Source organism: Physcomitrium patens, chromosome 11 (assembly GCF_059467195.1).
Source record: "Physcomitrium patens ecotype Gransden chromosome 11, ASM5946719v1, whole genome shotgun sequence".
Classification (NCBI taxonomy): domain Eukaryota; kingdom Viridiplantae; phylum Streptophyta; class Bryopsida; order Funariales; family Funariaceae; genus Physcomitrium; species Physcomitrium patens.
Window position 1 is genome coordinate 16632724 of NC_143420.1, and position 68161 is coordinate 16700884.

At 35.2% G+C, this 68161-nt stretch overlaps 2 protein-coding genes and 1 pseudogene across 5 annotated transcripts; 1 reads left to right on the forward strand and 2 right to left on the reverse strand.

The window, feature by feature from the left end:
- Nucleotides 1–6576: 6576 nt before the first annotated feature.
- LOC112288780 (uncharacterized) lies at nt 6577–14928 on the reverse strand. 2 transcript variants are annotated; one of them, XM_024533330.3, is made up of 15 exons: nt 14000–14928; nt 13012–13492; nt 12342–12441; nt 12087–12177; nt 11326–11397; nt 10724–11195; nt 10048–10588; nt 9813–9885; nt 9546–9665; nt 8913–9205; nt 8409–8582; nt 7988–8051; nt 7621–7766; nt 7359–7463; nt 6577–7220 (listed from the first exon to the last, which is right to left on the reverse strand). In XM_024533330.3, exons 1-15 carry the CDS (start codon nt 14645–14647, stop codon nt 7010–7012), a joined length of 3591 nt encoding a protein of 1196 aa, XP_024389098.1. In that variant the 5' UTR covers nt 14648–14928; the 3' UTR covers nt 6577–7009. The 2 variants fall into 2 exon arrangements, with proteins under 2 accessions (XP_024389098.1, XP_024389097.1); XM_024533329.3 differs by having other exon boundaries at nt 12342–12456.
- A 2-nt stretch (nt 14929–14930) lies between these two features.
- On the reverse strand, nt 14931–19821 carry LOC112289111 (coatomer subunit beta-1-like; annotated as a pseudogene). Its single transcript, XR_016505639.1, has 6 exons — nt 17398–19821; nt 16736–17233; nt 16384–16466; nt 16055–16163; nt 15272–15413; nt 14931–15067 (listed from the first exon to the last, which is right to left on the reverse strand). The product of XR_016505639.1 is annotated as a coatomer subunit beta-1-like (transcript).
- Nucleotides 19822–41880: 22059 nt separating this feature from the next.
- On the forward strand, nt 41881–60376 carry LOC112288903 (E3 ubiquitin-protein ligase UPL1). 2 transcript variants are annotated; one of them, XM_024533630.3, is made up of 23 exons: nt 41881–42022; nt 43606–43701; nt 43811–44017; nt 44336–45669; nt 45892–46741; nt 46940–48520; nt 48938–49781; nt 49966–51203; nt 51467–51826; nt 52111–52342; nt 52858–53051; nt 53397–54962; nt 55107–55445; nt 55575–55785; nt 56003–56292; nt 56392–56783; nt 56951–58133; nt 58324–58470; nt 58744–58824; nt 59023–59248; nt 59528–59667; nt 59830–59936; nt 60126–60376. In XM_024533630.3, the coding sequence occupies exons 1-23, from the start codon at nt 41990–41992 to the stop codon at nt 60226–60228; spliced, it is 11754 nt and encodes a 3917-aa protein (XP_024389398.1). In that variant the 5' UTR covers nt 41881–41989; the 3' UTR covers nt 60229–60376. The 2 variants fall into 2 exon arrangements, with proteins under 2 accessions (XP_024389398.1, XP_024389399.1); XM_024533631.3 differs by having other exon boundaries at nt 52876–53051.
- The last annotated feature ends 7785 nt before the right edge of the window (nt 60377–68161 follow it).

Here is a 68161-nt window from a genome sequence, read left to right on the forward strand (position 1 = left end):
TTTCAGCTTTCCATCTTCAAACTAATGAACAAACAGAGCATATAAATCAAGTTTTGGATTAATATTTGAGGTATACCATCAACTACCAACAAGATGATTAGACAACTCTTTTGCTATTAGCAAAATTTATTTATAATAATATAGTATATTCTTCTATGTAATAAACATCTTTTTTTACTAATTATAGATATCATCTTTGATTTAATACTTTTGACTTTTTAAAAGTTAATAATCTTACAGCAAAAGATTTGGTAAATTATTTATTTGAGCTACATACAACAATGAAGGCACAACTAAAAGATACTCAAGAATAATAAAAGAGAAATGCAAATGCTTATTGCAAGGAACAATCTCATTTTTATGTTAGTGATAAGGTATGATTACTTTGTCATAATATTAAAATTATCTATCCTTGAGACAAGTTGGATTATTGTAGACTTGGACCATTTCTTATTTGTGAATAAGTCAATTTAGTTGCTTATTAATTATATCTATTGGAGTCTATGAAAATCCATTTTTTATTTTATATGTCTTTTTTAGAGCCATATAAGACAATGAATATCTCAGAAAGAAGACAAATACCACCTCCTCTTATAGAAGTGGATAATAATCAAGAATATGACATGGAAGAAGTCTTAAATTCAAGATGGCACTAACATAGGTTAGAATATCTTATTCATTGACGTAATTATGACACTAACAAATACACATAGGAGCCAATAAAAAATCTTACAAATGTAGCAGAGAAGATCAAAGCTTTTTATCAATAACATCCATCAAAATCATGATAAAGGATAGAAAACCTTTGCTATAAAAAATACATAATTTAAGAAAGATTGCATTCTATCTTCTATCTTTGTTTGTAATTTTTGTATAATTATGGCATTAAAGAGACATAGAACTAATAGCCAACAGATTCAACTCAAGAGCCATCATTTGCTGACTTACTAAACAAGCTATTGAGATTATTACAACCTTCAAGACAATATAATAGGAATGAAGACCTTTAAGAATGACATGTTCTTCCTCAAATAGATGGGAAGATACAATGCATTTGATATCATGACCTAAGAAGAGACTTTCAATGTTTGGTGATTTTATTGGAAGTAGGCACAATTCTTTATGGTATTATAAATGTTTTGTTTGAAAGAAGTTATAAAAGTTTCAATAATGATTAAATTATAGGATGGTCTTTTTTTCCTAAAATGAGACATTATCAATGGCTGAGAGGACCTATCAACTATCTTCAAATGAAACAAAGATTGAAATATGTAGCAAATATAATTCATCACATTTTAGACTTCTCCAGTATGTAATTACTGCTCCTTATATAACTTATTCCTAAAAAAGGGGAGATAATATTATGGATATATATATATATATATATATATATATATATTATAACTATTATTTAGATAATATAAATACATAGAAGTAAGTAAAAATAAATAAAAATAGATTAATTTCATAACACCTTCTAAAAAAGCTTCTTAGAAGCTTCTTAGATGTTATTTTGACTTTACATATGTTTATAATTGATTAATAGGTTAGAAACTTGGTCAACAAGCTAATCACATACTATATATATATATATATATATATATATATATATATATATATATATTGGTAGCTTATAAAATAAGCTAATTATGTAGTGTCCATATAGAAAACTTGCCTTACAAGTTAAGATATGTGTCATGCAAAGTCAACACGTTTTTGGAGGTCCTATAGAATGTCACCACATAGATCTTAAGTAGATAGTATATATAGAGGCAAGAGTGAAGCCTTTTTCACTCTTGTCAACTCTTTTTCTTGATTTTAGTCTAATTTCAAGAGTCTCTAGTTTTCTTGTCTTTTGGCAATAGTCATCCCAATTTTTCTTTTAATATACATATTTTTCTATTTTTATTTCTATTTCTATTTCTATTAAACAAATAAGATAGTCTCACTTATTTATTTGCTTTCATTGAATTCTTTTCTTGGACAATATATTATATAAGAGACTACACAAAAAGTTGAACGGAAGAGTTTCAACAAAAAAACTAACAAGAAGTTGATTAAATCAAATGAATACAAGACCAACACTAAAAATAGTGAGCTAAAACTCCAAGAGATGTATTGTTGAAACTGAGGATCTTCTCAAACTTGACTTTGATATATCCAATGTATTAGGAAGCTTCCCAAAAGTTCTTATGAAGCTTGAGAATGAAGCAATCTTAAGAAGCTTCTTGAAAAGTTCTTATGTTGCTTGAAGATAAAATAATACTAAAACATTTCTCAAACAACTTCTTTAGTCCTTCTAAAATCTTCTAAAATTTGTAAGAATATTTTTAAAATCTTTTAAAATCTTTTAGAAAATTTTTATTTCTAAAATCTTCTTCTTGAATATCCATAATAATATTAATTTTTTAATTCTATGATATTTATGTCCTTGACAAGAGCCTATACATTAGTTTAGAATGTTGCTAAGATATTATATTTTTATTGACCTTGCCTTCATATCCTTAATTAAGCTATATTTTTAAGAATATATATATATATATATATATATATAGTATCTCTCCATGGCATCTTTATGAATATTTCTTATTTGATTTTTTAACTATGACCAGCTAATAATTTTTTAACTTTGCATAGATAAAGATTGAAGGCTGATATGGAAAAAATTTGCAACAATAATTGATTTATAAATGGCCTCAACTATACTCTATTAGAGATATGTAAGCCATATTTCATCTTAAATTTATAACTATTAGAAGAAGATTTAATTTATAAATTTTCATAAATAAAATCAGTTCTAATTACAAAAGATTTCATGAGTTTTTAATAACTTTGTTTTTACGCAATAATTGGACTTGATAATGTTTGTTCAATGTTGAGTTCAAATATCAAAGCCAATTGTCTTTTTACCATGTACTACCATAAGATGATTTGATATTATATAGTTGAGATGTTTAAACAAAATAGTGTTGCTTTATATATTCTTATTTTTTATGTGCATTCATGGTATTTGTTAGAATTAAAAATATTTACAATGATTATAATATTACTTCATTGCTCTCAAAGATGTGAGGTTACTCAATTCATTTGGCAATAATGTCAACTTCTAGTACTCACTTATACTTAAGGTAGTCAAAGATGTAAGTTTCTCAATTCATTTGATAATAATGTCAAGCTTCAACACCCATTTATGTTAAAAGTAGTTAAAAATATAAAGTTTCTCAATCTATTTGGCAATAATATCAAGTTTGAGAACTCATTTATTCTTAAGGTAGTTAAATATGTAAGATTGTCTAATCTATTTAGTTATATTATTAAGCTTAAATACTTAGTTATATTAAAAGTAATCAAACGTGTAAAATTATCTAATTCATTTGGAAATAATATCAAGGTTGAATATTATATTATGAATAAGTACTTTGTGCACCTCAATACCTTACAAACTTCATCAAAGATAGGATGGTCTTTAAGATTAAATTACTAAAAATAAATTTTTAAAATTTTCAAAATTAGTGAATAATTATTTTATTGAAATAGATAATCATCTCACTTTATCTTTTTCTTTTCTTTACTTGGATTTAAGCCTTTAAAAAGAATTCTTTTAGTTAATATATTGTATAAAAATTATATACATTGCTTGATTTTGGATACTTTGTATATTTATACTTGCTACTACATTAAATCTACTTTCTAACTTATAGAGATTAATCTCTTTTTTAGCCTTATATGTAATATTACATGTATTGAATGTTTTAATAGAATAGTTGCTTTCTTTGGTTTTGGATAGTCCAAAATTTGCCAATTTCGTATTATATGTCTATTTTCTATGCTTATTACCTTCACCAAAAGATTATTTAATTTTAAGTCTCTACGTACAATAATCATTAAATAAAAGAAAGGTATGCCTTCCAAACTAAAAGAATGATATCAAATGCTAAAAAATTGAAAAATGGAGCAAGAAGATTGAAATAATCAAACCTACTCCAGATTAAAGATGCAAGATCTTTATCCATCAATTCTATAAAAATAGAATGCTTGTGCTTCTTTCAAGAATAATAAAATAAGGAGATAACATTGGTATGAAACAACTATGATAAATCTAACACTTCTTATTCAAAATATTACTTATTTGATCTACAAAATACCTTCTTTGCAACTTCTATCTTCAACCAATTTACTTTAAACTTAGTTGTAGATTTGTCTTTTCTTAATTGATTGTACTCTAGTCTAATGTTAAAAAAATCTCTAAAAAAAATTCCATAAAAATGCAATTGATATACTACTAAGTCTTTTAAGTCTTTCAAGAAGAAAAGAAGCCAATTACTTTTTCTTGTCTTTCCATAATGTCAATTATAAGGTTATTTATTTTTACAAAGGCTCATCAATTTGATAGGCTTTTCTTTTGACAATATCAACTTCAACATTGTTGATCTTTTCAACTTTGTCAACAAATTTTGTCCATTTTCTACTTTATAGTACTTCCAATTTGAAGTCTAAAAGATAAGTTTAAATAATTCCAAATTAAAGTCTATTGATAAAACATACTCCAACACTTTGGTCAATATCTTAGTAGCTTGAATCCACCCCACCTTCAGCATATCACTCCCTTATCTAAGCAAGTTTAGACAATTGCCTATTTTTTGGATGAAGCAAGCAAGGCAACTAAATCTTCATAAATTATTTTGGTGATGATGCTACTTGCATTAATGAGAGCAATGTCACAGCTTATGGATATGTATTCAAACAAAAGACACAAAGCTTTTAGCAATTGTGAAGCAAGGCAAGCTACTATAAATGAGGCCAAGTAAGACTATGTTTACTTGGATTTGGTCATCTTTAGAATAAGAGTGAGATTGATGGATGGTCATCATATTGAAGACAAATCAAATTTCAATGAAGACATCCTCTACATTGGCATGGAAACATGTGGCTCTCAAATATGAATGTTTTTGTACCAAAATCCTTTAGCTTGCTACAACCTTAGAACTATCACATGATATCAACTCTCAAAGTAGCCACATGCACCATGTTATAAACAGTTCCAAAACTTCATTCGACCAAGATGATCTCATTGAAGCACAAAACCAAATTCATCCTATATAGAAATTAATACTAGTTATATCCTTAATATCATAGATCTAAATTTTGGACTTGATTTTGATATTCAAATATCATAGATGAGTTGTTGCACCTTAATGTGGTATTTTTAGGGCACTTTGCCATTAGAACAATAACAAATATATAAAGGTTTGAAACCTAAGCTCAATAGCAGACCAATCAAGTGGCCAATGAGGATCTTCAATTGCAATCCACAAGTTAAGAGCAAAAGGTAGCAACCACAAGCATTTTGCAAATTAAGATGTTTTAGTATTAGGAAGATAAGTTTAAAAGATTGACAAATTCTAAAACTATTTACTAGTAATATTATGAATAAAATATGTTACTTTTTTTATTGTACAATTTCCAATATAATTTTGTCCAAATCATTAAATAGTTGTTTAAAATTTTCATTTTCATTTTCAACATATTTCATCACTTTTCATTTTCTTTATTTTAAAGCCATGTAATTTAATTGGCTAAGAATATTTTAGCTAATAGTTTTGATTGCAATTAATAATTTAATGCACAAAAAAATATTCAATAATTTTTAAAACATTATTTCAACTATGATAATATTTCTGTATCCTACAAAAACATTGAGTGTTGATTTACAAATTAAACAATTATAAAACACATTTTTATTATGCTTTGTGTAGTTTAAGTATTCTAGAATTAAGAATATTTGTACTAACTAAATATTATTTAAATCCTTTGGTCACAAGGTCATATTGCATATATCCATGTTCGTGTGCTGTAAGTAGCATACCAAGACCCTGATTTTGCATCATAGCAATGTGAACCTAATTAAAATTCACAATGTATACTATTATTTATTTATTTATTAATTAATACTACAGAGACGTGAACCGCAGGACTGTAAAAAAGTCATTGTCTAACACTAATTGAAGGGATTAGCAAATTTGGAATTCAACCACACTGTAAATTAAATGCCTTTTGGCACCCCTAAGGGAGGAGTTTTTTCAGCTGACAGTGTAGAACGTGTGGGAACTAAGCAGAAACAGTCATCGTGACGCATATGTAAAGATGTGCATGCACTTAACACATTGAAATAGGTCCACTTGAACATCATTTCAACATGCTGATTCCAGCATTGCAACAGGCAGGCATTCTTAAATGAGTATAATTGATATACACAGTACTCTCCAAGAATCATATTTGCATGCTCACTTCATGCAATCAAGGAAAATTAGACGACGATGTAAGACCCCGCCACAACTCACAGTACTAATCGTGCATTAAAGTTGGCGCACAGAACACGTACATATTTAGAACAGAATGAGGAGTGCATTGGGCATTGAGCGAATATGGTTACTTGGTTCATCCCTGCCAATGTAAATATACAGCAATACATCCCTAGTGTAAGATGTATAGGATTCCCGCCAATGTAAATATCTACTTACAGCAATTCATCCATAAGGTAAGATGCTCAATTGGAATGTCACGGTTAAAAAGGTATCCAGGAGATAAGCGTCGCAGCATCAGAATGAAGCTGCCAGTATATATTTACCAAACAAGGATTGCATAGGTAGCAACAACATGGCACCAAACCTTCCAAGGGCACCTCAAAGATTCTTAGTGATCAAAAATTTGGATGTTACTAAAAAAAACATAACCTCTTCACAATGCCACTAGCCTTAAACAATGGTTTCAATAGCTAACTACCACTAATAGCCGGGTTGCTTGCAACCCCTACACAGCTCGAAGTTTTGATTACCAACACGTTGAGGTTTCCAGCATGATGGATAGATTTTAGAATGATAGCAGTGACAGGAATGTAATCCCGAAGGAGCTCAGGCATGTCAACTTGCAATTAATCAACAGCAAGCCAAGCCAAACCTAGATTTAAGCAACGCGAAGATGAGTGAAGTGCACCTCCTCAGCGCATCTGCTACGATGGAATGGGCGCTACACTTGAGCTCTTCTCAGAAGATGACCCCTCAACGGATGTACTTTCTTTTTCTTTCACCTCCTGAGCTAATTTTTCTTTTGCTTTGCGAAAATCAGCCATAGTTCGGAATTCTTCGTTAAGTAGCCGCTCCAGCTCCGGGTGTTTGGGAATTGGCATCTTGCTTTTGTCTTTACGGTAATAATGGAATGCCCTATAATAATCAACAGTTTGGTTAATATAAATATCCAATTAAGATTATACACGTAAATCTGGAATTAAGATATGAAGATCCAAGAGAAGAGGTCAACTATATGCAAGTCAAGATAGCCAATTGGGCAGTAGAAAATACCAATACTTCTCAAGGCCGTAAAGGTTGCCTTTCTTGTATGTATCCAGAGTGAGCCTCTCAAAATCGTCATACATATCCTGTTTGAACCTCTGCTCTAGACCATAGCTGCAAAAACCCCATAACAACCAAAGCAGACACATAATGTGCTACATGAGTTTAACACATATGCAGCAGCTAGCAAGGCATCCACCAACACGTCAACAGTTGGTAATGATAGTTAGATTGACAGCTAAACAAAGGCGTGAAAGATATGGTCGTTTACCTGTAAAACCTAAACAAACATTCCATTCCATAATTATACTTGGCCGCAGCGTCCTCCTCAGCGAGCTTTTTAAACTCCTGATACATGGACGTATTGAAGTTCGTCCGTAAAAAGTATGACCAAAACCTGAATAAAGTGTTCATTTCCTGCAGTAACGAGATGATTTTTGTGTCAGCACAACGATTTATACAATCAAATACTAAAACTTTGATTTCAAAGAAAAATTAAACGGAGCATAATGCTGTAATATGCAAAATACACCGCTACAAGTACATGGCGCATTTTAGAGAGTAGTTAGGGCATAAATATCTTAACTGCTTATATATATACAGCACAACAGATATTAATACAAGGAGAAGAACCTTGCCTCGCTACAACCAATACCAACTCGTTTCCGTTCCACTAAGCATCGCTTGTAGTATTTCGCATACCTGCTTATGAAAAAAAAATTCTCAAAGGGTGAAACATATACAACGGCTGGAGCGTCAACTGCAAATTTCTCGTTACGAATGATTACATGTGCAGTCACAATAAGGCTTATCCTGAAATTAATATGTATAAGTGGTCGGTAGGAATAAAACAGAGACCTAAAAACTAGCATCAATTGATCAATACATCTATTGCGTGAATCCGAAAGAGTAAGCTCTCCGAACTCAGTGGTCATAAAAGTCAATTCACGTACTGCATATTTTAACGTTCAGGCACACGTATCAGTAAGATATTCCCCATCCCATGTCATTAAATGAGTCCATACTAAACCAAACTCATGTCAAAAGTAACACACGCACTTTTGCTGCTTGAAGCCGTTATCTTCAAGAAGTGCGTGACTCGGGTGCTGGAAATGGGGAAAGGACTTCGGAATTGATCCCACTGGTGGGCTATAGCCTGGCATGAAACCACCGCCGGGGGAAGTACCATAAGGTGATGATCCCATACGAGTTGAACCGTACGATGATGATACACTGCAGCCAAAAGCACGAGTCTGTTTAAGACTAAGACAGAAGGAAAGACAGAAGGCTACAATAAAGTATGTAAAAGGATGGAACACCAAATGTAAAGTGAAAAACGCTAATATCAATAGAATACCTGTAAGTCCGATACCTTAGTTGTATAACGGTGGTGAGGCAAAAAATGAATTTTACATTTAGCTAAGATATCATTACTATACACGTCACTTACAAAAGAAGTGTGTGTATTGGTAAACATTCATCATACCACCATGCAAATTAACAGAGAAAAAAATACGAGTATCAAAATCAGTGTAGATTATGCAATAAAAACATCGAGTCCACCTTTGATTATCAGGAGTCGTGCCAAAGAAGAAACCAACAGAGTCACTAGGCGGACTTTCAGCTGTAAGTCTAGATCGAGAACTTGGGAAAAGACGTTGCTGGAAGCTACCACGGGCGGATCTCATCTGTCCTCTGGGTGGACGTAAGGGTCCGTCCGATCCAGTGCTGCCCGCGCTGCTACCATGAATACGGCCTGAAGTTTCTCCAAAACTACTAGGTCTACCAGATTCGTTAACTGCCACTTTAACAGGCTGCACAGCTGTACGTGGCTTTGTCTTGCCTGACAATAACTCCTACACAACACGGTATGAGACAATAATTCATCAAACAAGCAGATCTAAGTAAAATCCTGAAGCACACCTGAAAAATCAAAGACATACTATAAGCACGGTGAACACAACTTTCCAGATCTCCATCAATAAAATGCGGTCGATCTTGATAACAACAAATTGAAGAATGCAACTACTCCACACAGTATGCTGTTCGGCCCTGAGATTAGACAAACTTATGTATTCATTCCAAAACGTAGTTATGTTTCCTGAATATATCACTCTTCACTTTATTATGTAAAAACTAACACAGTTGGAAAATTCTCGTTGATTGCACGAATTCATGCACTTGTACAAACTTTACCTGCTCATAAAAAAATAGGCCGTCATTGATAACAGAAACTAGGTCATCTGATATGGACTTACGACCATGATCGCGTCCATCAGGACCTTTACGATCTCCTCTGGCCGCCTTCTTGCTTAACTGAATTCAGAAATATACATCTCACGCTCAGTTACTAGAGGAATAAAAGTAGAGCCCACTCTAGACGACCTAGCAGATTTGAAGAAAGATTGAAGAGGGATTTGGAGCTATCCTGATTTGAAACTTGTCATTGACTATGATACAGACCTGAGTCACAATGATGAGTCGTTGCAAATCACGATCATTGATATCTGAATCGTCCCCATCATCATCTTGCACACTGAATCATTTTGCAACTCAATCATAAGAGAACAAACAAATCAAAACCCAGCGAAGGACAAAGAGTGAAAAAGATTTCGCTACAACAAAGGATGATACTGAATATGATTCGATTCCATGAAGTAACTATACAAATGGAAAAATCAAACACATCATTATAGACCTCTTAAATACAGGTTGATTGTCCTTCAGATTTGGCCGATCTGAAGACTCGAGCTCTTCGTCAAGTTGAAAGGTATCCTCATCAGTATTCTCCTTGGCAGTAAAAGCAGCAGATAATCCTCCTGTTTTGTGTTCAGCAAGCCGTGAAGTAGGCGGTCGCTTGTTACTCGAACCCCTACGTTTTCCGGTGTGAACCAGCCAATCTCCTGAGTGATCTACATGCTCAGAATCTACCTTCGATACTGAATTTTCTAGCTGCCCATCAGTTTCGATTGAGCTCTGCACAGGAGGTCCCTCCAAATCTGTCTTGTGCAACTTCAGTTGACGACTGGCATCCTTTTCTTCACCACCTTGTTTCAGGTCATTCGAAGATACTCCCAGACCAATTCCTGAAGTCGTGTGCACAACATTGTTATCTACAGAAGCTCCAACATCTATAACCGCAGCAAGACCAACAGGCGGAGAAGAGAAGGCACCGACCCTTCCAACTCCTTCGGCCGGCAACTGACTACTTCCGGCGCCTGAGGATGACTTCGGAGCATCTGTATCACCATATGTCGTTAAAATGTGAGTACGACAAGCACTATCGAATAAAAAAATTCAACAAATAATACAACTGTTTTAACAATCTAAAATGAAGCAATCAGTCAGATGAAGCTGACTGCAATTAACCCCACCTTTGATAACCAACTCCCCTGGTGCTCCACCTTTTGAACACTTGCCGGATGACTCGGAATGACGAGCTGAGGTCTCCGGCTGTTTCACTAATTCCTCCAGCTGTTCTGACTTGGCCTCCAAGCTTTCATCCGTGATCTTACTTTGGGCAGCACTATTCAAACTTTCATCCGTGATCTTAATTTCAGCGGCACTATTGCCTACAGCAGCACTCTTACTTTCAGCGGCACTGCTAATTTCAGTAGCACTATTGCTTTCAGTAGCCTTCTTACTTTCAGTAGCCTTCTTACTTTCAGGAGCACTATCATTTTCAGCAGCACTCTTACTTGCAGCTTCAAGAGAAACTCCCTGTGATGTTTCACCATTCGAAATCTCTTTCCCAGGGCTCGCTGAGCTAGTAGAGGAAGACGTAAACTGGGGCGAAACAGGAAGCAACCAAGTAGCCCAATCATCGCGTTTGCGCAACTTGTCACCCTGCATGTAAAAATACAAATCATCATAAGCTCCAAGTGTCTATCCGTACCGTGTAGGAATATAAAGACCACCTAATCAGCACAAAGTGAGCAATTTAAGAAGAGAGATATGCATGACATTCCAATCTTACCTTAACTTCAATCAAAGAAGAATCCTGAAGTGCATCCAAAATGAGAGCAGAATCCTCTGTGAGTTGTCGCACCTGAAAAGAATTAAGTTTCTCACCAAGTCAAGAAACAATTAAATCATAATCGCAAAAAAAAGAGACACAAATGCATAAGAACAAACTTCGAAGAAGTCCAGAAGAACTGAAAGAACCAAATATTAATATCATTCAACTTCTTCGTAATTTCCTTCATTAACCAAACACAAACCATACCAAAAAGTAAAACGAAATTAATTGAGAAAATATTAAAAGTGAAAACTAATACTGACTTATTGTCCAGAAAAGCACGTGCTAGTGTCTCTTTCAAGATGATTATTACCAGCAGAAATGTTTTTAAGGATGTGAACTGTGAACCATTAACAAGGTGCTATTAAATATTAATACAATGCATCAAACCGCTTCTAGCATCCTTCATGTCGTAATTACCGCACGACAGCGTTTCGTAAAGAAACTTAAGACGCAAGAACGCGACAGATTTGACAATCGGCACCTATTCACTTATCACAAACCATAACAAAAGTTCCTAAGGCAACCGTAAGATTATGTGGAAATAAGTATTTACTGCTCACAAAGTAGAAAATTCCAAACACCAACTGCAATCCTGCTTAAATAAATACAGAAAACGAACATTCACCGTAACTGAAGACCTAATCAAAACTATAGAGATAAAAAGCAGAAAAATAGTAACAGGAAGAAGGAAATTGATATAACAAAAGAAAACTCACCCTATTAAAACTCGCAATAATACTAATAGGAATGAAGCCATTGCTGTCCATTTTTGAACGCAAAAATATATCTTTGCATAGATTGTCCATACTGCACCGTCAACATGAACGCGTCACATCAGCATATTCCGTAGATAACAAGATTACGGATGGGTCCAATGGAGAGAATAAGCCAGTAACAATTAAGATAGATGACACTCAGCTTCCACTAGCCTATCTACAAAATCAGGGGAGAGCGGAATCCTTCGAGCTCACCTAAAGTAATATTCGATTTGCTTCACCAGCATGGTACGAAGGGGCGGGCTTGAACCTGGGCCTCCACCTCCAGACGCTCCAGAAGGGAAAAACCCATGACCTGTATTTGCACCGCCTGTTGGCACATAACTATATTTGCTGAAGCTCTTTACATTGATCCATCTACAAAAAATTCAGTCCTAACTAGATCCCAACAGAAAGACATGTTGAGATTAAAAAAAAAAAAAAAAAAAAAAACACACCATGATTAGAATTTACAAGTCAATACGCAAAAGACATCACTTGCGAGAGGAAAACAAGTTAGACCAAAATGATCCAAGATTACACCAACCAAAAAATTCATCGGTGAAACAGTGTGTAGAAAGCCGTACAGATACACTTGTATTCACGAAGATAGCTCGTACAAAAGCTATGCACTACTTCACGTGACATCTAAAATGTCAGTAAAGCTATTTGATAACCCTCAATGAAAAGGCGCGCTTCCTCTCCTAGAAACTGACGCATATAAGTCATATGACATCTCAAAGTAAAGAATGATAATTAATTAACGAATTAAAGAGAGAGAGAGAGAGAGAGAGAGAGAGAGAGAGAGAGAGAGAGAGAGAGAGAGAGAGAGAGAGAGAGAGAGAGAGAGAGAGAGAGAGAGAGAGAGAGAGAGAGAGAATCTAACCTGGTGTGTTTCCGAATTCCGACACATTGTTATTGTTGAACATAACCTTGTTGTAATTCCTTGAACCAGCCCGAAGAGACACCGAGGGTCCATTGTTCATGCGAAAACCCCGTTGATTGTTCCACCCATGATTGTTCGACCGCACAGGATCCCTTGATCTAGGTCGTGCACCAGCACCAAAACCACCGTGGTCCTGTCCCCTCCAATACTGGCCCCGATTCCTTTCGCTACTACCACCGTTCACAGACACATGCTTAGAGCCAGCTTCACTGCCACTTTTCGGGGCTGACGGCTCCAAATTCGAGGTGGCACTTGCATCTTCAGACGTAGCAACATCCAAAGCCAAACCAGGAGTACCTGAACCAGTTCTATGCGAGTGCTCGGCATGATGTGCTTTACGACTCCCCTTTGGCTTGATACCCTGAGAGGAGGATTGATCCACATAATTGACATTTGGACCCCTTCGACCCGCTGAAATTGTCTGCAAGAGAGCAAACCTACACAGTGTGAATCCACCAAAACTCCACTGAACATTGGGCAATGGAGTAGCAGAATAAACAATGAGCCATTATACTCAAACTCGATGAGTTGTTAGGTGTGACATACCAAAATCATCTCCTTACAAAAGGATCATAAATTAGGGAGCAAATGGGACATGCCGTTTCTCTGATGGCATATATTACTAGATTTAAAATAATCAAGCAACTTGTATCCCCCCTAAGTACACTCAAAACGTGGTCTCTCCTAAAACCCTACAAGCTTGTGCCCTTTTGATTCCAGACGACGGAAGAGACCTGCACTGCCTGCAAAGTAAGACACTAACAGGGCCCCTGCGACAAAAGGATGACACCGAACAGCCCGTGTACGACACTCCTCCCAAGTGCGGGTCGGGGAAACACCCAAACTCGGACATTCATTCAAAAAAATTACTGACTGCTTTCCAGAAACTCAAGTAAGGGTTTTCAGTCCGTCATGCCCATGTGCAAACCTGTTGAGAGGTGGGATTCACAGGAGTAAGCCCTGCACTGGAATTGTTTGAGGATTGATCGGGCGGAGCCGTCTTAGAATGGCGTGCATCACCTAATGTCGGCCAAGTTACCGCGCCCATCACAGGACCTGTTGCAGGGGTTTTACCAAGAGTACTACTGGTGCTCTTCCAAGCGGGTTTGGCAGGCTTCACGACATCACCACCACTGCTGCCGCCACTTGCAGCCATTGACACAGAATTTTGCCCTAACTCGCCTCTTAAAATCTCAACCTCAGGCTGCTGCTGCTCTCCTTCAGGACTTTCCTCAATTCTGGAAGATGCATTATCCTCCGATAATTTCAAGATCCCTGTAGCTGCTATAACAGGTGCAGCCGATTGCTCCCCTAAGGATTTCCCTCCACCCCCAGATATTCCAGAATTATGCTTCGATGCTACAACAGAGCTCGACTCTGTCACTGCAGGGGCTGCATGACTTCTGCTTCCACCTTTGGACTTGGCTTCTGCTGGTGCCACGGGAGACACCTCGCCGCGCACAACCTGCGACCACGCACTCTTAGTGCCACCGGCAGCAGCATTGCTGGCTGGCGAAGGCTGCGCGGCGGCGGCGGCGGCAGAGGGCGCAGGGGCCGTGTCTGAGACCACTGCCATACCTGGCCCCCGCCCGGACCCCGTCGTCTGGCGCCCAGCGACCACAACGCGCACCACGGTCAAGAAGAAGGATATCCAGTGGGAGGGAATGTAGCTCCACGAATGGCTGAAGGGGAAGGAGAAACGGAGTGTTCAGGCAGAGCAATAGCAAAATCAGACTACGAGAAAGACGCACAACTCATGCTGCGGGGTTGGCAAAGTGGCGGCAGCAGCATGGCCATCGTCGAGGCGAAGACAGAACCCTAAGTGGAGGAAAAGAGCAAATTGAAGGACCCCAGACAACGGCAAAAAAGGAGAAATGCCGAGTAGGGCCTGCGTTCAAGAAGCATTCGCCCACCGCACCCCGTTAGGGCTCCAACCCAGGCCCCTTCCCCGTGCTCCCCTGTGCCCGCGGGACCCCCCCCCTTTCAACTCCTTCATCTGTTATAGATGAACGTATACACAGATGAGCTTTATCGTTTCTTCTCTATCAGTTTCTCTAATCTCAAATGCATTCAGACGTTGAAGACTACTGAGACCTTTCATCCATGAGAACATGAAGCTTTAGAGATATAATACTTGTGTGCGCAAACATAAAACAATTTAAGCTACCTAGAGGATGAAAATGGATGGACACTAGGGTACCATTTTGTTTCCGAAGAGCCAGCTCTTGGGATCCTCTTGAGGTACATCACAGTCGGCTCTTTTCGGCCATAAGACTCCCGAATTTGCTCACCTTAATTTGCTCAACCTCACATCCTGATGTCCAATGTCAAGTGGCCCCTCACTGTTGCAAGAGAACGATTAATTTAGTCCCCCATCTCGAATCAGACTGAAAGTAGAGATTTTTTCAGATGGAGGAAATGCATGGGGATCTTAAAGATCCGAGAGGGGGATGCGTCAAAAATGGGTATGAGATAAAGTGTCTGGCTGCTGTTTGGGTGGTCATTCGCATCCGAATGCTCAGACACTGGGAGGTTTATATACTTTGTCCAACTGTCAGTTTCAGCTTGACGATTCTTTTCCAAAGGATACCAAAAATATATATTTCAACTAGAATGCTGGGCAAGTTGGAAAACCACACAGAAAATGGAGAAACTAAAATAAATCCAGAAGGTCCGAGGATTGTTTTTGAAAGGAATCTGAGCTTTCTGTAACTGAGGGCTTGACAGGGGTAAAGCCGCTAAGAAAAAAATCGTTCTTGTACACATGCTGTTAGATCAAAATTTGAAGATAATGCCTAAATATTAGTGAATTTCCCACCTGGTAAGCTTGAAAACAGAGCGTAGTGGGAAAGGACTGAATAGCATGTAGGAACTGTCAAGGGTAGCAAAACCTAGCTCTTTTCTTACAAAACTTCGTAGTCCTCTAGACTCAAACCAATCCCCTGCGTCTTACTCCTGATTCGAATGTTACCGCCTAGCTTACCTTCCGGTTGTTTCTCAACGCTGACATTATCAAAGGTATCTTCTCAAAATAACACTTCGTGTAGAGATTAGCAGAAAGAAAGACGCAATCTCCTTCCAATGCAGACCAGATCATGATGACAAATCATGACATTGTTAACCATGACGTGAATTTCCCGTCTCTATCTACACACACACACACACACATATATATATATATATATATATATATATATATTACAAAACTATTCAAAGTTCAAAGTTCTAGATGCAGATGTAAAAAGATGTGTTTCACTTGCTGCGACAAGAAAAACTTCTCGGGATATATAAGCTGTAAATAACGTTTACCCAGGGGTAAGACATTTCAGAATTGTTGACGCAACGATATGGTCCAAAAATTCGTATGCATCTTGAAGACTATTATTGATAGCAATCTACGACGAAATCGAATCAGAATTTAATTCTCGCGTCATGATCGAGAGTATAAAATGCTACTAAATGGGATCCGACGAGAACCTTGGATAAGTTGCACACCGCTTGAGGACAATAAATTAGTACGACAAACTGAAGTACATGAAGTTTCATAAAAACATCCAGCAATCCAGCAAAAACTGTCCTGCAAAATCGACGTCGACTTTTTCATGAAGTGAAAGAAAATGGCTGAAATTGGATAGCATCATGATAAGGTGTAATATGAACTTACCGTATTTTCCCACTCGGATTCGCCCTCATATTTCTGAATACAACGTCTGCACAAGACGCTGAAGAAATGCAATACATGATATTAATGTGTATGTTATTCAATACGACGACATTACGATCCAGCACACACGCAGTCTCGTGCACGATACTGCCAATAATAACTCCTGTAACTGTTGAAGACACCAAGATGTTGGCCTTGATCCGCTTGCTGGTTTGGGGAGCCAAAGAATAATTCTATGGGCACTCCACTAAACTTCAGATCGCCCGTAGTTGCCAACTCTAAGCACAGATATCTCAGAAGTGCGATTCACAACTGTCACATCTAGCATAAAATCATAATGTTAATTAGTCGCATGTGCGTGAACTGGATCGCTGAAATCTGTGAGCTGCAATACTCTGTTCCGGTTCATGTGAATCTCCCGATCTTTACTAATTTCTTCCGTTGCACGCTTCAAAACTGTCTGAACTTTATCCTCGAGCTCCAACTGGCTCATACCGTAACACAGAGAAGAGAGAGGAAACTCGGACACCAAACCAAGACCTCAATGTTCCATGCTGCAACCTTCACAATAGTCCAAGATAAGCTCGAGTGGCTCAAATAAACTTCAGGCCTTACATTATCCAAAAGAGTTCCTATAGCACATCTGCGTGTGCAGCTAAACATTCTGCTTTTGAGATGGTAGAGATCAATAAGATCATTCGGCTGTGAGTGCGATGCCATAGCGTTTACTTTCAAGTCCTCATTCTCACGATCCTGTTTCTCCTTGAGCATAACTACGAAGTTATCATAGAAAACTTCCAGCCACACAGTTCGTGTAACAACATCTGGACTGACGAGAAGTCTAATGCAAAGAGAAATACCATCAGCAGACCCCCTGCCTATGGGGTGGGGCAGAACAAATGATTCACCAAGACTTAGCATCGATATCAATATCAGCAGAATATCAGCCTCACTCTTGTTCAAGCCTATTGCAAACGATTGAATCTCTTCTAAGTGCATGACAGGTTTTCAGGGTAGCAGAAACCACAGCTCCCAAGAAAAAGTCTCCCGTTACGAGAATGGCTCTTAGATTTGCAGCACGATTGGAAGTGGCGGAAGACCCAGATAAGAAAACTGCAGTCTCAACCACAACATTTTGTGTAGCATATGTTCCATCTGGCAAAACGGGAGGCCTTTTTGAAGGAGCGCTAAACACACTGATTGGAGCAGGTGTCTTGTTGCTAGAGGATGATTTGTTGTCACCCGCTACATTTCCATCACTTTCATCGGCTGCTAAAATAAAGAGACAGTCCTCCTAAAGATTGTTTGATCACTGCAATGCCACTTTCGATTTCCTGCAAAAAAAAAAAAAAAAGAAAAAAAAAAGGTAGTATTCGCCAATAATCCACAGTGCACATGTGCACACACTAGATCACCTAATCTGATCAAATGTGTCTAAAAAGCCGGAAAATGCCTGGTACTCTAAGCTTTGGGTTTGTCTCGGAGGTTTCTCTCACAAAAAACACCACATCAAAAGCCGAAGCAACGATCGAATCAGAAAGTCCACAAGGAGATGCAAAACTGAACTTGTCACCTCTGGGAACATAAGGGCACAGCCGTGAATGGCTTGCACAAGCATTCACATGTACTTTCCACACATCTCAGTTGCAATGGTGTGTTTCTTCACGACCTCTTTCTTGGGGTTCATCACGATTTCGTCAAAGTTTCGCGACGTAATTAGATCTAGAATAATGTTAAGTGTCATTCACCGAAAGTCGAGATTTGGGCTAGACATGGTAATCACTCTGTGAAAGCAGGAGCTGGCAGAAGCAATTTACAGCAGCTCCTCTTGCAGTGGAAGGATAACGACACCAGAGCACCTGCACAATGATATGTGACAGCGGCAGATGTGGAAGATGGCAACATAATCACGAACTTGAGGCATTTACCTTTCTCAACTGGGTTCGCACCGCACCATTTGAAGTATACGCCCCCTTACCCGAAAAGGCGTTACGACAGGCTAACTGATCCAGCTCACTAGCAAGCAATCTTACGATCATTTCCGGCGCATCGAGAAGGAGTTTCTCTGCTGAAGGGAGGATATAGATCGCTGTCATAGCCAAAATAACATTCTTCTTCACAAATGCATGGCGATGCTCCTAGTGGGTCAAAATGGACGGAATCAAAGCTTCGATCAGCTAAGCCTCTTCCAAACTGGCAAGAAAACGCAACGCCACACAACGTACGTACTAATTCGGGTATTGCAAGTTATTTCAGAGGTTCTCACAAATAAGAATCGTTTCCGGGAGGAACTTGCTTTTGGCACCGGTATCGTCTATGACCCTCAGGTACGAAAGCAATGGCTTCTGAATCGTGTGATCCTCCGAACGCAACACAAATCTCACAATAGTGATCAGCAGAGCAGGCAGAGCTTTACTATTCAGAAGGAGCATCACTGCCTCCTTTATCGAGTTCACTTTCAACTCCATATCATACCCTTTCAATTCCTCCTTGATCATGTGCACCAGTGCCGCCGTCCACTTAACGAAATTCACCAGCAAGGTGCAAGACTAATCCATCTCGAGCCTCTTCTTCCCCCTCTCCTCTCCCTCACAATCTCTCACACCCTCAAATGATTCCTCTCCTCGCCTCTTAACACTCCTTTCAAAAATTCTTCGCAGACCACCACTGCTTAACACGGGCGTACCGCCATGCGATCATTAGATCCCCGACAACACTTCAATCCGCTGAAAAAAAACATGTCCTAAATTGCATCACATAAGACGAGGATCTCACGGAATCAAGAGTAGAGTCGGCAACTCAGAATGCAGGCGATTCAACGCAATAAAATGTAACAAAAACGCAGCAAGGGGGAATAAAATCGGAGCTCGAAAGAGAGTAGAATTGATTCGCTTGCAAGCGAGAAACAGAAAGAGAGAGAAGAGGCTAGGGTTTAGCAAAGGCGTGGAAGCGAGTCACAACCATCATAACTCTCCTGCGGCCGTCTGAGAAGGCCCTCGGCATTCCCGTTAACGACCAACGCGGGCCAAATTTCATGAATTGCAACGGCGACATGGTTCGGTCGCAGGGGGTCATCATCAAACGCACTTGCACAAGTCTAGGCTCTCCGCTTTCCGCCTCTGCGCAGCTTTCGCCAAATTAGCGATGCTTATACCGGCTGATCCAGAAAACGAACTCCACCGGCCGCGGGTAACCAACTCGGTACACTCTTCCTCCACACGGTAAACTGTCAGTAACGGTTTCGGATTTAAACCAAATGGTTAATTTAATACACTCTTACAGCGAAATTTAAAAGTTCCAAGTTTCCAGTTTTTAATCTTTGAAACATCGAAAATACATCTAGCTCATACTATGAATTTAATAAAATACGGAATTTAAAAGAATAAAAATAGGTTATATATATATATATATATATATATATTAGTATATGTAGTGATGCCAAAATTGTGTTGAAATTACTTTTAAAATATTCCAAAATCACTTTAAACTAGAAATCATAACCATTAATATTAATATTTGAAATTATTTTATATATGAAAATAATTGTGTAATTCCACCTTGAAGAAGCTTGTCAATACCATTCTTTAGAGCATCTGCAAGCTTTGAGATAGCAGTTCTTGTCTTTGTAAAGATGTTATTGTGAGATCGACTACTGTGATTGCTTGTTTTACTTATTCTGGAAGAAACCTCCCAAAATAAACCCGTATAGGAGGATTTGAACACGGGGAATGACCATGTATATGAGCTCCAATTGTTAGGGTCACGCAATTAACCGCTACTGCTGAATGCTTATCATACCAAAGAACACTTAACTTTTCCTCCTACTGTTCACTCTCTCATATCAATACAATAACATCCACAACAACGATTTTAGTACCCTGTGTAATTCATGAACACACAAGCATATCCCAAACCCTGGAACAAACAACTTCCAATCTACAAAATCTAATCAAGACAATCCCTTCGATTACAATCCCTCTCCACTAAACTTACAACCTTGCGATAAATAGTGACTCGGAACTTCCATACGTCCTCAATCTTTTACAACAATTGATAAACAGTGATCCATAAATAACTTCGTAAATCAAACATTAATTCATTAAATTGATTTTCTTCACTAGAATCAACACTAACACAAAAGAAACAAGAAAACTAAGAAGAAGAGATAGCACCAAGCTTATCCCTGGCTTAGTACTATCGCAGTCTGGCCCTCGGCTCACAACTCTCATAGTCTGGCATTTTCTTCCCCTCTCCCATCCTCCTTATACTACCCCGAGATACCAACTCTTATACTACAGATGATAACTACTTTTCCTGACTATTCATCCATTCTACCTATTGAATCACCTTTTCAGTAGTTATCTATCCCTGTTTACACTATACACTAGGTATCTACATTCTAAAAATAACTACTTATTCTACAACTACACACAATGAGTTTGCATAAGTTTGATTTGCATAACGAAGTAGCTCAAAAGAAATAAATATGTCATATTTTTATTAGCCTTTATATTTTCATCACCAAATAGATCCATTCTTTTTTCTAAAAGTCTTTGAAAACTTACAACTTATTTTGTTGTTTTTAAAAAGATTGTTTGAGTGATAGAATTTTAATCATATATGTTGTTTGTGTATTTAGAATTGGAATCATCAAGAAGATTTATTTTTATTTTTATTTTTAAGGTATTTCGTATAATTGAACAATAACTTGATCATATATTGGAATGCTAAACTTTTATGTATTGGACCCAAGATCTTGGACATAGAAATATATGTAGACATGGATTGTATCTATGTAGGTAGTGTTGGACTCTTCAAAGAAATATATAGTTGAGATTGTAAATTCAATCTAAGAGGCTTTGGTGAATTAGGAAAAAATATTAATGAAAAAAAGATTTTAAAGGTCTTACACCCTTCTATATTTAATAAGCATGCAACACAGCTTTTAATGGATTATAAAAGTTAATTACAATTTGTCTCTACTTTGAAAAAAATCAAGTGATTGTTCTTCTCTCTTATAACTCTTTATAAATCATTGTTGGTCCACTTTATTAATGATCAAATGTCATTCACTTTAGAAATGATCATTGATTATGCAAAAATGTTGGAAGATATGTTAAGTTGTAGTGCATGAAAGATAAATATATAAATAAAAAAAATTGCAATATTTTGGAAATTTCTTCTTTGTTGCAAGAATCAATACATGAACAAAGCTTGCATAGAATATATAATACACTAAGCTTTAAAAGACTTAAATACAAATGCATTGTTTTGAAAGAAAGAATGTTGTCTTTCTCAAAACAAATCTAGATACATAAAACAAATAAAACTATGCAACATAGGCCTTTTACAATATTTTTGTTTTTATGTATAAAAAATAAAATAAAAAATAAAATAATAATAAAAAAATTCTCTATTAATGGCATTCAAAATTGAAAAAAAATATGAACTTGTATAACTATAAGTCAAAATATTTGAGAAATTAAAATAAAAAAATAAAAAATAAAAACAAAAATATATTTGGTGTAAAATAAAACCACATATTATAAAAATAGCTTCTAAATATTTATTATTTTAAACCATTAAAAAATATTTATTACTAACTTAATAGAATTTTGATTTTGAATAAAATATAAAATAAATAAAAACTCTAATATTATGTGGTGAAAAAATGTATGTTCATAAAATAAAAAGAAGAACCTTAAATGATAGAAAATATTATTTAATAATTGAGTAGATATGCACTAAAGCAAATATCATATTTTGATACATTTTTGACAAATTATCATGGATGTATATAATTATTTATATAATAAGTATTTATGTAGATACTAAATTTAAAAAGAAATAATAATATCTTATGAAAAAACTTCTTAAAAGCTTTATAGATGAAAATTTGACTTTACATGTAATTGCAGTATATTAATAGGTTAGAAACTTGGCCAACAAGTTGACCATATGTTATATATGTTGGCAAATTTTGGTAGAAGTTGGCCATATAGAAACTTGTCTAATAAGTTAGATACATGTCTCTTAAGTTGGATATGTGTCAAAGATCCTATAGAACGTTGCTTTATAGCTTCTAATTAGATAGTATATATGGAGGCAAGAATAAAGCCTTCTTCACTCTAGCCATCACCTTTGTAGTTTGTAATCTTGTTTTAAGAAGTCTATATTTTTTATTTTTTTTTAAAATAGCCATTTTAGTTTAGTAGTGTACCATCTTTGAGTGATAATCTATTTTTTATTAGTAATATAAGAATGTATTGATCCTTAGGTTTTTTGTAATTCATGTTCTTGATATAAGTAATGGTAGCACAAAATTTATACACTTAAAAAAATATACAATAAATGAACCAAGTTCTAATGTACTATAATATTTTAATCACCTTAGAAAATTGTACATAAATATATTATAATAATTCAATTGTTTTTATATATTATATGAAAATTTTAATATTATATTCTGTAACATATTTGAAAAAAGAAATTATACTACATTCATAAGTTATTTATATATAAATTATAATTGAAAAAAATTTAATGGCTTAAAATTCTTAATAAATTATATTTATATCCATATTTTTATTTATTTTATTTATTTTTGTAGTAATAGAAATTTTACCATTGATAAGTTATACTCATTAGCATGTTTAATAAGCTCAATTTTAAAGCTTACTTTAAAATAACATTAAGATAAATCTATTAATAGAATATTTATAAATTTATCTAAATAAGATTCTAAATAAAAATATACTAAGATATATACATATATATAGTAATATTATATTACTATATTTATTAAATGATAGAATTATTATTCACTAAAATAATTATAAATTATATCAAAATCACAAAAAACATATGCTCTTTTATAATATAAAAAATTATGTTGTTACTCAATAAAAATTTTATTTTTATATATAAATATCATATAATAATTTAAAAATAAAAATAAATAAAATTAAAAAATAAGAAACAAAACTCACTTTTCTATTTTTTTTGGTGTCTACTATTACATATGTATATAGATAGATAGATAGATAGATAGATAGATAGATAGAATAAAAATAAATATGCATATTAAAATTATTGGTTTCTTTTAGTATTTTTTAAAAATTAATTATTGATTTCTAATGATATACAAAATAAAAAATTAACACAAACACAATAAGAAATATAGTAAATAAATTTCTTGCTTAAATAAAATTAATAAAAAATTATGAATGTAAAATAATACAAAATCAATAAATTTAAATTTAGAAATATAATGATCTGGATCGTATTTTGTTTTTTTAAAAGCAATGCATAATGTGCTTAAATCTATGAAATTATAATAAGTATTGGTTTTTTAAATGAATTATTAATTCTTTCAAAAAATAACCACCATATGATTTTTAAAAATATATGTATGTATAAAGTAATTATTTGAATTAATTAAATTCATTTGGAAATTTGAAATATTATACTTAAATATAAAATTTCAATTCAATTGATTAATTTAGTTTTTTAAATTTTTTTTTATTGGTGCTATAAATCAAACAGTTATGTGTTATGGATATTCAATAAGAAGATTATAAGATTATTATTATAATATGATATGATATTCTATTAGGTTTCAAATGATTTCTAAAAGATTTTAAAAGATTCTAAAAGGTTTTTAGAATATTCTAGTAAGTTCTAAAAGTTCTAAAATGATTAAAGAAGTTGCTTGAAAAGCTTCATAGGATTGCTTTATCTTTAAGCAATATGCAAACTTCTTCAAAAGCTTGTTAATGCCTAATATATATTAGAGTCGAGGCTGAAAATATCCTTAGAGTTGATGTCAAGGATACACACTAAGAAGTTGTAGAAGATTCTAGAAGGTTCTAGAGAAGCTTTGTAGTTTGTAGAAACTACTTGAGAAGTTTTCAAGCTTGTGGAAGTTGCTTGAAAAGCTCTCTAACTTGTAGAAGCTGCTTGAGAAGCTTCCTAGTTTGTGGAAGCTATTTGACAAGCTTCCTAGCTTGTAGTATATATACGAGCCGAGATTGAGGGGATCCTTAGTCTCGACAATACACTTGTTGGAGTTCTAGCTCACATTTCTAGTATTGTTCTTGTATTCATCTAATTAATCTAGTTCTTGTCGATTCTTCTTGAATTTCTTCTTTAGATTTCCAGTCAGTATTCTAAATTCGTCATAGTTTGTTGAGACTGCACTCATCTTTTATATGAGAGCTAGTTCTTTCTTATTAGAGTGTGGATTATCTTTCTACTTGAAGGTGCTGGCATTTTAGAGCTTGTGGATTACCTTCCTCTAAACTGATATTTCTTCTATCATAATATTAGAGTCTTATCTTTCTTGGAGAGAGTAGATTACCCCTCTGCTTGAAGGTTTTAAGACATTTTAGAAGTTGCAGAGTACCTTCCTCTAAACCAATACTGCCTTGTTGTAGAGTCATTTCTTTTCTTTTCTTAGAATGGCCAGAGGTCAAGATATTAATATGGCTGAAAGTTTGGAGTCTAAGTTGGATGCCATTATGAATGCCCTTGCTATGTTATCACAGAGAGCTTTAGAGATTGAGGGAATCATTGCAAGACTTCATAATGATAGAGCATTTGGGATGGCACAATCAAGGACTCACCAGCCTCAAGCTTCAGCACCAAATGAAGTAGTTTTGCCTCTAGTTCAACAAGAATTGTTGGTCTTATAACAAAAGGAGCTCCAAATTAGGCTTCCAAACAAGTTCGATGGTATGCGTTCCAAGTTTTGAGGTTTTGTCAATCAAATTAGATTGATAATAGCTTTACAGCCCAAATGCTATTCCACGAAGGAGTCACGTGTTGGATTGGTTAGAACTTTGCTCACAGGGCAAGTTCTATCATGGTTTGTTCCTTTTTTTGAGAAAAGATCGTCAATTTTGAACAACTTTGAAATTTTTTTGGAGGCATTTATAGAAGCATTTGGCAAATATGACAAGGCACGATGGGCTACAACAAAGATCTGGTTTCTACAACAAGGATCATGCTCTGGGTCAGTCTACGCATCAGATTTTAGACAATTAGCATGTGACATCAATTGGGACGAGCAAGCATTGATGAATCAATTTTATTGGGGCTTGAAGGAAGATGTGAAGGATTTATTATTATCTCTTCTCGATCCGTGAATGCTCAACAAAGCCATTAGCCAAGTTATAAAGTGCGATAACCGCCTATTCCAACGTCGCCAAGACCAATGCTCAAGACAACATATGGCTTATCGCGCTCCAACTATGTCAATAAGCAGCTTGAATTCACATTCAAAGATAGAAGACATGCAAATTGACGCGGTACATGTTAAATTCCTAACTCTAGAAGAAAAAAAGCGGCCTATGGAGGAAGGACTATGCTTATATTGCGATGAAGAAGGCCACAGAGCTGGAAACTGCTCCAAGAAGCAAAATCGACGCATTATTAGGATCGGAGGCACGTTTGTTCAAGAAAGTAAAGATGCCCAACCATAATAGGGATCGTGCAGCTGGACAATTCAATACCACAACAACAATTAAGTTCCTCTCTTTCCACTGAGCCTGCCCATTGTTTTATCATTCGTCTATCTTTTGGCCCTCAGAAACTAAAAACCTTAGAGTTATTAGATTCAGGAGCATCTACTTACTTTAGAGACGAAGAATTTGCTAAGCATCACAAGATTCCTTCAGTATGAAAACCTAAATCCGTTCACATAAAAGTAATAAATGGATGATCTTTATTATCTGGTAGTGTCATCCATAAATCAGAACCTATAGAGGTGACGTTTAAAGACCATAGTAATTATATTACTTTCAATATTATTTGAACCCCATCAAACCCTATTATTTTTGGTCTTTTTTAGTTAAAAATACATAATCCATCTATAGATTGGAGGTTACAAAGGATGACATTTCCTATAAAATATTTTGAAAATAAGCCTGTTAGAAGATTCTGAATCAAAAAACCCTTATTTATTGGAGTAAGAGCGTTTGTAACATCGTCCAAGGAAGGCACACTATTTGTCATTTATACGACTCCAACTAGCGGAGAGAAGATTTTGACAGCAAGTATACCGGAATAATATAAGGATTTTGAAGACTTGTTTCAAAAAAAGAATGCCGACATGCTACTGAAGCATCGACCATATGATTGTGCCATAGACTTGCAAGAAGGAAGACAACCACCTTTTGGCTCAATCTACAATATGTCGTAGATGGAATTAGTGGAGTTGCACAATTATATTGACGAGAATCTACCCACGAACTTCATTCGTCATTCAAAGTCGCCAACTGGGGCACCAATCTTATTTGACAAGAAGAAAGATGGCTTGCTATGGATGTGCATGGATTATCAAGGCCTCAACAAGGTGACAAAGAAGAATCGTTATCCACTACCCTTCATATCAGGTCTTCTAGAGCAACTTCGGCATGCAAGGATTTTTATAAAGATTGATATAAGAGGAGCTTATAACCTCGTGCGAATCAAGGAAGGAGATGAATGGAAGACACTTTCCGTACAAGGTATGGCCATTTTGAATATAATGTCATGCCTTTCGGTCTTACCAATGCTTCGATGGCTTTCAATACATGATAAATGACATCTTTTGGGAGCACCTTCACCATTTTGTTGTTATCTATCTTGATGATATTTTGATATTTTCCAAGAACGTAGAAGAACATGAAAAATACGTTCATCTAGTCCTTAAAAAACTCTATGAGCGAGGACTTTACGCCAAGTTAGAGAAGTACTTATTTAACCAAATTGAGATGGAATTTTTGGGATTCATTGCAACTATGGAAGGCTTGAAGATGGATCCTAAGAAGGTGGAAGCAATCGTATCATGAGAAGTTCCAAAGACGATTATAGATGTACAATACTTTCTTAGCTTTGCTAACTTCTATCGAATCTTCATCAAGAATTATTCTCAAGTTGCTGCTTTGCTCACTCAGTTGATATGTAAAGACAAGCTCAAATGGAGATCTCTAGTGAAAAAAGCATTTCAAGATCTTAAGATAGCATTTATTATGGCTCCAATCTTGGTACATCCGGACTTTATAAAAGCCTTCTATTTGGAGACCGATGCTTTAGATTTTTCTATAAGAACTGTACTTTTATAAATAGGCACAGACAAGAAGCTTCATTCGGTTGCATTCTATTCTCAAAAGTTTTCTGCTGTCGAGATCAACTATGAGATCTACGATAACGAACTTCTTATGATAGTGGATTCTTTCCAAGAGTGGCATCACTTTCTCAAAGGAGTTGCGCATCTAGTGATCGTATACACGGATCACAAGAATTTGGAGTACTTCATGTTGGCTCAGGTTCTAAATCGTCATCAAACTCGATAGAATATGTTGCTATCCAAGTTTGACTTTGTTACTTATCAACATGGAAAGCAACAAGGACTATTCGATGCATTAACAAAGAGATCGTATCTAGTGCCAAAGATTGGAGAAGCAGCGTTTGATCAACAGTATACAACATTGTTAAAGTCGGAACAATTTAGGCTTTGCTCTACTATAGTGTCAATTGATGTTGACTTCTTCAACCAAGTACGTACAATTATTCAAGATTCTATAGCCCTTGATATCACGCAACATGTCAATAATGACAAGTTCAAAGAAGAAGGAGATCTTTTATACTTTGAGGAACGATTGTATATTCCAAAGGGACTCGTACGACTTTGAGTTCTCTAATCTCAACAAGACTTTCTAGCTACGGTACATTTTGGATTCAATAAGACCTTAGAACTTATTTTCTGAGATTTTTTGGTGGTCCAAAATGTAGAACAATGTAAAGGATTTTGTCCTCTCCTTTGACATTTGTTCAAGATCCAAGAATCTTTGACATTGTCCTTATGGTCTTCTTCAGCTATTGCCTATTCTACATCAGCCATGGTCTTCAGTTTCCATGGACTTCATTAAGGACTTGCCGCCATCGAATTCATTTGACAGCATCTTTGTTGTGGTAGATCGACTTACAAAGATGGCACACTTTGTCCCTTGCAAGAAAACATCGTCAAACAAAGACACAACAAGGCTCTTCTTTGATAGTGTGTATCGATATTATGGTTTATCAAATGATATCGTGTCGAATTGAGGAACCCAATTTATATCAAAGTTCTAGAGATCTGTCTTTGAGATATTGAAGGTAGATATGAAGCTTGCTTCGGCTTTTCATTCTCAAACTCACGGCCAAACGGAACGGATGAATAAAAATTTGAAGCAATATTTACGATGCAGCATCAACTATCAGCAAGATGATTAGACTGCATATCTATTGTTAGCTGAGTTTGCATATAAACAACACCTTTCATGCATCGACTCAAAAAACACCATTCTTTTCCATCTATGAGTATCATCCGAAGCTTGATTTGTTGAGTACGTCAACCCATAATAACTTAGCAACTAAAGGATTTGTGAAACAACTATTAGAGCTTCAAACTACATTGAAGCTTGAATTGCAAATTGCCTAAGAAGCTTACAAGGCGTCCGCAGACAAATTTCGGAATCCGACACCTACTTTCAAAATTAGAAATAAAGTATGGTTGCTTTGACAGAATATCAAAATCAAACGGCCATGTGATAAATTAGACTATTGGACATTAGGACCATTTGTCATCCAGAAGCAAATCAATCCAGTGGCGTACCGTCTGGGATTACCAATTGCTATGAAGGTACACCCAATCTTTCATGTTTCTTTGTTGGAGCCTTATTGAGAGTCGTCTTTTCCTGGAAGAGTGCAATGTCCGCCACCTAGTATTAATATTGAGAACCACGAGGAATATGAGGTGGAAAAGGTATTAGATTTATGGTGTAAGTGAGGAAAATTGGAATACTCAGTGCATTGGAGCGGTTATGATATCAGTAAGCGCACATGAGAACCAACAAAAAATCTTATCAATGCGTTGCAAAAAGTACAAGAGTTTCATTGACGCTACCCTCAGAAACCTAAGTCCTTTCAATGAAAATTTTTCAGTGAAGTTCCTTCTTTTTGAAGCCTCTTAATCCTCAGCCTTACAAAGAAGTAGTAACAAGTCGCTAGTGATTGTATTTGAAGTAAAACCTGCCTATGGTGATCTTTTCGAAGGAATATTTGCAAGGCATTTTCACAATAAAGACACGAAAGTTCATGCTTGGTCGGAAATCAAAGGCATAAGACACTATCATTGGTTACATGGACCAATGAACTACTTGCTGCGTGAATAACAATTGGAATATATTGCAAATACTATGTGACAAATTTTCAACTTCTTACGTTGGTACTGACCCGCAATAGGAGTGCTTCTCGGAGACCTCAAAGCTAAAGGTGAAGGTGATATCAAGGACATATACTAGGAAGTTGTAGTAGATTCTAAAAAATTCTAGAGAAGCTTTGTAGTTTATAGAAGCTACTTGAGAAGTTTTCAAGCTCATAGAAGCAGCTTGAGAAGCTTCTAGTTTGTGGAAGCTACTTGAGAAGCTTCCTAGCTTATAGTATATATAGGAGCCGAGACTGAGGGGATCCTCAATCTTGACAATACACCTGTTGAAGCTCTAGCTCACCTCTCTAGTCTTGTTCTTGTACTCATTTGATTAATGTAGTTCTTATCGATTCTTCTTGAGCTTCTTGTTTAGATTTCTAATCAGTATATTAAATTCATGATAATTGACAATAAATCTTTTGGAGCTCTAGCTAATCCTTCTTAATCTTGAACTTGTACTTATCAAGTTTATTCAAGATCATTTTAGCTTTCTTGTTGAATTTTTTTTATTCAATTTTTTATTTGGTCTCTTATAAAGTATATTCTTTATAGTTTTATTAAAATTGCCCTCTTATCAATATTAGAGCTTGATCTTTTTTCATAGAGAGTGAATTATCCTTCTTCTTGAAGGCAAGTAAGTACTTTAGAGGTTGCTAAGTATCCTCCTCTAAACAAGTATTATTTGAAATTTTATTTTTATTTTTATTTTTAAGATGGCTAATAATAAAGATATTAGTATGGTTGAATGTCATGAGTCTAAGTTATATGCTATTATAAACACACTAAACACTTTATCTCATAAAATTGGTGAAATTAAGAGATTTATTGCAAGATTTTATGGTGATGCAAGACCTAAAATAAGTTAGCATATGATTCAATTACTTTATCAAGCTTCTATATCTAAAGAGGTAGTTGCACCAATACCTCAATAAGAAAATTTATTTATTTAATAATATAAAGAAGCATAGATTAATCTTTCAAAAAATTTTGATAGCATAAGTTCCAAGTTTTGAAGTTTTATTAAACAAATTCAATTTGTAATTTTTCTATAATCTAAGTATTATTCAACAAAATTCAACAAAGGAGTTGTAAATTGATTTAGTTAAAATCTTGCTCATAAGACAAGCCTTAATTTTATTTGTTCCTTTATTTTAGACAAGATCTTCAATCTTGAGCAACTTTGAAGCTATATTAGAAGTGTTTTGAAAGGCATTTGGAAAACATGATAAGGCTTGCTAAGTGGCAACAAAGATTCACTCATTATATCAATAATTATATTTTGCATTAATTTATGCATCTAATTTTAAGCAATCAACTTATGACATTAATTTGGATGAACAAGCTATTATGAACCAATTCTATTAGGAACTAAGAGATGATATAAAAGACCTATTATTATCACTATTTGGTCCTCAAATTCAATGAAGCTATCAATCAAGCTGTGAAATATAATAATTGATTATTATTATGGCATCAAGATCAACACTTGTAGATTTTGAAAAAACAATATACTAAAAATTTGTACTTTGAAACTTCAACAAATATATTACTTCAACACTTTGAAACTAAGGATATACAAATTGATGCAATACAGTTCAAATTTCTTGTAGTGTAGGAAAAGAAGCATGAATTTTAATAAGACTTATCTTTATATTTCGGTGAATAAGGCTAAAAATTTAGAAATTATTTAAAGAAACAATGTAAAATTAGGACTAAGAGTATAATTGTTTTGGAAAATAAAGAGGCCCAACCATAATAAGGACTATGAGGTTGGATATTTTAACATCTCAAATTTATCACGGTCCTTCTCTTTCTCTATCCAAATTTCTCATTGTTTTATTATATCTTTATTTTTTGGCCCATAAAAACTTCAAACAAATGTCTTATTAGATTTAGAAGCATTTGCTTGTTTTTTAGATGAGAAATTTTTTGAACTTCATAAAATTCTTCTTATACAAAAATAAAAACCTATACATGTAGAAATAATAGATGGTCGACTTTTATCTTCAAGCAATGTTACTCATAAAAATATACTAATAGAAATATCATTTGAAGGAAATAATAGTAAAAAAATATATATATATTATTAAAATTTTATTCAATCCTATCACTTTAAGACTTTTATAATTGAAAAGATATAATCCATATATATATTAGAGGTTTCATAAGATTGAATTTTCTATAAAAAAATTTCAAGCAAAACTTATCAAAAAAATCATCAACAATAAAGTCTTTATTTTTTGGAGCAAAGACTTTTATGAAGATAGCTAATTGTCATGGACATACATATTTATTCTAATATTTTCCTATATGATTAAGTAGAAGTAGGTCAAAGTCGATTCATTTCATAATAATTTCTAAAAAAGCTTTCTAAAAGCTTCATAGATGCTACTTTGATTTTATATGTGTTTATAATTGATTGATAAGTTAGAAACTTGATCAACAAGTTATTAATATGTTAATAACTTACAAATAAGCTAATTATGTGGCACACATATAAAAAACTTGTCTTACAAGTTAAGATATGTATCTTACAAAGTCAATTCATTTTTAAGGTCTTATACAACATCACCACATAATTCCTAATTAAAATTATATATGGAAATAAAAGTGAGGCCTTCTTTACTCTCATCAGTACCTTTCTAGTCGTTAGTCTTGTCTCAAGGCTTTTTAATCTTTTTGTCTTTGGCAATAGCCATTTTGGTTCAATATATTAATACCTTTGAGTAATTTTTTAGTCCATTTGAGTAATACATGAGTATATTAACGATTTCTTTCTTTAAGATTCATGTTTTTGACAGTTTGATAAGAATATCAACTCATTGTTCTTATCTTGTTTTGGAAGTGAATGGATTATTCCACTACTATTGTATTATTTTGAAGGTTGCGGATTACCTACCTTTAAACAAATTATTTAGTTTTCTAACATTGTTATTTTTTTAAAGAGAGAAAATTATCCTTCTTTGTAAAAATTTTCATTTGATGTTAGAGCTTGTGGATTATCCTCCTCAAATTTGACTTGTGGATTTGTTAAGTTGCTTGAAATGGAAGGAAATTCATGGATGCTTTACTTTACAAAAGTAAAAATAGATTTATGAGAATTATAGATCTTTACAAACTTATTAATACTTTTAAGATAAAAAATCATACATCATTAGCACTAATAAAGGGAAAAAAATCCTATACTTATGACAAAAATTTAGAGTTTGTATCAAAAAATTATAGAATTGAAGGTAGCAAGTAGATCAACTTGACAATCAAATCTAAGAAGTTTGCTTCTAGAAGTACAATGAGAATAAGGATTAGTAGGCCTAAGAAGTTTGATGAAACAAGATCAACATTTTAAGGTTTTTTGCAACAAGTCTAGCTATACCTAAGGTTGCATTCCTTCCAATATTCCAATGGATTTACTCTAGTAAGATTCATAGGTGCACTTCTATCTAAAAGTGCTCTCTTTTAGTTTGTACCTTTGACAGAAAAAGATTCACAACTCTTTTATAATTTAAATTTTTTTCTAAAAGTATTTATGGCCACATTCAAAGATAATGATAAAAAAAATAGTAGAAAAAGATCTTATCTTTATGATGAAGGTCACAATTAGCCACCATATGTGTTGCTAAATTTCAAAACCTTGCTTGTAATATTGACTACAATAATAAAGTCCTTATTAATCAATTTTGATATAAATTAAAGGATAACTTTAAAGATTTTTTATTGACAATGCTAAAAACAAAATCTTTAGAATAATTTATTGTTCAAGCCATTACATGCAATAATAAATTATTTAAAATATCAAAAAAAAAGATTTGGCTAAAAATAAATAAATCAAGTAATGATGATAATTCCTAAGTTTTTAGAAATTAATTCATCTAGCCCTAAACTAATCCAAATTGATATGATACATATTGAACTTCTTATTGAGAAAAAAAATTATTGTTGTTAAGAAGATTTGTACCTATATTGTGGAGAATTTAAATACATTGTTCATTATTCTTTAAAGAAACAATGATGTCGTATTGTCACACGATTATATGGTAAAAATATGACTAAAAATGATTTTTTAATTAATACTCTATTATATTAATTCAACAAGAACTCAAAACATTTTAATAAGGCTTTTATGAAAGCCTCTTAGCCTATTTTCTTGTCTTAATAGCAAGTAGATAAAAATTAATTTGTATTTTTACCTCCTAAGATATAAAAACTTTTTTATTACCTTAAAAAGGCCATAAATTGTTAAAATCAAGGTAGAAGAGGTAAATGGTTGATATGATTGATACTAGAATCAAGTTGAGGGTAGGATTGGACTAAAAAATCCTTAGGATAGATTAGATTGATACCCGAGGGTCAACCATTTGAGAAATGGGATCAAAATCAGACCTCTAGTCACTAAAACAACTGCCTAGGATAAATTAGGGTTTTATTTGAAGATATGAGGTTAGGATTTGAGAGCTAGCTTAAAGCTCTTTCTAAAAAAATAAGGATTGTTTTTGAAGGATTTTTGAAAACTTAGCAATTATTATTCAAAGTCAAGGTTTGTATAGGTGATTTGGATTTTATATAATATAATTAGGGCTAGTAATTTTGCCTAGTTCATGCAATTGATGTAGCATCTATAGTTCAAAATTTGGTATTATTTGGATTATTAAGTGTATATGAAATTTTGTGATATCTCTAATGATGTAATTTAGAGATATCTAGTTTTTAGCACAAGAGGGTTTTGGAAGTTGGTAGTTTGGGGTTGGATAGGATTTCTATGATATCTGAAGATTTACTAGTCATATCAAGATGAAATTTGGCATGGTATTGAAGGACTTAAAGATCAAGCTGTACACCAATTTTGAATTAAAGTTAACATTTGGAGAAGAAAAAATCACTGCTAAGATTTTTGCTTCATTGTTCAAGTTGGCGGCCAAGTGACATCAGTGCAATTTTTGGAGGTTTTTTTACAATTTGTAAGTTGAATTGGACTAAAAATTCTTAAGCATATAGAAGACTTACATTGACAATTACATGCAAAATTTTACATCAAGTGGACAGTTAGATTAGAAATTAGAACTTGTTAAAGCTCATTGATGACGATTGTGGCTTATAAAAAAAATCTAAATTGCTTAAATATGAAAGTAACAAGGTAATTGATTTAGGATTTAATTAGAATTTGATTTATGATTTAATTAAAGACTATTAGGATTTTAATTAAAATTAAATTAAGATTTGATTGAAATTTATTTAAGATATATTTAAGATTTTATTCTAATAATTCATTTGAATTTCTTTAGGATTTCTATATGCTTCTTTGGTAATTTTTTAAAGATTTCTTTGGATTTGATTAAACTTAATTTGCATTTTTAAAATTTAATTGAAGTTATTTAAGATTCTATTAAAGTTAAAATCTTCATATTGAAATTTTTCTTCTATCTTCCACAGCCACATGCTTGGTGTATTTTCAAGTAAGGCTTCATATAATATAATAACATGTTTGATATGAAGATCTTAGAAGAGACTTTCAATGTCTAGTGATTTTATTAGAAGTAAAAACAACTCCTAATAGTGTTGTGATATAACACAATTAATAAATAAAAGAAAAAAATAAACATTATATTATGGAAGATCTTATTCTAAAATATTGTAGTAAATTATCTTAAAAAATAATTCATAGTCAAAAAAAAAAAAACTAAAGAATATTATTGCTATTTTTTTACAAAATAGGCTTCTACTTATTTTGTAGGGCCATAAATAAGGCAAAACAAAGTAGATTAGAAAATTGAATAACTAAAACATGTGTAGGACGGACTTAAGAGTAGATTTCAGCAAAATTTACCCCAAAAAGCTCAGAATTGATACCCAAAGAGGACTAGTTGTTAACTTGGAATGAAATCAGACCCAAAGGCACAAAATTATGCACCTATGGTGACTCCTTGGTTCTTTAGAAGATCAAATAGTAGGATTTGAAAGCAAACTTGCAAAGATATTTTTGGACATTGATTTTATGTTAATCAAGTTAATATCTAGATTTGGGAGAAGTTTCAAAGTTAGTGATGTTCTAAGTTTGTTTAGATTTTGAGAAATAAAACTATGTGTACACATTTGAGGATTTCTTGAGTTCTGTAGTATGTATATTGATAAATTTTAGATAGAGTGTTGGTGTGCTAGTTGTAAATGTGTGTACAAATTTTAAGATCAATTGAATGGTTAGATTGAAGTGTATAAAAGTTTTTGAGGGTTGAGGTCTCAAAAATTGGAGTTTGAGGGTCAGTGAGTATTTTTAAGATCTTTAGTAATCTATCAATTTGATTGAAGTGAATTCTTTTTGTATGGAGACTAGAATTGATTTCCAATAGTTTAAGTAAATTTTTAGAGAAATTCAATAGTTCAAAAAAGAGATATTGGCATAGGAAGTTTAATATTTATATTAGAATATGAAGTTGGCCAACATCAAAGCAAATTTTAGGATTTTTCTTCTATTTGGTAAGTAGGATTATCTTAAAATTTTTTGTACTTGTTTTAATAAAGAGATTGAAAGGTGTGTAAATTTTTAAGTAAGCTCAATAGTTTAATCAATATATATTCGATATCTAATCTACCTTAGAATTGATTTGAGTTGAAGAAGTTTTGATTAAGATTTGATTTAGGATTTAGGATTTAGGATTTAAGCATGTAAATAGAAGTAAGAATAAAGCCTTTTTTACTCTTATTAATGCAAAATTAGCCATTAGTCTTATTTCAAGACTTTTTAGTCTTCTGGTCTTTAACAATTGCAATTATGGTTCAATATATTAACATCTTTAAGTAATTTTTTAGACTTTTTAAGTAAAAAATAAAATATTGGAGATTTCTTTCTTTGAAATTCATATGTTTGATATTAAAAAAGAAATGATATTTATTATTTATGCAACTCTAGCTTAGAAATAAACAAGCTTCTTAGTAGCTATTCTTGAGCAATATAAGAAGTTTCAAGATGTCTTTGAAAAAAAAAATGCTAACATATTGCCAAAGCATCAACCATAAGGTTGTACCATTAATCTTCAAGAAAGAGTTCAACTACCATTTGATCCAATCTACAACCTATTACAAAACGAACTTTTGGAATTGAAAGATTATATTGATGAAAATTTTACAAAGACCTTTATTTAGTATTTCAAACTTCTATAGAGTATAAAAATAATTTTTTGTTAAAATAAAAGATGGATATTTTTGAACATATATTGATTATGGTAGTCTTAATAAAATAACGGTCAAGAATTGTTATCCATTACTATTGATATCATGGCTTTTGGAGCAACTTAATTAAATAAAGATCCACACCAAAATAGATTTCCTTAGAGCACACAATTTAGTACGAATTAAAGAAGGAGATGAATGGAAAATAATATTTTGGACAATATAGGAACATTTTGAATACAATGACATGCTTTTTGGATTGACAAATGTTCTAGTTATATTCTAAAAATTGATGGATGATATTTTTTGATAATTTCTACATAAGTTTATTATTTATTATCTTAAAGATATCTTAATTTACTCCAAGATTCTTGAAAAATATGAAAAATATGTGAGATTAGTCTTGCAAAAGTTACGAGATGTAGGATTATATGCTAGATTGAAGGAATATATATTCTATCAATCAAAAGTATAATTTATTGGATATATTATATCCAATAAAGGCTTATTGATGGACTTAAAAAAAAATTAAGTTGTAATAAAGTAGAGAATTCCAAAGATAATATAAGATGTATTGTGTTTCTTTGGATTTACTAATTTCTATTAGATATTTATCAAGAATTACTTTCAAGTTACTCCTTCTTTTATTCAATTGATATCTTAAGAGAAATTGAAATGGGAATCTTAAAGACCAAGGGCTTTTTAAGATTTGAAGGTAATTTTTATTATATCTCCAATTTTATTGCATGAAATTTCATGAAGGCCTTCTATTTGGAAACTAATTCTTCTAAATTTGTATTAGAAGCTGTACTATCATAAATAAATAAAAAATGATAGAAATTTTACCAAATTAAGTACTATTCTAAAAAAAAATTCAAGAATAAAAATTAATTATTAGATTCTTAATAAAAAACTTCTTGCAATTGTAGATTCTTTCCAAGAATGGTATTATTTGTTGGAAGGTGCTACATACCTTGTAATTGTATATATAGATCACAAAAATTTGGAATATTTTAAATCAGTTTGGATTTTGAATTATTCCTAAGCTTATTGGAACATGTCATTATCTTGTTTTGATTTTGTAATTACATATTGATTAAGGAAGCAGTAAAGACTATCAAATGTTTTATCAAAAAAATTATATCTTGCTCCAAAAGTCAGATAAGTAACATTTGATTAGTAATATATTACTTTCTTAAAGCTAGAACAATTTTATCTTTATGTTCTTTCTATAGTTAACTTTTTTATTTAAGTTTTTTGAACAAATTCATACAACATTAGCTAAGAATTCATTTATTCATAATATTAAGTAGTGCTCTAATAACAACAAGTTTAGATTTGTTGAAGATCTTTTGTATTTTAAAGTTCGTTTATATTTTTGAGTAAGGCCAATAAGAATTCTTGTTTCTCAATCTCGTCATGATTTTTAAACTGAGAGACATTTTAGGTTTAAGAAAACATTGGAACTTATCTCTCAAGAATTTTGGTGGCTTCAAATGTAGAAGATTGTGAAGAACTTTATCTTCTTATTTGACATTTGTTCAAGTTTTAAGAAATCTCGCCAATGTCTTTATGTACTTTTACAACCACTACAAATTTCAAAGTGGCCATGGTCTTTAATATCAATGGATTTTATTATTGATTTGTTGCCATTAATTACATTTGATGTTATTTACATTGTTATAGATCAACTTACAACGATGGCACATTTTGTCCTATGCAAAACAATAATTTTTGGAAAAAAAATAGCAAGGCTCTTTCTTGATGATATATATCAATATCATAGCCTACTTGATGATATCATTTCTAATTGAATACCTCAATTTATAATCTTTTTTTGAAATATTAAAGATGGATATCAAACTTGTTTGTACCTTCCACCTTCAAACTAATAGTCAAACAAAATAAGTCAATGAAGTTTTAGAGCAATATTTATAATATACCATCAACTATCAAGAAGATGATTGGATCTTATAATTATCTTTTGTGGAGTTTGCTTGTAATAATGTTCTTCATGCTTCAACTTAGCAAATGTCATTTTATGCTAATTATGATTATCATCAGAAGTTTGATTTGTTGAATACATCAAAGGATGAAAATCCAACAATTGAAGATCTTACAACATAATTGTCATAATTTCAGACAACTTTGAAGCTCTATTTACAAGTAGCTCAAGATTTTTACAAAGCTTTTTCAAACAAATTTAGAAAAGAATCCATTGCTTCTCAAGTTGGAAATAAAGTATAGCTTCTTTGACAAAATATCAAGACCAATCAACATTAAGATAAATTGGACTACTGAAGACTGGGGCTATTTTGTATTCACAAGCAAATCAATCCAATGGCTTATCAATTAGAACTATCCACATCTATGAAGGTATATCTAGTATTTTATTTTCTTTCTTAAAAGTTTATTCAAAATCAATTATTTCAAGAAAATACAACCATCATTGCCTATCATTGAAATAGATAATCATATAGAATATGAGGTGAAGTGAAAAAGATTATTTATTCTCAATAAAGAAGAGGCATGTTGGAGTATTTTATTCATTGGCACAACTACGATATTAATAAGCTTATGTGGAAACTAGCCAAGGATTTAGTTAAGGTGCTACAAAAGGTACAAGAGTTTTATTGATGCTATCCTTAAAAATCTAGACTTATTTTAAGATGACTTTTTTAGGAAGCTATTGCTAGGATATTGTATATAAAAAAGAAAGTAGATATGAAACCAATATTCCTCGTTGAATTCAGAGTTAAAAGACGAAGTGATATTATGGACATCCTATAAGAATATTTTAAAAATATTCTATTAAATTCTTTGTTGGCAAATCAGGAAGTCATTTTTCAAAATTAAATAATTAAAAGCTTTGTTAGTATATTTGTGTTTAAAAAAATTTAATTTTTAATGAAATAAAGAAAAAAAAAAATAATGATATAAAACATAAAAATACAAGTTTGCTACTTACTTTTATGTATGCATATATATATATATATATAGATAATAGATATTAATATGCATATACAAATTACAAGTATATTGCAATATAAAGAAATCAATTGCATTTTATAATATTTGAGGTCAAATTTGAAAGGTTTTCTTTTTAAAAATTATAGTTTGGTTTTTAAAATAACCAATGTTTCTTGTCAGTTCCATGCATATAATTGTGCTTTATGTAGAAATCATAATTTTAAATACAAACATCAAACTGGATTTTATGTCTATGTAGGCTTGCCTGGAAATGTTTGGTGATAAATTTCTTATCAATTTTAAATGGAACACTTGTAAATGCTATTGTAGTATTACTGAATAAATACTGTAATCATAAAACACACACAATCACCCTGTTTATTTTACAGTCAAAAACCAAAAAATAAAGTTAAAATTTTACAATCAAAATTATTCAAATACATGATATCAAGTGAATATAGCCGACAACTCATATTTGTAATATACTTAAACTTTTGAATCTGCAGCTGTATTGGCCAGTTTTGTTGATGACTTTGTATGACACTACCATACTTTGGGTGCTCTTTAAAATTTCAAACATGTGAAGAACTTAGAAAAGAAATAATACTGATAAATATTATTGGGTCGCATAATGTCACGTACAATGCATGCCTTTGGATACACGCAAAATCATGACTCAAAAAATCAGAAACAACATGTTGCATAGAAAAAGATTTTGAAATCACATTCTTTAACATCAAAGATGTTTACATGGAAAATGTGAGGATATGGGAACATCTTGGAATATAGGGTTTCTGGGGAAGCAACGATGTCTAATCACTATGCATCGGAAAGAGAAAAGGAAAACCAAAGATGGGATTCGTTCATAAGTAGGTGATACATGAAGTAGAGTCCCTACACACAGAGAGAATGCACGGACAGTAGATGGTGTTCGTCAGAGGACCCATTGAAATAAGATCTCATGCGTTGTGGAGTATATTCTGTGAAGAAGGTAGGAGAAAACTCTACATAAGAAGAGGAGCAAGCACATTTGGTGTGAACACGGATGATAATAAGACCACCATGACTACTACTACTCATGAGAACATGAAGTTTCCGGAAGGAAATCAACAACAGAGAAAGAAAGGGTTGCAAAAAAGATCTCTATTGAATACAAAATCAGAGAATGACGATGAGGAAAAGAAAACGCGAAAACGGTGAGAAAAAGAAGAAGGGTGGAGAAAGAAAAAGAGGGGGGCAGGGGCGGAGAATTCGTCGTCTGCGTCTGGCTCTTTTCTTTCCTTTTCTTCTTCTGTTAGGAGGAAGCGAGAGCTGCGGAGAGAGAGAGAGAGCGAGAGAGAGTGTGTGTGTCATGCAGTCGTCGTCGTCGTCGTTGTCGTCGTGTACACGGACTGGCGAGGCATCGCTTAGAAAGCTAAAAACTCCTACGCCAACGTCAGGGAGGGCTCCAGAAGCTCAGTTGCTTGCTTCCTTCCTTCCTTCATTTCCTCCTTCTTCTTCTTCTTCGTCCATCCTGCATCGCTCAGCCGTCTGGGCTGCCTCAGCACATCGCCGGGGCTCGTCTCTTTCATCCTCTTTTTCTTTCTTTCTTGCGAGCAGCAGACACGTCGAGCGAGAGAGGGGAGGGAGGGAGAGAGAAAAGGAGATGCTCGCTAAAGGACGGCAATTTGTTAGCGCATCGGAGATAGAGAGCGAACGTCACGAGGCAGTGCGGGAGGGGGACTAGGGAGGCGATAAGAAAAGCAAACCCTCGTGTGGGGGGGAGGGGGGAGAGACAGAGCGAGCGGAGGGGGGGGTGGAGTTGTGAGAGGGGACGGTGTAAGCGAGGGATCATTGACATGCGTGGTAGATAGGTGGTGGTGTAAGCGGTTTGGGGTAGCAACTTGGCCGACATGAAGGTGAAGAAGAAGCGGGGCGTTGAGCCGGTAAGTTCAGTGTGGTCTGGGTTTGGGTTTCGAGGGGAGGTGTGGAAGTTGTGGTTTGATGAGGGGGCGGTATTGGACAGGGTGTCGGAGTATGTGGTAGGACGTTAGATTGCGGAGAGAGTGGGGGAATTGGCATCGGGATGTGTGTGTCAGACTGCTAGGGTTTTGAGAGGTGATGGAGAGCAGGGAGAAGAGTGTGTGTGTGTAGCTGATTGGAAAACAAAAACAGGAAAAAAAAAGAAAAAAAAAGAAAAAGAAAAAAAATCGTGGGTGCTATCGGGTCACTGATGTGAAGATTTGGAAATCGATGCCTTTGTTATTTGGATGATTTGGCTTGCGTTAGATTGTGAGCTACGTACGGGGTTGCTGTGAATTCTGTGTGATGATGGCGCGAAATATGTCTCGGTGCCGCCAAACTGAGATTGAAAATTTGCTAGGTTTTGGGATATTTTGGTTTGCTCTGTGCGTTTTATTGGACTGCCTCATTCTCGAAGTCTGACTTTTTCGCGAGTTAAAGTGCACAAGTTAGCTTCGATGACGCTCTTTCTCTCGCTGTGCGTTTTCCTCGTGTGTTACGATGCTACTTGGCGCTAGCCGTGGCAGGTTGGTGAGAGCGTGTTTAAGTAATTTAGATCTGTTTGAGCACCTTCGTATTAGCTCTGGGTCTGGGATGGAAGGCAATGACACTACGTTTGGAGAATAATTGGAAGTTGCGCGTATCTACTCTTGCCAGCCCAATTTGTTCCGCACACTCAATAATGTTCAGTTGTGAACGTATTAGAAAAAATGCCCGATGTGTTAGCCAATTGTAGTGTGAACTGCATCGCAATAGTGAGTGCCCTCTATTCTTTGAGAGCACATGAATTTGTTTGAGGTCTCTTGTGCGACCATTTTAGGTTGAGAATTGCGACCAAGAATTTCAACGCAGTACAATTGTGGTTGCGAAGTCTTTAATATGTGTTATGGGGGATCTTTGTTAATTGCGTGGATATGAGTCTTCGCAATTTCTATGCATTGTTCGTTCTCTTTATTAGCACTGAAAATACTTGTCGTTTTGGTTCTTGTTGCATCGAAAACAATGGTCGTAAGCTACCAACGTTTGCCATTGCATTCAGTGGACCAGGCGTCTGTCTTCCGAGGTCTTGTGCACTTGTCGATCGGGGATTTGCAGGGTTCCACAGCTCTTATTAGTATGAGAGATCTTAGGAGTCATGTGAATTCTTTCATTGTTTGCAAAACGTGTCTGACCTTACATACACGCATTCAGTCCTGTGCTGAAACGATAATATTCCAACGATTAGGCAACTCGTGTGTGATAGACATATCTTTGCAGCCCCCCTTTCTTTTAGGGTTTTGACATGCGCTTCGTTTACGGGTTGGAGAACCTGTCGTAGCTATTTCTGATGCTTATCTAGGGGTTGGTTTCAATTAGTTCAATCACCATATTGATCAATCTCGATTTGTTATCATGAATGGGAAGCTTACCAGGTCGGCTTGACTTAAACATTTTTATTTTGTTCTTAAGCCGTACTTCAGGACTTGTCGTTTGCTCATTTCTTGTTTCCTTTGCGTTGGTGTGACAGCCTCCGAAAGTGAAGGCTTTCATCAGTACTGTCGTAAATACGCCATTGGAAAATATCGATGTGCCTCTCAGGAGGTTTAGTTGGGATTACGAAAAGGTATGGCTCATTCATCTACATTCGTATTTGTTTGCTCAGTTGTCATAAAAATCAATTTGTCTTTTTCTGTGTTTACAATCTATTCATGCTTGATGCTCTTACTATGCAGGGGGAGTTTCATCATTGGGTGGACCTGTTCAATCACTTTGAGCTCTTCTTTGAACAGCATGTAAAGTCAAGAAAGGACTTGCAATTGGAAGGCGATTTTTTGGATGGGGATGGTCCATTTCCCAAAGAAGCTGTACTGCAAGTTCTCAGGGTCACACGCATCATATTAGAAAACTGCGTGAACAAATACCTTTATAATAGTAATGAGGTACTATATGCTGTCATGCAACAATTCTCTCCTCCTCTTTGAACTAGTTTGATTTTTGTGTATTAATTGTTGCTGACAACATCATCAACATCTGTTAGGATAGTGCATGGTAGAGAATTTAGTTCCATGGGTGTGGATTCTACGTATGTGTACAAGTATCTGTGATGATTCTAATTCAAATGCCTTGTACTTTGCCGAATTTATGTCGCACCCTCTGAACTTCTTTTTTTAGTTCTTTCATCTGTTGAGTAGTAATCGGTGCCTGCATTATTGTGAAACTGATAACACAAACGGTTTGGGATGTTGGGCTGGTGGCAGCATGTGTCATTGCTATTTGCTTCAACGGATCCGGACATAGTTATTGCAGCTTTGCAAACCTTAGCAGCGTCCGTGAAGAAACCTGTTCAGTCAAATCGGACTTTGCGGTGGCAAGGAGATGCAACCCTCAATGCTTGTTTGTTCTCTTTGTCACAAGGCTGGGGTGGCAAGGAAGAGGGACTAGGTTTACTGGCGTGTGCTATGGATAACGGCTGTGATGCCAATGCTTGTAAATTAGGGTCTACTGTTCACTTCGAGTTTTATGCAGAATCTGATTCATCTTCCTCTCATGGTGAGACCAACGCTCCTGGACTTAAAGTTATACACATTGTGGACCTTCATCTTCGACCGGAGGGAGATCTTCAGTTACTCAAACTGTTAGTCGATCAATACCAAGTGCCTTCTCACCTTAGATTTTCTCTCCTTACCCGCATTCGTTTTGCTAGAGCATTTGCAAACATTGAATCCAGGAGGCAGCACATACGCATAAGGTTGCTCGCGTTTACGGTACTTCTTCAGTCAAATCCCGATCACGAAGACCTTACTGCTTTTTTCATAAATGAGCCAGAATTTGTGGATGAATTAGTGACTGTATTACGATACGAGGATACTGTTCCTGAAGATATCCGGCTTTTGGCAATTCTAGCGTTGGCGGCCCAGTCACAGGACAGGCCCCGACAAACGAATGTGTTGAGCGTTATTAGTGCAGGCGGTCACCGTGGCATTCTACCTAGCCTTATGCAGAAAGCCATTGGATCGATCACGGAGGGATCGTCTGGATGCTCTGTTGCATTTGTGGAAGCACTTCTCTTCTTGGTCACTGTTCTTGTTTCATCCTCATCTGGATGTGCTGCCTTAAGAGAGGCTGGGTTGATTCCAACTCTTCTTCCTCTTCTGAAGGATATGGATCCGCAACACACACACTTGGTTAGTGCCGCTGTACATATATTGGAGGCTTTTATGGACTACAGCAACCCAGCGGGCACTCTGTTCCGAGATTTGGGTGGGTTAGGTGATACCGTTGCGAGGTTAAAAGTAGAAGTATCGCGTGTAGAAGAGGGGGTCAGGTTCGAAAGAGAAGAGTTAAAGGCGGGCAGCAAGGGCAAGACTGCGATGTCTTATACTCCGCTTTATCAATTGGGCTATGAGGATGTAGATTCTCAATCTGCGCAAGTGACAGGACAAGCAGAGACTCTTATACCCTATCACCAAAGGTTACTGCTGAAGGCATTGTTACGTGCTATTGCTCTTGGCACCTATGCTCCAGGAAACTCTGCAAGGCTACCCATTTCAGAAGAGAGCGCCTTGCCGTACTGCCTTCAAACTATTTTTAGGTAATCTGTTCGTACCAGCAGTGCCTGTTTTCTGGTTGTTTGCGTCCTCTGCCAGTTGTATTTTTCTTCTTGTTTGTTTGTTTGTTTGTTTTGTTTTGTTTTGTTTTGTTTTGTTTTTTTTTTTTTTTTTTGTTATTTATTGTTTATTGTTTTTATTTTTGTTTTTTTTTTTCGATTGTTGCTTATTGGTTTATGATTCTTCCCATGGCTACTTGGTTTCAGGCATGCGAAGGAGTTTGGAGGCGGTGTTTTTTCGTTGGCAGCATCAGTCATGAGTGATCTTATACACAAGGATCCGACCTGCTTTGCTACATTGGATGCTGCTGGGCTTCCGGCAGCCTTCCTAGATGCTATTACGTCTGGTGTGCTTCCGTCTTCAGAAGCAGTTGGATGTATACCAAACAGCTTGGATGCCTTGTGCTTGAATAACTCAGGCCTGCAGGCAGTTAAAGATCGGAATGCTCTTGGTTGTTTTGTCAAAATTTTCACATCGAAAGTGTATTTACGAGCTCTTGCAAATGACACTCCTGGATCTTTAGCTTCAGGCCTGGATGAGCTGCTGCGACATGCACCTTCACTGAGAGTTCCGGGAATCGATATGTGTATCGAGATTTTAAAGACCATTGCAGCTATTGGTGGTGCGCCAAGTGAACCGGCTGTACTTGTAAATGCTTCTGATTCCGGTAATGTAGATGCACCTGTGCCGATGGATACAGATGTTGAGGAAAGACCCAGTACTACAGCAGACCATCTTTCAAGACCATCAGTTTCTCCTCTGCAGCTGCAAGATTCTGGCGCCGATATCAATCTGGAAACTTTCTTGCCCGAGTGTATAAACAATGCTGTGCGGCTGTTGGAAACAATACTGCAGAATGCAGATACCAGTCGTGTCTTTATAGAGAAAAATGGAATCCAGGCTCTGCTACAGCTTTATACTCTTCCGCATTTACCAGTATCTTTCGGAGGCTCCTCTATAGCACATAACATGTCTGTTACGTTTCGTGCATTCTCCCCACAACATTCAGCCGCACTTACCCGAGCAGTTTGTGATGCTCTCAAAGATCATTTGCAGGTGATTTTGCAAATGTTTCCATCCTCACGGGTTTTTTTCTTTCTTGATTTTCTTGGATTTGCGGTTGTAATCACGTTCTGAATTTTTTATTCTCAGATTGTTTCGTTTCACCACAGTAATCATGTTATTTAGGTGGTCCGATTGTGGCCTGGAGACTGTTTCTCGTTGTTTTTGTTCTAATAACTGTACTTCATGCAGGCAACACTGGATCAGCTCAAACTCCTATCAGGAACAAAACTTTCCGATCTAGACAGCGGAGTAAGAAACAAAGTTGTTCGTTCCCTGTCTGCTGCAGAGTGCTATTTGTCTCTGTCTTCAGTCTTGGTGCGTAGCTCAAACGCTATGATGTCTCAATTGAGCGATGGAGCTGCGGAAGCACTCAACAATGTTGGGACGGTTCACAGGGAGGTTCTATGGCAGCTAGCGTTGGTCGATGATGCAAAGGTGGAGCCAAAGAAGGAATCTGAAGTTGGTAGCACTGACGCTGCTAGTGTAGGAGTCGGAGTAGCGACGAGAGAAAGCGAGGAAGGGACTGAGCCTTATCCGGTGGTTAGGTATGTAAATCCTGTACAGATCCGGAACGGACCTTCTTCTCACTGGGGTGTTGAACCCGAGTTCTTACCTGTGCTGCACGCAAACGATGGACCTCACCGAAGGACCCGCAGAGAACACGCAGCCAATACTGAAGCTCTTACTCAGATTGCTCGTCTTGGTCGATTGGCTCGCCAAGCAGATGCTACTCATGTTGATACAGAGAGCGCTGCTGGTCTTTCAGAGACTTCTCCAGCTGTAGATGCAGCCAAACGGAAATCTCCCGAGTCGATGAACTATGACATGATGACCAGGTTGACAGCAGCTGCACGGGGTCTGTATGTGGCATTAGGAAAAGCCATGTTAATGCCATCGCGTAGAAGAGAGGAAACTGTGTCTATATCAGGTCCTGCTAAAACGGTTGCTGGAACCCTCGCAAAGCTACTTCGTGAAAATCTTAGCTTCAGCGGGCATGGGGAGGGTTCTGAACTAGAATCCACTGTTTCAGTGAAATGTCGATACTTGGGGAAAGTAGTGGAAGATGTTTTGGCGGTAGTATTCGATAGTAGACGAAGAACCTGCAACACTGTCTTGTTGAATAATCTCTATGGACATGGAACAATAACAGAGCTCTTAAAAACTTTTGCTGCCACAAGCCAATTGTTATGGACTTTGCCTCAAAGTTCTGGAGGTTCCTCAATGGAAAGTGAGAGTGCAAAGTCGAAGGCTGAAAGGCCTGAAGATAAATCAGCGGCCAATTCCTGGCTTATGGATACATTGCGAAGCTACGCCCGTTTGATGGAGCACCTTGTTACTTCCTCGCTGTTGTTGACTCCTTCCTCAATGGCACAAGTATTGCTACAGCCTGTGGCTGGTGCATCAGAGCCACTAGCCAAGGATCCTGAGGCCTTTGTTCGGAGTTTGCAAGCTCAAGTTTTGGAAGTTATATTACCCGTGTGGAATCATCCTCACTTTGCACAATGTAGTGCGACCTTCATCACATTAATAGCCTCTATCATCACGCACGTCTACACAGGTGTTGGAGATACAAAGATAAGTCGTCCTGGAGGTGGCGCTAGCGCAGGGGCCCGTCTGCCGGGGCCTCCTCCTGATGAATCAGCTATTTCGTCGATTGTGGAAATGGGTTTTTCACGCCCTAGGGCAGAAGAAGCACTTCGTCGTGTTGGAGAAAACAGCACAGAACTGGCTGTGGAGTGGCTATTTAGCAATCCGGAGGTGGCAGCCCAGGTAATTTGTTTGTCGAAAATTTGGAGTATAGTTCTATAGTGACTTTTGAATATAATTCTACATGGGGAGCTTTCTTGTTTAACTTCAGGTTGTATCGCTTGATTTCATTGAGAAAGTCACGAAATATTGTCGTCTAAATCATAGCGTATAAGAGTGAATGGAGTCCTGAGATATTTTAGGGGAGGGTTATTTGTTTTCGGCTCATTGGTCTGTGACACAGTATCTTTTGGTTAGTTTCCGCAAACCGTAACTCTCGAAACTTTATATTCTTTGAATGTCAGAGCCTGTACCTGCATATGTCCTTATTTTTCGACACTAGCGATTGTTGTATTGCTTTATTTTCTATATTTCATCTATTTCCGTTATATCGTGATTGTTCCTAATCGCTGGTTTCTCTATCCTGATAAAAATATGCAGGAAGATGATGAGTTAGCACGAGCATTAGCATTGTCACTGGGTAGCGATGCTCCACCTAAGGAAGAATCAGGTGTAGACAACCAGGAGAAAGGACCCGTTGTCGATCACGAAATTAGCGAAGTTCCCCCAGTTGAGGATATGTTGTTGACATGCATGAATCTTCTTCAGAGTTCAGACTCTGTTGCTTTCCCTGTTACAGACCTGTTGGTTACTATGTGCAATCGTAACAACGGGCAGGACCGCCCGCAAGTGGTATCCTATTTGGTTCAACAGCTCAAAAGTTGTAAAGTGGAGGGAGCAATGACTGATACTTGCCCATTATCAACTATATCTCACACTCTTGCCCTAGTTTTAAGTGAAGACAGTACAGCTAGAGAGATTGCAGCAGCGAATGGAGTAGTTTCTATTGCATTGGATATTCTTGAGCAATTTAGACCAGTGAAGACTTCCCCGAAAGACGAAATTCCTAAGTGGCTTACTGCGCTTTTGCTGGTTCTGGATCACATGCTGGTCTGTAAACTCAAGTTTTCTTCTGACCAACCAAGTGGATCAGCGACTACGGCTGCTGGTAGCAATAGCATGGCTGTTAGTTCTGGTACCCCTGCGGCAGGCGTACAACTTGCTGAGGCTTTTAATGAGCAGAACGAGTTGAATTCAAGCCCATTCATTTCAGTGCTCGGGAAACCATCTGGATATATGACGAAGGATGAGCTGAGAAGAGCAATGTTCGTGGCTACTGGTTTTCTCCAGATGCAGCTACCGTCCTCAACAGTGCAGGCAGTGCTTCAGCTATGTGCCCGGCTGACTAAGTCGTACCCTATTGCTGCTGCTTTCTTTGATTCAGGTGAGTTCATGCAATATAGTTGATTAATCTTAAACTTCTATTTGTTCAGACATTCATGTTCTTAAATGCTGGAATGCAATATTAGTACCCAAGTCAACTTTTCAGTACTGGAAAGTAAATAGACGAATATGCGTCGGGTATGGTGAGGAAGAAAATGTACTAACAAAACGTTCATGTTTTTTAGGTGGTTTGACTGCCCTTTTGAATCTCCCACGGAGCTGCTTATTTCCTGGATTTGATACAGTGGCAGCTGCTATCATCCGCCATCTCCTCGAAGACCCTCAAACACTACAGCAAGCTATGGAATCAGAAATTAAGCATACACTCGGTGCAACACTATCGAGGCACAATGGTCGGGTTTCCCCTCGGATGTTCTTGACTGCAATGGCTCCTGTCGTGTCTCGTGACACTGCTATTTTTATGCAAGCGGCTTCTGTGGTTTGTCAATTAGAAACAGTCGGTGGTCGTCCCACAATTGTACTGGCCAAAGAAAAGGAGAAAGAGAAGGATAAAGAGAAGGAGAAGGAGAGGGAGAAAGGGCAAGACAAGGTTTCAGAGAAGTCCAAGGGTGCCGACTTAGATACAGGCACAAAAGCTCACGAATCTGGGAAGAGCGGTAGAGGGCATCATCACAAGAAGGTTGTACCTCACAGCTTCTCATTGGTCATCGAGCAGTTGCTTGATGTTATTCTTCATTATCCTCCAGCCATTATCGAGCAGCTTCGTAATAAGGATGAAGATTTGTCACCAAAGGATGTTAGCTCTGCTATGGACGTCGACTACACAGAAGTGAAGGACAAAGGGAAGGGCAAGGTTGAAGATCTTGCAAGGTCAAAACCTGAAGCTGGTTCAGATATGTCAGAAAGTTCAGCTGCTTTAGCTAAAGTAACATTTATACTGAGGCTTATGACTGACATTATCTTTATGTACTCTTCGGCTGTAAATGTTGTCCTTCGGAGGGACCTCGAGAGCAGCCAAGGGAGAGGTCCATCACAGGGTGGTGTAGATGCTGTTGGTCATGGGGGTCTACTCTACCACATTCTTCATAGGTTGCTCCCTTATCCAGGCGACAAGGCAAATGACAAGTTGAATGAAGATGAATGGAGGGATAAGTTATCAGATAAGGCAGCCTGTTTTGTGATGGCTGTTTGTGTAAGATCTGGTGAAGGTAGGAGGAGAGTTGTGGTGGAGGTAGCACGTGCTCTTACATCAGCCTCACCACCTTCATCAGGGCTTGATTCTGAAGTTTCGAAACCTTTGAAGTCTCCCAGCAGAAAAGTGCGAGCATTTGTGGATCTTGTTAATTCAGTTCTTTCTTCGCATTCTCCGGCTGGAAGTGCTCAACCCCCTGTATTTTCACAAGATATGGCCAAATCCATGATGGATGCGGGTATGGTGCAAGCACTTACTCGTACTCTTCAGGTAATGCAGTTTACTTTCCGCCTTTACTAAAGTATGATTTATGGAATCGTGCTTTTCGGTGGACATCATGCCTGCGTCTTTATCTTCTTATACCACGCTTAGTATTTGTTATCAAATATCTTCTTTTCTGCAGCATAAAGTTGACACAAATACTTGTGTAAATGATGAAATATTTTGACAGTTGATCGCAGATAATAACGTGGTTGAAGCTCAGCTGAAATTTAATGCAAGGTCTGAGAAATTATCATCTATGTTGGATGCAGGTGATAGACCTGGACCACCCTGATGCACCCAAGCTGGTGAACTCTATATTAAAAGCTCTTGAGGTTCTAACAAGGGCAGCTAGCATGGCTGATCGAATTTATGGGTCTGATGGAGCTGCACCTAAGAAATCTATCGAAGAAAGCACTGAACAGCAGATAGTCGAAACTGTCCATGCTGAGACTGAAACTAGAACGGGTGATGGTGTTCAGCCCCAGGCAAGGGATGAAACAATGCGGGATTCCGTACCTCAAGATACATCGATTCCAGAAGTAGGCCTTTCACTTGTTGACAGTGCAGAAATTGCTCGCGAGGAGCAGATGGAGCATGACGACGGATCAGATCGAGATCCTGCAGAAGAGGTGCATGTTACGTTTTATAGTCTTATGCAGTTGCGACGTGGAAATATTTTGTTTTGAATGTTTCAGCATTTGCAGATAGGTTCCAAGATGTATGTGAATGCTTTGCCCGGAATGTATGATCAATGTTCATTTTTTGCGTGGTCCTATTTATAAAAAGCATTTGGTCAGTTTGTGTTTGTAGATTCTAGTCTTATGATAACGGTAGCAACTTAATTCTACTGGTATGGTTATTTTATGGTCGTGTAGGAATCGTTTGTTTACCCCAGAAGTGTTGTCTGTTACAGGCTTGCCTTGAAGCAGAAGCTGAGGAAGAGTTCATGCGTGAGGCAGCTGAGGATGCTGCCGAGCTTGAAGGTGCTGCTGCTGTTATGCATTACAGGATGGACCATGGGCCAGATGATGAGATCGTGGACGAGGAGGATGAAGATGAGGAGGATATGGATGGCGATGAGGGTGAGGATGATGGAGAGGAAGAGGAAGAAGATGAAGATGAAGATGACATGAATGGTGATGAAGGTAACTCAATGTTTTTCATAAGCACTTCCTGTTTTGTTAATGCTATTTTTTTATTGTTCGGTTTGGCTTCATTGTCATGTTTTACCTTGTAGCCTTAATGTCATTAGGAACAGTGGACCTTATATATATATATATTTTTGGAGGTTTGGAGATAAATAACGTGTGAAAGAAAAAAGATCTTGCGTTACTTTATTAATCTAAAGCTTTTTTCCTGGATTAATCTGAAATATAGAAACATTTGTGCGAGTCATGAATTTGCGCTGTTATTATTATTCTTTTGAAGGAGTGAACAGTTGTGCTGCTCATTTGGGAAAATATGTCGTTTGATTGGAAATCATAGTTTTAGTGTTTGTCCTGTTTCGATTGGTTGTAGCCGCATACAGAGTGTGTCGCACCTTTTGTGTTGTGTTTATAGCATGTGCTTAGTACTTCCTTTTGAAGTTTGATCGCACAAACTTCTGCAGGCAGCTTGTTAATACCACCTGTAAATTTGGGTTCGTCCTGAATTTACAAAGATATGTTCATGGATGCAGGAGTACCGCACCTTTCGCCACCTGACACCGATGTTGAGGACCATGAAGACAATGGCATGGGTGATGAATATGAAGATATGGTTCAGGAGGAGGATGAAGATGAGGATGATTGGCCTGAAGATCGGGTTATTGAGGTTAGGTGGCGTGATGGCCTGACAGGGCTAAGCCATGTTCAGGTAAACATTTATGGAATCTTTCTTTAGTTAGTGACATTTGAAAAATATGTCGAACATGGAAGAACTTGCGCTCTGGACATGGATTGGATGCTTGAAGATTTTAGGGCTGCGTATAGAAAATTAATCCTCACAGAAACAGATGACTATCATCCCGTTTCAGATCTATTGTGCTCTTTTTGACCTCAATGATATTGAACATTGGACCTTTGCGACTCATTAAAGTAAATGTCATAGTTAAGTTTTATTTATATTCCATTTGTTTCTTTTTAATTGATCCAATTTGCGCAATTGCTAACCTTGGTTGTCTAGATTTGGCAAATTCTAAGCAGTGTACTTGCAATATAGGTCTTGGGGCATACAGGTGCCAGCAATTTAGTCGATTTTCCAGGAGATCCTTTTCAGGGAATGAACATGGATGATGTGTTTGGAACTTTCCGAAGGCCTGGAGGCAGCGATCGTCGACGGACAACTACTTACCGACCATTCCCGGAGCGAGCAGGTGGTGAGCGTGGTGGTGCTTTCCACCATCCTCTGCTTACCAGGCCTTCCACAACCCCAGGTGGAGGTGTAAGTACAACAATCACTAACAACTCGCTGTGGCCTAGCACCAGCAGTATTGTTCGGGATGCAGAGGCCATGCTTGGAGGAATTAGTGGAGGAGCCCTTGATGTTACCCACTTCTACATGTATGATGCGCCTATGATTAATGAACATACTGCGGAAGGGCTTTTTGGAGAGAGGGGACTAGGTGGTGCACCACCTCTTCTAGATTTCCCAATGGACCCAGTATATCTGATGGGTAGACGAGGTGGGCGGACTGAGAGCCGTTTGAGTAGCTGGACTGATGATGGTCAACCACAAGCTGGTGCACAGGCTGCAGCTGTAGCACAAGCAATTGAAGAACAGTTCGTTGAACAGCTTCGTCAACTTGTTCCCAGTGCCGAACCAGTGGCAGTCCAATCCCCAGTGCATTTGAACACTTCTGCTGCCGTGGAATCCGCAGAGGCAAGAGGTATGAATGCTGCACATAACATTGTTGGAGAAGCTCCGCAACTGACTCAGAATATTTTGGGTGAGCAGCCTGCAGAAGTGATACCCGAGCCACCCAATGACGGTGGTGTTGGGAGCACAAGGCGTGACGTGAGCGGGAGGTTAGACAGTGGAAGTGCGACTGTTAACCAAAGAACTACTGATCTTGATGTTCAAATGCAAGACGAAAGGAGTGAACCCGTGGCCCGGGACACAGAGGCTAACAGTCAAGACAGTGGAGGAAGTGGGGCTACTGTTGGGGAAAGTCTTCGTAGTTTGGAGGTTGAGATAGGCAGCGCTGATGGTCACGATGAAGGAGATCGTCATCCTGGGCCAGAGAGATTAGTTGCTAGTGAGTTGCAGCCTTCTGGGGGAGTTGAGAGGGTTAGGAGTAGTTCTAGAAGATCTGAACAGGGAGGGGATATTGATGAAGACATGGAAGGTGCAGGTACAACTGGCCAGCAACAGGAAGGTGGAGAAAGTGTTGATGAAAGACCAAGCAACCAAAGTGGAGAACAAGTGGTCGCTCCAACTGCTGCAAGTGGTGAAGGTCAGAATTCACAAAGAAATAGGGAGGGACCTGATGCAAGTATGAGTTCCATTGATCCAACCTTTCTGGAGGCTTTGCCTGCTGACCTTCGTGCAGAGGTCCTATCTCAGCAAAATCCTCGAGCTGTGAGACCACCAAATCCTGCACCCCTTTCGCCACCAGAAGAAATTGATCCCGAGTTTCTTGCTGCCTTGCCCCCTGATATTCAGGCGGAAGTTTTAGCGCAACAGCGTGCTCAGCGGGCCGTGATAGCCCAGACAATAGAGGGTCAGCCAGTGGATATGGACAGTGCATCCATTATTGCTACCTTCCCAGCTGAACTTCGTGAAGAGGTCAGATTCACAAGTAGTGATTGCCGTGCTGACCTCAGTTTTGCTTGATAGGGCTTGATTTTAAGCAGAATCATGTTTCTTTCGTACTTAGTCATGGGAGAATACCGGTAACTTATGTATATTTTGGTGACTTGTGTGTTGCAGGTTTTGCTAACATCCTCAGAGGCTGTTATATCTGCCTTACCTCCGGCACTTATAGCCGAAGCTCAACTTCTACGTGAGAGAGCTATGAACCAATATCAGGCAAGGGGTCTTTTTGGAGGTGCTACGCATCGTATCACTCACAGACGCAACAATCTAGGAAGCGGAACAGGAGCTGGAACAGCTACTATAGGTCGTAGTTTGGGAGCAGGGGCTGGACTGGTAGTAGGTCGTAGACCAGCTGCTCTTAGCAGTAATTCAAAAATTAAGGAAGCTGAAGGCAAGCCTCTTGTGGACACGGCTGCATTGAAAGCGTTGCTGCGTCTTCTAAGATTGGCACAGGTATGTCTTGGTTGATAATAATTTTTTCTTTTAGTTGTGTATGAATTTTGCATCCGGCATCGAGTCAAGTCATATTCTTAAACATATCTCTAATTCTGTGACTGACCTGAAATGTCCTTGTGTGTACAGCCCCTGGGGAAGGGCCTTCTACAGCGACTGCTTTTGAATTTGTGTGCTCATAGTGTGACTCGCCTGACGTTGCTGCAACTTTTGCTGGATATGTTACGTCCGGAAGCAGAGGGCATTTTCATCGGGGGCATATCTGCTGATGGTGCCCAATCTCAGCGTTTGTATGGTTGTCAATGGAATGTCGTGTATGCACGATCACAGATGTCAGATGGTACTGTCTGCCTCCACCATGATTTTATTAATATCAGCATTGGTTTTTTTTAGTTGTAGTGCTTTTCTGGTTAACAAGTCGTCCTTTTCTTCATCTTTATGTTCGCAAATCTTGTTTCGTGTTAGTGTGATTGAAGGATCTGGCAACGATATTATACTGAAAATGTGAAGTGGCTGCGCTGAGTCGTATTGACTTAAGACAATTGATATTTTTGCAGGAATACCACCTTTGGTGTCGCGACGGGTCCTTGAGATTTTGACTTACTTAGCACGAAACCACGCCCCTGTAGCTAACCTGCTTTTGTATCTGGAGCCTTTGAGACAACCTGCTGCAGCTCCTGCAGAGGATTCTCCTCAAAAAGGCAAGGAGAAAGGGAAAGCCAAGATTGTTGAAATACCTGCAGATGCCTCAGAGAAGCGTAAGGTGAAAGGAGAAAGTCCCCTTATTTTGCTTCTGAAACTGTTGAATCAGCCTCTTTACTCTCGAAGCAGTGCTCACTTGGAGCAGGTATGTACATAAAAATAAGTTGTTTCTATTTGCCATTTCATGATTTTTGGTTCTTGAACTTCGGCTTAAAGAATGGTAATCCTAAAATCGATACTGCAGGTAATGGGGTTGCTTGAAGTCGTTACAAGCAATGCTGGGGCTAAAGCAGAATTGAAGCCCAAGGTGAAGGCTAACGAGGGTCGTTCTCAACCTGCAAGTGCTGATGCAGCTCCTGCTGAAACGGCTCCAATCGGATTGGCTACGACTTCCTCCTCTGGCACACCATCTGCACCGTCAGGTGGAGAGGCGGAGACAGTTACAAGCATGGTTGTTTCTGATGTAGACACTGATGCTCCAAGATCTGAAGCCTTGCCTGATTCTAGAGGTTCCAATGAGGAAGATGTGGGGCCTTCAACTTTAGGTTCAGGTCACAAATGGAACGCATGCACTATTCTTGCAAACCTGCCTGAACCAGAGCTTCGGAATTTGTGCAAACTTCTTGCCCAGGAAGGGTGAGTAACATGTTTTTTATTAGTTTCCTTCCTTAATTTGGTTAGAAGGGGTGATAGAATCACTCTTCGTTAAGTAAATGTTAAATTATTTTTCCATTTGTGTATATTCTTTATATTCAGTCTCGTAGACGTCTGTCTAAGTGGGAAGGTTATCGTACTTTGTGCAGACTGTCAGATACTGCCTACACGCGCGTCGCAGAGGTGTTGAAGAAACTTGCGACTGCAGCTCCAAACCATCGCCGACTATTTGTGGCTGAACTAGCCGTGGCCGCTAGACATCTCAGTGGTCCTGCTGTGGAAGAACTCCATCGATTAGGTGATGCTGAGACGGTTGCTGTGAGCACCACATCTATGGCTGGGGCAGCCATACTTAGGGTACTCCAGGCACTTAGTGCTCTTACCACAGGTATTGGGAATACATCTGAACAGGACGTTGGTGGGGAAGAGAAAGAGCTGGAAGACCTGTTGTTAGTGAGAGATTTGAATGGAGGATTGGAGATGTTATGGCAGGGATTGAGTGTTTGTGTTGGGAAGATCGAGGGTCGGCTTGGCAACTCCACTGCCCTTGGTGATCCCTCTTCGAGTGCCAGTTCTGTACCAGCGGCTGTTGTTGGCGCAAGCCCTGGTAGTGTGGCTCCTCCTCTTCCACCAGGGACTCAGAAGCTGCTTCCTTTCGTGGAAGCATTTTTTGTATTGTGTGAAAAGTTTAAGTCAGGCGCCTCTCAGTCTGGACAAAATGAGCCTCACAGTGCAACTGCAAGTGAGATAAAGGAAGCAGAAGCTTCGCTTTCGACCGATTTAATCCTTTCTCCTCCCTCCCCTCGGTCTCCTCGACATTTTCAAAAACCTTGGAAACCTGATAGCGAAAAGACAATGACGTTCATAAGATTCGCTGATAAGCATCGGCGGTTATTGAACGCTTTTGTTCGTCAAAATCCAGGATTGCTTGAAAAGTCCCTTTGCCTCCTGTTGAAAACCCCTCGATTGATCGACTTCGATAATAAGCGGGCATATTTTCGATCTCGGATCCGACAGCAACACGAACAACAACACTACTCTCCACTTCGAATCTGTGTTAGGCGGGCATACGTGCTTGAGGACTCATATAATCAGCTGCGAATGAGAACCCCTGATGAGTTGAAGGGTCGGCTCACTGTTCAATTTCAAGGCGAGGAAGGTATTGATGCTGGTGGTTTAACCCGTGAGTGGTATCAGTTGCTGTCCCGCGTGACATTTGACAAAGGGGCTCTCTTATTTACGACTGTTGGGAATGAATCTACCTTCCAACCCAATCCAAATTCAGTTTATCAAACGGAGCACCTGTCATACTTCAAGTTCGTTGGTCGCGTGGTAAGTAATTTCATTGTGCTCTTGTATTTTGAAGACACGCAGAACGCGTACATGCATTTTGTGTACTTGGTTTTGTTCGACTGTGAAGTTTTTTTGATTCTGTTTTAATTTTAACGACAATTCTAGTGATATTATTCTCGACCTAAGTTAGTTAACTAACCTAAGCATAACCCATGAATTGTGTATCTAGGTTGCCAAGGCATTGTTCGACGGTCAATTGCTTGACGTGTACTTCACACGATCCTTTTATAAGCATATTCTAGGAGTTAAAGTTACTTATCATGATATCGAGGCGATTGATCCAGACTACTTCAAGAATCTGAAGTGGATATTAGAGGTAGGGATAACCTCTTCACAGAAAAGCTTCTTCTCTAACCCTATCATGTAGGTCATATTTCTCGCTTGTTGACCTTGTGTAGGTGCTATTCTAAGGATACCTTGGCTATTTTATGACTTTAAAATAATTGTACGAATTTTGTGTAATTTTTATTATGGTGGAACAGGAAGAATTCTGAGATATTTTAGGTCTCGACCTTGTAACGAAATTGAAGTATTGTAGAAGAAGCTGGATGTTTAGCTATTTCTGATTCATTTGACGTCTTTATTGCAGAACGACGTCAGCGATATTGTGGGCTTGACTTTTAGCATGGATGCTGATGAAGAGAAGCATATTTTGTACGAGAAAACTGAGGTACTGTCTTAATTTGATTCACTCATGTTTCTGAAGATATGGGTTAACATGAGGAAGTGTGAAAAACAACCTCCTCTTTTTTTTTCTAATTGAATGCTGTGACTTAGACGCGGTATAAGTTGAGAGTTGCATAGATTTCTGCCATTTTTTTGTTGAATACAAGTATTGATCAATTTCCTTTCATTCCTTTTTCTGCAGGTGACGGACTTTGAACTTATCCCTGGTGGTCGCGACATTCGGGTGACAGAGGAAAATAAGCATGAATATGTGGACAAGGTTGCAGAGCATCGCCTGACTACTGCTATTCGACCGCAAATAAATGCTTTTATGGAAGGTTTCAACGAGCTTGTTTCACGAGATCTCATTTCTATCTTCAATGATAAGGAACTGGAGCTTCTCATCAGTGGCCTGCCAGAGATAGATTGTGAGTTATTGCTTGCCCTTGCTTAGCATTGGTGTATGATCCTGAGAGACTGGAGGATACCCTTGTGGAAAGATGTTCACGCTGATGTACGAATTTATCTAAATTCTTCTTTTTGTTCAATAGGTCTATTTTCTAGATTAATCTGCCCGGCATATTTCACTTTTATATTTTCAACGAAAATTTTGGATTTAGATTTAAGCATTCTAGCTTAGTTAGCAAATGCGAACTGTTCACTTGGAATCAATCGAGTTCTTATGAATTGGATATGTTCAATGACAGTGGAGGATTTGAAGGCCAATACCGAGTATACAGGATACACTGCAGCATCGCCAGTAATTCAATGGTTCTGGGATGTTGTGCGATCTTTCAGCAAGGAGGATATGGCTCGTCTCTTGCAATTTATTACCGGCACTTCCAAGGTAGATATTTAATACTTATCTACATGCTTATATCGATTAAATGTGTGACGATGTCTTTGACCTTTTTAGTAAGCACTGGTCCTCGATTGCCTTAACTTCGTTTTTGCTTTTCAATTGTTCTTGGGTGTGGTTGTGTACTGTACTCACGATATTTTTGTGCAGGTGCCATTGGAGGGTTTTCGAGCGTTGCAGGGTATATCAGGTCCGCAACGGTTTCAGATTCATAAAGCCTACGGCGCACCCGAACGGCTACCCTCTGCTCATACTTGGTATGTATTTACCTTGCAGTCTGTTTCTATATCTGTACAGATGTTTGGTGCTTGATGCGCAGTTTAGAAGTTTGACAGAGAGCTTCCTGCACTTGTCATTTTATACCCAGATAATGAGTCACTTTTTAAGTGTTAACTACAACTGTCTCCCTATTGATTTTGTTTCTTTATCTGACATGGTTTGTGCAGCTTTAATCAGCTGGATCTACCTGACTATGCTACAAAAGAGCAGCTGCAGGATCGGTTGTTATTGGCAATACATGAGGCCAGCGAAGGATTTGGTTTTGGTTAATAGCTATATGATGGCGATGCTTGTTGGTACTAGTGACATAATATTCTTAGTTGTCTATTTGGGGTCTGCGTAAATACTGTTGTAATTGTGTCTAAACTGGCTCAATTTCTTGTTCTCAGTGATGAGACGAAGTATCTGTACTCATCAATTTGTCTCTTTCATTTCTTCTTTGAGATGTTGTCATTTTCTTAATGGTGACTTCTGCTGGATCAGAGACTTCGGCCGAACAGCGAACAGTGCAGCAAGACTGACGTATTCAGTAGGATGGCAAATCTCTGGAGTCATTTCATACCCTCTCCTTTTTGTATATAATGGTTCCGTTTTGGTCGCTTGTGCGTTTTCTGTCTCGTATAAATGTCTGAACATTTGATCTTTGCTGCTTTGGACTCCTTTTAGTTTGACCACTGCTTTTCTAACTTCAACATGTTGGCTGGAATGTATGATTATCAATAATTATTCTCTTGCATGAGGCACTGAGATATATTATCTGCTGAGTTGATGCTATATTTAGGAAATATTAGCCTCCTATTATCGAAGTTTTCATGCCGTGTGAGATTGTTTTTGAAAAAGAACTTGTCCATGTCTCAGTTCATTATATTTTCAGAACTGCTTTCTCTTGATTCACACTAGTAATAAATGTTCTCTTGATCAGCATCTCTGCCGTACACTTTAAATGAATTTTTGAAGTCTTATGCATAGCCTTTTTGAAAATCCTGACATGTGTTAGTGTAAGCCTAGTCAGTAGAATAACCTAATTACTACTGATATTTGCAAAAATCTTAATCTTATGTAGGGGTGACTCCTTTGGTGTTTGGAATTTATTTTACCTAGATGAAATGAAGTTGCAAAGAATTTTTTTTGTTAATTTCGTAGCTAACTCTATCAATTATAGCATATGATTTGTAACATAGGAAAGTCATATTTATCAATTTATTATCTGATTCCAACGAAATTTCAACAACCATAAAAGTCCAAAATCTTCATTTGAAACCAACATACAAGTTGCTTCCAACTTTGTTTGATTAGTCATTAGTCATTATGAAGGCAACATATGACATTGATCACAAGTATATGATTAGTCATTACCAAGATATCAACAAATAATCAATTCTGGATGATTTCTAATGAGTACAACCTTATGTGCAAGTCAAAGAAACTAATAACAATTAATGCAAAATAGTTGGTGAATGATTTTTTCAAAGCAACTTGGAAGATTGAACAAATGAATAGCTCTAAAGAAAGGTCTAAATAAATCTTTACTATTAATGTTAAACTACACAAGTAAAAAATAATTAAAGTATGCAATTTGGGAGATATATATTTATTAATTTTAGTACCTTTTAGTAAATATTCATTGCAAAGAACTAGCATGATGACTTGATTCCATTTGTTTTCTAGAAGTGCATTTAGTCTAATATTGTACAATCTTTTACTTTTTCTAATCCTCCATTTTAGAATTAGTGTATTTTTTTTTATTTTTTTTTTTATTATTATTTTTTAAGACAATTGATTCTTCTCAAACTAATAAGCATTAAAAGCATGTTGCATATCTTAGTTGAGTATTAGGGTATTGTGAGTAATAAAGAGGTTTGTTATATGATAATAAAAAATAGTGTGCTCTTAATTTAAATTTGATATAATTTAGTAGAAAGATAAGAAATATTAAGACTTGAAGAATATAAAATATAAAGTGGTTGTCTTACATTTATGGATTATTTATAGTTAGATTAACGTAGAGTTAAGAATAAGTAATTTTGGAGAAATCATAAATATCACATTGACTATACAATAGTTTTCTATTTTAAGTCAATAATTTGTATTTTTTGAATAACTACAATCATATTATAATTCTACTTACAATAGCATTTTATAGTAGGTAAAAATTAAATAAATTAAAATTTATTATAGATTATTAAAGAATTAATCAAAAAGATTATAAAATTTTGGTACAATATAATGTCAATTAAAGATCTAAGTTACAATTATATTTTTACAATCGTATTAAAATAAAAATTAATATTAGAAAATATGTTCTTTAATTATATAATTTTAAACTAAGCTAATATTTTATTTCAAGTAAAAAAATAATTTATGATTAATTTGGATTGTAATCAATCAAATTTAACAATGTGAGTTTTATAAAATTTATACTTTAATCAATCTAAGTCTTGAATTTTAATTTAAGTTATTAATTTTTAATGAACTATTAAATTTAAATAATTTTTTATAATGGCAACAACTAATCATCAAAGACTAGTGTGTTAGGTGGTAGTTATAAAAACTTATAAGTAGTTTGATAATCTTGTGCCTATTTTTTATAATTATAATAGTAGAATCTTTAAAGATAGTTTGATAAAATATTCAAAATAAAATATTATTTAAACCAAAATATTAGATAAATTTTATAATTTATTATATCATAAATATATTTATATGAATAAAGGTGAATACTAGATAATTTACAATCTTTCATAGCAAAATTAACATTATAAAAAGACAAGTTATAAAATAGCTTATAGAAAATTTATATAAACTTTAAATTAAAATTAAAATTATCCAAATATTAGTACATAGTTCAAGAATCTTTATTCTTAAGGATTTTTTTATTTTATTTTATTTTTTTTGTTTTGTTTTGTTTTGTTTTGTTTTTATTTTTTTATTTTATTTTATTTTAAGACTAATTTGTAGAGAAAGAATTCTCTATATATGCATGTGCCACTCATTAAGACAATTTTTTTGACTCCTTGCTTCTTACTCATTGCAAACACCATTATGACCTCCATTATTATTTATTATTGCACTACTTCACTCATTACTATACTTCTTTTATTTCTTTGATCTTGTAGTGAGTTATTGCACTCTTTTATCCATGCTTGTATGATCTCTACTACTCTAAAAAAATGTAGTGTACTTATTTAGATTGTTTCATCAATATTAAGGAGATTGTTACATAAGACAAAAAAAAAAAAATGCAATTGTACAACTATTGGAACAAAGGCTTTTAATGTATAAGGTGTCAATTCAACTAAGTATTAGCTCTACAATAGTTGGTTTCATTTGCAAAAAGTGTATTTAAGACTTTTTGTTATCAAAGCGGATTGATCTTAAGTTTCTTCTTCTTCCAATAAACAAAAAGTTATTTGCAATATTATAGCAAGTAAGGTAGATGTTGCAGTTGAAGCTTTTGTAAGCTTTGATTATATTGCCAACATAGCCATGTGTGCTAATTTGGTGCGAAATATATTCAAAATAGACAAATTATAAGCAATGCCAAAGACCAAGAAGCAATATATATTACATCATTACTGTTAAGTGCATTTGGACTTTGCTAATTGGCACAAATGCTCAATTATTGAAGATTGGTACAAAGTTGTTTGATTTAAAAATGATGGAACAGTTCACTATACCCAATTTAGAGATAAAAATAGAAAAAGAGTCTTTTAAAATTCATATTTCATTAAAATGATAGATTGTATATTTTTAATGTAGATAGATTAGAGCTAATAGACTATATCTAAATAGAAGCAAGCTAATATAGTACTTTGAATAGAGGGATATGAGAGAATCATGAAAAAAGATGGTAAAACAAAAAATTTAAGTGAGGTTACAAAAACTTAATTTGGCTAATTTAAATATAATATTAGGATGATAATATTTCAAGAGTATTTAACCACATTAAGATGTCATATCTATTAGATGTTGTAGCAGTTCCAAGACAAGATTATGGTGGGCAAATTGATATTAAGAGAATTACTTCTTAAGCATAATCAAGACAATCAAACTTTGTGGATTCTTTTATTGGTAATATAAATATATAAATTAAATAATAAATAGAGCTTACACTATGAAATAAGAAAATAACATTAGAAATGGTTGTGGTCTTTTTTCCAACGCATGTGACTTGAAGGTAGAATATAAAATCAATGAAATGTGGAATATATAATTTTGTTAGATATTCATATTCCTAATTTCAATTTTTTATCTTGATAATAAAAAAAATCAATAAGGTTTAATATCAATGTTAATGAAAGTTATGATTAAGACCTAAATTCCAAATTGAACAAAATTATTCCTTTATTCAATTCTATGCACTATGACTAATATAAAAAAAACTAAATAAAATCTATTTTAAATCATCTTTATTATTAATAGTAATTAAAATATCTCTTCAACTTTCATAAAAAAGATAGATTTCAAGGCCAAGATCTCAAAGAATATAAATAAAGAAATGAAACGTATATTAAAGAAAGATGATAGAAATGAATATATATATATATATATATATATATATTAAAAAATAAATTAAAATTTTAATTTATATTGAATTTTCTATTTCCAAAGATTAAAAAACTACATATTCTTAAAATTAGATCAAAAACAAAAAAAAAATTGACAAGAAAGATGAAGGTCTCATTCTTACCACTAAATATTCTATTTAAGTAAAGTTATACGTTGACATTCTATAGGGCATCCAATACACGTCTAATTTATAAGGTACTTATTTAATTTGCAAGAAAAGTTTCCTATATATGTACTACATAGTCTATTTATATCATAAGTAGCTAAAATATGTAACATGTACTCAACTTGATGGCCAAGTTTTTAATCTATCAATCACTTACAAATACACATAAAATAAAATTTATATCTATAAAGTTTCTAAAAGTCTTTTCTAAAAGAAATTCTCAAATATGTTTTCTTCTATCTATCTCCTCTAATCTAAGTAACTATATATATCCAAGATTATTAACTTTAGAAATATACTTATTGTTTATTGAATATTTTACATTCTTTAGGAAGTATATTTTAGACAAACATTAGATATAAATTATTATAAAAATAATAAGAGGAAAAATTTGAATATTAAAATAAGACAAGAAAAAAAACTCAATATAAAAATAATTTAAAAGAAAGCTAGCATAAATAGGATTTAAAAAGAAAATGTGATTAGCTCTTCATATATTAAAAAGGAAAGATTTGAAAAAGAAAAAATTTAAAAAAACATATTATTCTTGAAGGTCTTTATTTTTGATACATTGTCTTAAAGGTTGTTACAATCATAATGCTCCTTTTGATAACTTAACAAATGATAGTTTTCAAGTTGATTTTACTGGTTGTTGATACTATATTTCTTTAGTACCAATAATAGAAAAAAACCACAAACAAAGGTCGAAGCTAGAATTTTTAAATCCAAATTTTAATAAAATCCAATTTAATCCTAAGTAAACCTAAATAATCTTAATAAAAATCTAAATGAACTTCAATCAAATTCTAATTAAAATCTGATTATTTTTTAATAAATCTTTATCAAAACTTAATAAATCATAAATAATCTTAAATTTGATAAAATCTTTTCAAATTTCACTTTAATCCAATTGGAAAATTATTATAAATCTTAAAAAACCTTTCTAGCCATTAAAATCCAAATTTTAAGATCCTCATGAACTTGATTTTAAATAAATTTTAAATTGACCATTAAATCAAGCTTAAATTTCTGAAATTTAATTAAAATAACTATATTTATAGATTTATTAAAAATCTCAAGATTTTTTAAAAATATAAATCTTTTATATTTCAAAAAAACCATGGTCACCTTAAAACAACCTTTACTTTGCAAAGACCTTACATAATCATTAAAAATTTAAAGAACCTAAAACTAATACTTCAAATAATCTTCTTCTATTTTCTCTCAATTTCTATTTTTTAATTAAAAAAGAACTCCAAATTTTCCATAGGTTTGAAATTTTGTTTCTTAAGGTTGATTTAAAATAAAATTTACAACCAATTCTTTTCAAGTATCAAAATTTAGTTTTTTTAAAATATTTTTTGCTAAAATCTATAATTTACTTCTATCTCAAGATGACTATGATACAAATTTTTCTAATACATCTTGTTTTGTTTTGGTTATGATTCTAAAAAGTAAGTAAAAGTTATTGGTACTAAAAGATAAGATTAGAACTTGTTATTTTAATTACCTCTTTAATTTTAGTTTAAATTTTTAAGATAATTTTTTAATGTATTTTAAAATAATTTTTTTTATATATTATAATATTTTTATCTTTCTTTAATCTAATAACTTTGTTGTAATATGACAAAACTTTGCGCTTTTCTTGGCTTGTTTAATTACTACTATCAAAAATTTATGATCTTAAGCTTGATTATAAAGTCTTTAACTACTTTCATGGGCAAGGATCAATCACGGACTTGAAATTATAAGTAGCATCAAACACTAAATACATTGAATCAAAAGTTGAATTCAACTTCAATGCTTCAATGTCCAAATGCTATTAGATCTTTTTGGTTGTATACAAACTTGAGTACAATTGAATTGGAACATTTTTAGCACAAAATAATAATATAGGGCAGAAATATGTCATTATATTTTTTTCTAGAAGGAATAATAATGCAATGTCTAAATATTCATCTCATAAGTAAAAAGCTTTAAAATTAATTTGTTTCAATATTCACTTTTAACCTTATTTGTATGGACAATGGTTCACATTAGTAATTGACCATCAACCTTTGAAGTGACTTATAGAGTCAAAAAAAATTATTAGTAAGCTTCTTAAATAGACAATATTTCTTAAGCATAACTTTGAGATTATATATTAAATAATATATAATCTCAAAGTATCTTTTGGTAACTCAGCAAACAATAGATCTTGAATTGAATTTGGTGATTATTATTATTTTTAACTTTTTGATTCCAAAAATATATAAAAATCACAATTAAAGATATAAAATAGAATTTAAAATTTTCTAAATCTTATTTCTTTAATAACAAAGAATTATTTGTAATTTCATCTTTATCAATAAAAAACATCAATCTTCTTTATTATATTTATAAGACTTTTACTTGATTCTTATGTGCATTTATTAAAATAATATTTTTACGAAGGTAAAAGATATTATAATTTATTTTTAAAATTACTTGAATCTAAGACTTCTTTGACCTTAAATTCTTAATAATTATCCACTTTTATAAGAAAAAGAGGCATTTGCCTTCTTAATTATATATCTATTGTCATTATAATACATGGAGTATAAAATAGATCTTTATAAATTCCAACAAATATAATGAATAAGCAATTAGATTGATCTATCTACAAATAAAAAATAATCTAAATCTACAAAAATTTAGCTTATTATAAAAGTGACTAATCTTGATATTACAACAAAGTAATCATATCTTGTTATCAACATAGAATTGAGGTTATTCATTGCAATATGAATTTGTATTAATTTTTTTTTGTTCTTAAAATTCTTTTAATTATACTTTTATTGTAGTATATAGCTTTGATAAAAAATTTATCAAATCTTTTTCTACAACATTATTAATTTTTGAGAGGTCAAAAGTTTCTAGTTGTAGATGATTATTTTAATTAGCAAAGAAAGGTATTTATTGAATAGAAGAAAATATTGTGTTATTATATGCAAATATTACCAATAGCAAAACACTTTTTCAATCATCTCAATAATAGTTGATGGTACATCTAAGATATTATTCTAAAACTTCATTCACATGTTTTTTTTATCCATCAATTTGAGGATGAAAAATAAAAAATAGTTTTATGTCAATCTTTAATAATTTAAAAAGAATTCTCCTAAATCTTAATACAAATTGAGTCCTTTTATTTGATATAATAACTTTTGATAATCTATGATAGCAATTAATATTGTCAATAAAAAAAATTATTATTTCTTTACCTATATTAGAATTTATATATATTATAAAATATGCCATTTTGATGAAATAATCTACTATCACAAATATAGAGTGATATGAACTTGAGATTAAAAGATTTGTAATAAGATCCATTGAAATAAAACACCATGGTTGTTTTGATATTGGTTACGGCAGAATAAGTCTATAAGGTCCATAACAACAAGTTTTTGATCTTGAACAAACATCACAAGATTATACAAAGACCTT

Coding starts and splice junctions, on each gene's coding strand:
- LOC112288903 (XM_024533630.3), top strand. CDS start 41,990: ATGAAGGTGAAGAAGAAGCGGGGCGTTGAGCCG. Junction 55,446..55,574: donor GTCTTCTAAGATTGGCACAG/GTATGTCTTGGT, acceptor TTGTGTGTACAG/CCCCTGGGGAAGGGCCTTCT. Junction 59,937..60,125: donor CTACCCTCTGCTCATACTTG/GTATGTATTTAC, acceptor TGGTTTGTGCAG/CTTTAATCAGCTGGATCTAC.
- LOC112288780 (XM_024533329.3), bottom strand. CDS start 14,647: ATGGCAGTGGTCTCAGACACGGCCCCTGCGCCCTCTGCCGCCGCCGCC. Junction 8,583..8,912: donor ACGACTCCTGATAATCAAAG/GTGGACTCGATG, acceptor TTTTGGCTGCAG/TGTATCATCATCGTACGGTT. Junction 7,221..7,358: donor TACGGCCTTGAGAAGTATTG/GTATTTTCTACT, acceptor TGATTATTATAG/GGCATTCCATTATTACCGTA.